Raw genomic sequence first — 71765 nt, 5'->3', positions numbered from 1 at the left:
AAATGTAGGCTTCAAATTGAAGGGTACTAACACTAAAGTGACAGTTATAAATGTATGTAGGTATTACAACTCAAAACTTATATTACTGATGGTGGCTAATGATAGTGTATAATATTTAACATGATAGGCTACAAATATGAAACAGAGAAAGTCGGGGCATATAATTACAACATTTGAGAGTGCACAAAGGTTAAACAGCAGTAATCAGTCTGGTAATTACAAGGCTAGTTATTTATAGTGGAAAAAATAAAGTACATATTTTCCCACTTGGAACCAAAAGGTTGCTCAACCTCATTCATGGTTTTCTCACACATAAAACTGGTGGAATTATGTGTGGAATTAAGTCAAGGTCAGAATACGCGTATCTGTAGACACACCTCTGCCACACGTCCATTTCTGCGATCTCCAACCCAAACAAATAGCTGGCTGGCACATGCATTTCCCCATGCTTAAGTTCAAGGTCAGAATGTGCACAGACAGGAAAGTGCATGAAAAAGTTCCATTTATGTGCGCATATCTTGGTTCTGAATTGCCCCCTTAAAGAGTTGTGTTCATATAACTTTTTTGAGTAACGTCTCTTCCCTTATGTTCCAGGTCAATTTAACTTTTAAAAAAAAAAATAATAACTCAAATAGGCCTACAGTTTTACTTAATTATTTCACCATGACCCTTCATCTACTCTCTTAGCTACTGGTCTCAAACTTCTAAAACACATAATAAAAATAAATCACTACACAGTACAAGAAAAGTGACATCCATGATGTTCTGGGTCAATTTGACCCGCAATTTGACCCACACAATTTGACCTTGACCTTAGTCTATATAACTTTTGAATGGTGTCCTAGAAACAAGCTGCTTTCTGCACAGGAATTATATCCCTATGATACTCAGAGGCTGAGCAACACTGATCTGAATTCAAATTGACCTGCAATTTGACCCTTGAACTTGACATTTTCTAACTCTTGACCGGCGTGTCCTAGAATCAAGCGGCACAGGAATGGTGCGACCATGACGATCACATAGATATGAGTATGATTTCTCTATGATGTTCAGAGGATGAGCAACACTGATCTGAAGTTGAGCTCTTCCAGAGGCAGCGCTCATAGTGGCTGGGGACTTTAATGCAGGGAAACTTAAATCCGTTCTACCTCATTTCTACCAGCATGTTAAATGTGCAACCAGAGGAAAGAAAACTCTAGACCACCTTAACGCCACACACAGAGACGCGTCCCTCGCCATCCATTTGGCAAATCTGACCATAATTCTATCGTCCTGATTCCATGCTTATAAGCAAAAACTAAAGCAGGAAGCACCAGTGACTTGGTTAATAAGGAAGTGGTCAGATGAGGCAGATGCTAAGCTACAGAACTGTTTTTCTAGCACAGACTGGAATATGTTCCGGGATTCTTCCGATGGCATTGAGGAGTACACCACATCAGTCACTGGCTTCATCAATAAGTGCATCGATGATGTCGTCCCCACAGTGACCGTATGTACATACCCCAACCAGAAGCCATGGGAATTACAGGCAACATCCGCACTGAGCTAAAGGGTAGAGCTGCCGCTTTCAAGGAGCGGGACTCTAACCCGGACGCTTATAAGAAATCCTGCTATGCCCTCTGACGAACCATCAAACAGGCAAAGAGTCAATACAGGATTAAGATGGAATCGTACTACACCGGCTCTGACGCTCGTCGGATGTGGCAGGGCTTGCAAACTATTACAGACTACAAAGGGAAGCACAGGCGCGAGCTGCCCAGTGACACAAGCATACCAGACGAGCTAAATCACTTCTATGCTCGCTTCGAGGCAAGCAACACTGAAGCATGCATGAGAGCGTCAGCTGATCCGGATGACTATGTGATCACGCTCTCCGTAGCCAATGTGAGTAAGACTTTTAAGCAGGTCAACATTCACAAGGCCGCAGAGCCAGACGGATTACCAGGACGTGTACTCCGAGCATGTGCTGACCAACTGGCAAGTGTCTTCACTGACATTTTCAACATGTCCCTGACTGAGTCTGTAATACTACCATGTTTCAAGCAGACCACCATAGTCCCTGTTTCCAAGAACACTAAGATAACCTGCCTAAATGACTACCGACCGGTAGCACTCACGTCTGTAGCCATGAAGTGCTTTGAAAGGCTGGACATGGCTCACATCAACATCATTATCCCAGAAACCCTAGACCCACTACAATTTGCATACCGCCCCAAAAGGTCCACAGATGAAAATGATCAAAAAGATGATCAAAACATTAAGATTGTTTAATGAAACCTAAGCTGAAATTTGGTGTTTGGAGAGTGTTTGAATGTAAACCCAATGTAAGTGTTTTAATACACAGAATGTATGGCAACTGCTCGGCCGCAAGGCACTACAGAGGGTAGTGCGTACGGCCCAGTACATCACTAGGGCCAAGCTTCCTGCCATCCAGGACCTCTATACCAGGCGGTGTCAGAGGAAGGCCCTAAAAATGGTCAAAGACTCCAGCCACCCTAGTCATAGACTGTTCTCTCTACTACCGCACGGCAAGCGGTACTGGAGTGCCAAATCTAGGTCCAAAAGGCTTCTTAACAGCTTCTACCCCCAAGCCATAAGACTCCTGAACAGCTAATCATGGCTACCCGGACTATTTGCATTGTCCCCCCCATCCCACCCCACGCTGCTGCTACTCTGTTTATTATCTATGCATAGTCACTTTAACTCTACCCACATGTACATATTACCTCAATTACCTCAACTAACCAGTGCCCCCGCACATTGACTCTGTACCGGTACCCCCTGTATATAGCCTCCCTACTGTTATTTTATTTTACTGCTGCTCTTTAATTATTTATATTTTTTTACTTATCACTTTTTTTTCTTAACTGCATTGTTGGTTAAGGGCATGTAAGTAAGCATTTCACTGTAAGGTCTACACCTGTTGTATTCGGCGCATGTGGCAAATAAAATGTGATTTGATTTGAAGATAAAACTGAGTTTTGACTAAATGTACGAAGTCGGATCACCGACGATCTGACGGATTTATGACTTTGACATGCGTCAAACATTTGGCTCCAACTTTTGAACGGTTGGGGCTATCAACCCAGGGAAAAGAGCATCTGAAGAGGACATTCTCAGCAACATTTAGATAAGGGAAACTTTACTGTACTTTCTGTGTTTACTGTACTTACTGTACTAACCTGGAACATAACTCGTGTATAGCCAAATTGAACATAAGGGTAGGGTTAAGGAGAGCATAATAGATGACCTACAGTATACATGACCTTTGGAAATTCATTTGACCTCAGTTTTTTTTTAATAACATACCACAACAAAAACATCTTCATAACATATATTATACATATCACATGCAACAGCATAAAGAGCAATACACACATGCTCTTCTTACGTAGCCCTTTCCTGCAGTCAAATGACCTAGTGGCCTCATTGGTGGAATGTTTTTAATATTTTTCATAATTTCATAATTAATAAACATCATTTTTTTAAACGCTGAAAATCCGGTGTTTCTATGTCAAACAGTTTTGTTATATTTCAGTCTTCTGTGATGTACAGTATATAAAGTGTAATATTGGGATGCAAACTCAAAATTGAATACATTTCAACTCTATGTCTGCCATGGTACAGGTGTCTTATTTTCTTTAAGCCCATAACCATGTGTGTGAGGTGTATACTTTTGTTTCAAAGAAGATTATTTTAAGACTACCAAGAAACACTCTGTGACCCTGATTTAGCCCACTGCAGTAAAAGGTTAACTCACAGTTTATACACAGAGTCGCTGAGTCTGTCTCTCTAAATGCAATGAAGCTGTGTGTTTGTGTGTGTGTGTATGTACGTACATGCGTGTGTGTACATCTGTGAAGGTGCGTGTGTGTGTGTGTGTCAGGTGAGGCTGTGCTGTCCCAGAGCGATGATCAGGTCCTGTAGAGGTTGTGTGTGTTCTGCCTCCAGCAGGTCGTGTTGCAGGCTGAAGTGTGTGAGGTGTGTGAACAGCGTGTTGAGGTGGGGGTGGAGTCCCAGAACTAGGGCCTCTCTGTAGTGACTCCAGTAGATATGAGCCAGAACACGGAACAACAACAGAAACACCTTCTGGACCAAGAACACAAAGCCTGCTGGGAAAACTGACCCTGGTGACGGAAGGAGGGGAGGAGAGAAAGAATGGGAGGATAGGATGGAGAGAGGTGTTGGGGATAAGAGAGGGAGGGGGAAGAGTGAGGAGGCAGAGCATGATGTGTAAGGTTGTGGGGAGAGGGAATGAAAGGGGAGAAGGGTTGAGTATTTTATTGACTGATAGATTAGTTGGTTTGTTATGTTGTAGTCATTGGTTGATGATCAGTAGGGCAGTGAATGTCTGCAGCACTTGTGTTCATTTACTATACATTGTGTGTGTGTGTACCTGCTCTGGTGGGGAAGACGTCTTCATCTGTCAGTAGGTCCTGGATGTAGGACATGGCATAGTCAAAGTAGAGAGGAGCGGAACACTTTAACTTCTTCCCCTGATCATCTGTCCATGTATACACCCTACACATACACACATTGAGGGAGCAGAAGGGTGTGTCTGCATGAGTGGGAATATTAACATGTGTGTGTGTGTGTTTGAGTGTGACTTACGTGTTATCTGGTCCACAGGCTGTAGGACAGGTGGTAGGAGTACATAACTCAGAAAGAGCACTGGAGAACAGGTTAATATGCTTAAAGAACGCTACCGCTAGAGAGAGAGAGAGAGAGAGAGAGAGAGAGAGAGAGAAGCCGTTTAGGTTATAGTCATAATAATAATAATAATAATATGCCATGTAGCAGACGCTTTTATCCAAAGCGACTTACAGTCATGTGTGCATACATTTTTACGTATGGGTGGTCCCGGGGATCGAACCCACTACCCTGGCGTTACAAGCGCCATGCTCTACCAGTTAATCTACACATGCAATATTGGGATTAGGGATATACCAAATTAACCCTAACTCTTATCTTGGCGTAACCGTAAAGTAACCCTAGCTTCATGTCCACATCCTGGTTCAACCCTAACCTCAACCCTAACCCTAGCTTCATGTCCACATCCTGGTTCAACCCTAACCTCAACCCTAACCCTAGCTTCATGTCCACATCCTGGTTCAACCCTAACCTCAACCACAACTCTAATCTTGGCATAAACCTAACTCGCTTTATGTTTAACCCTGGTTTAACCCTAATCCTAACCCTCCAAAATAGGGCTCCCCCATTTCTGAATTCCCAATGTCTGGTCTTTGTGTGATTTTTGTGTGTGAGAGCACGCTTACATGTGTTTATGTGTGTGTGTTTGTGTACTGACTGTTGCTGGCGAGCCACTCAGCCTGGTCCAGTCCGGGTGGCAGGGCGGTGAGGGCGGTCATATCGGTGTGTGTGATCCTCTCAGAGACATACTGCTGCTGCAGGTAGGGACGCTCCTCCATCACCAGCTCATTGTTATTATCTCCCCTAAACAATATAACACACACAGTTAAAGTGTGTGTGTGTGTGTGTGTGTGTGTGTCAGTATTTAAGTGTGCATGTTTCACTGCTCCAGCTGCAGTCATCAGATTGCACAGTTCGTAGTCTGGACTCTCTGGTTTACTGCACACACACACACAGCTTTTGCTGCAGTCTCTTCCCAGGTAGCACATAACATATTCTGGTAAAGAACTCCAATTGATTCTCAACTACTTCATACCTTCAGATTAATACATTTACGATTATTTTTCTAATTGTAGTCTTATAGAGTTATAACTAAAATAACTCATAAGTCAGGTCTTCTTAGAAAACCAGTTTGTCCAATAACTGGACTGGTGTCCCGGTAATAAGTGTACACACTACCTTACAGTATGTATTAACTCATTTGTTAGTACACTTAACTGTTTCAGAATAATCTACACAATATTTAGGTGTGACCAAGCTATCCGATTTATGATTAATATTTGTAACTTTGTCTTTATTTTATATTTTAATGGTTGTTCTCTCCCATTTCATCAGTAATAATATATTTTTGACCCAATCTGTCACTTCTTTGTTCCTTATTCAGGCAGAAAGGATGTAATCTCACAGAGATGCTGTGATATGTTGAGTTCAGTTCTCAGCTCAAACTCTGAGAGCTGTGCCTGAGTGATATTAAACTGCAGGATGCAGGACTGGAGCTGCTCTCTGTTCAACTGGGGAATCCACACTGTAAACCGAACACTGAAGTAATGACATCGTTCAAATATGCCATTAAAACTAATAGGTTCGAAAATATAAATGGGTCCTTCATATGTCCAGTTGCGTGTAGAGCTGAGATGTAAACTTTTCTCTCCCACTGCAGGCTGAAGAGTTGTGATGTCACAGCGGAAGGCTTTGCTTCTCTGGCTTCAGCTCTGAGGTCAAATCTCTCACACCTGATAGAGCTGGATCTGAGTAACAATGAACTGCAGGATTTAGGAGTACAGCTGCTCTCTGGTGGACTAGGGAGTCCACACTGTAAACTGGAGGTTTTGAGGTGAGGAATATCATACAGAACTTTGGGAATATTCTATCTCAGCCAGTGTGTGTATCAGTATGTATGAAATACACATTCCCACATTTGGTATATATTCATGCATGTGGTAGTACAATGAGCCCAGCTAGTATATAACGTTCTGAGAACCACATGTTTCTTAGAGCTTGGTGAGAGCGTGGTTGTCCTATGGTTATTTTGCATACAACCTTTACACAACTTTCTGGGAATGGTGCAGGATAGTTGCTTGGCTATGGAACATTCTCAGCACATTTAAGGAACTTGACAAAAAAAAACATTATTTTTTTGGTATTTCATTAAATTTAACAGAATGTCTCCTAAAAGTTCAAACATGGTTAGATTTGTCAATTTTAGCAATGTTCTAGGGACGTTCTCCAACTGGTTTGACATTGGAAATGTTCTCAAATAGTTCAGAGAACGTTAAGAAACAACGTTCTTCTGTGGGAATTTCAGTACTTCAGCATAACATTTCATACAGGTTTCCTCATAGTTCTATTTAAAGTAATGTTCTCAGAACATTAAGAAAACGTTCCATAAAAAACAACAAAACATTAGTAACGTTCAAAGAATGTTCTAAGAATGTTATTTAAAAACATATACCTTCCGTTCTCAGCGTCTCTCTATTTTCTATATATTGTTCAGGTGTAAATAAAGCTTTGTATGAATATAAAAATTAAAAAAACACTAGCTCCAGCTCAGTGGCACGGTGGACCAGTTCAATGGATAGAGAATAGAAGATCATAGGTGTGAATCTCACTGACACGATGCCACAATAAAATGCCTAAGCAAATTAATTTCAATGTGTCCTATTCTGTGCTTGGAGTTTAAAACAGTTAACCTAAGCTAGCAGTGTTATTAAAAGTCTTATTGAAACCTTCAGTGAAAGTTAAGGAAGTTATCTAAAAACCTTCAAATAACCAATGATTTCCATTCTCAGAATGTTCATAAAACCTCCCAGTTTACCGTAGTAAAACATTCTCAGAACCTACCTGCAACCTAAAAAAAGGTACTCCCAGAACAGGCAAAATGTTCACTTCCGTTCTCAGAACGTTTAAAAAAACGTTTGTTTTACCGGTCAGGAAACGTATGGCTTTGTTACCAGAACCAATGGTAAACCAAAAACGTGTGTTCTCACAACTTACAAGGAACTACACTGACCAAAAATATAGACGCATGTAAAGTGTTGGTTCAATGTTTCATGAGCTGCAATAAAACATCCCAGAGATGTTCCATACGCACAAAAAGCATATTTCTCTCAAATTTTGTTTACAGCCCTGTTAGTGAGCATTTCTCCTTTGCCAAGATAACCCATCCACCTGACAGGTATGGCATATCAATGAGCTGATTAAACAGCATTATCAAACACAGATGTCTCAAGTTTTGAGGAAGCGTACAATTGGCATGCTGACTGCAGGAATGTCCACCAGAGCTGTTGCCAGATAATTTAATGTTAATTTCTCTACCATAAGCCACCTCCAATATCCTTTTAGAGATTTTGGCAGTATGTCCAATCTGTCTCACAACTGCAGACCACGTGTAACCACACCAGCCCAGGACCTCCACATCCAACTTTTCCCCCTGCGGGATCGTCTGAGAGCAGTCACCCGGACAGCTGATGAAACTGTGGGTTTGCACAACCGAAGAATTTCTGCACAAACTGTCAGAAACTGTCCCAGGGAAGCTCATCTGCGTGCTTGTCGTCCTCACCAGGGTCTTGACCTGATTGCAGTTTGCCGTCGTAACCGACTTCAGAGAATGGAAATGATTGGTTATTTGAAGGTTTTTAAATAACTTCCTTAACTTTCACTGAAGATTTCAATAACACGTTTAATAACACTGCTAGCTTAGGTTAAATGCTCACCTTCAATGGCCACTGGCACACTGGAGAAGTGTGCTCTTTCACGGATGAATCCCGGTTTCAACTGTACTGGGCAGATGACAGACGTGGCGTCGTGTAGGCGAGCGGTTTGCTGATGTCAACATTGTGAACAGACTGCCCCATGGTGGTGGTGGTGTTATGGTATGGGCAGGCATAAGCTACAAACAACGAACACAATTGTATTTTATTGATGGCAATTTCAATGCACAGAGATACCGTGACGAGATCCTGAGGCCTATTGTCGTGCCATTCATCCGCCGCCATCACCTCATGTTTCAGCATGATAATGCACAGCCCCATGTCACAAGGATCTGTACACAATTCCTGGAAGCTGAAAATGTCCTAGTTCAGACATGTCACTCATTGAGCATGTTTGGGATGCTCTGGATCAACGTGTACGACAACGTGTTCCAGTTCCCGCTAATATCCAGCAACTTTGCACAGCCATTAAAGAGGAGTGGGACAACATTCCACAATCAACAGCCTGATCAACTCTATGCGAACGAGGTGTGGTGGTCACACCAGATACTGACTGGTTTTCTGATCCACGCCCATACCTTTTTTTTAAGGTGTCTGTGACCAACAGATGCATATCTGTATTCCTAGTCATATGAAATCCATAGTTTAGGGCCTAATGAATTCATTTAAATTGTATGATTTCCTTATGTGAACTGTAGCTCAGTAAAATCTTTGAAATTGGTGCATGTTGCATTTATATTTTTGTTCAGTGTAAATGTGCTAGCTGGGTTATCTCCGGTGCTCATGGGTGATAAAGCAAATTAATTATGTGCCTGTGTAATGAGGTTAAAAAGCTATGTGTCTGGTCGTTACGGAAGTGCCTGTTCAGCATAACAAATCAGAAATGAGGGGCGGGCTGCGGAGATGATAAAGTGAGAGGGGTAATACTTTGTTATAATGCATTATAACCACAGACACATGAAATGTATTGTGATATTGGTCAGTATGTCTGTTGGTGTGTCTGTCCTAGAGAGTCTAAACCAGGGACTGGAGATTTGACTTCATGCAAAGCAGGTCCCAGTTTTCCACTGTACTACATTACGCCACACTGTCAATGTTTTCCACTGACTATATCACCACACCGTCAGTGAAGTGAAAGCAACTGTAATACTTTCAACCTTGATATCTGTGTGTATTTGAGAAAGTGTGTGTGTGACTTTGTTACACTGATAACAGAAACATTCTGTTCTCTATGAGGAGTTTCAGTCCCTGCTGGGGTTGCTTTGGTTTGCCTGTGTCCTATTGGCAAAACAGAATGGTCTTTGTCCACAGGAGAATGAGAGAGAGAGAGAGAGAGAGACAGAGAGCGCAAGAAAGAGTGAGCGAATGAACGATGACAGAGGGAGGTTAGGGTTAAGGTCAGGACAAAGTATGTAGGAATCTTCATAATTGCTTTTAAACAGCATCTGGGGATGGTACAGATAGAGGGGAGGTCACACTGGGAATCAATGAACTAGCGGTGAATACAGCAATCAGGCTGGTTTCACCACGCTGAGGGAACTGTTAACTAAACTTCCTCCCTATTCTACTCTGCACAATTGTCCCTTCATTTAGACCACCCTCTCTACCAACCACCTGTACACACACACGCAAATGAACCCAAAGTAGGTGGTGTGTTTATAGGTAAACAAACTCCACTGTGAGCCTGCTCTCTCACTTGTGTGTTTGTTAACGTTTCACTGCGCTCTGTGGACGAAGCAAACAGTAAGCCCAGCATAACTGGCTATTTGTTCAAACACAGAGACACAAGCCATCTATCTATTCATGACATTTTTTAAAGCACACACCATCTCTTCTTAAACACTTTTTAAACCACAATCCCGTCGTCCCTGCTTCTTGCCTCAGTAAAGGAATCCATATCCGTTGATGTTATCAGACAAATATGTGCCACACACACGTCCTTATAAAGAGAACATTCCTCAGTTTACCATGTCCAGTAGCCGTCTCTCTCTTTTTGTCAGTCCCTAAGTCTCTTGCTCTATCCCCCGCTTTTCTCTCTCCACCTCAGTTCAGATCTTGAGCGTTCTAACTAACTAACTAACTGAGTTCAATCTCCCTACAAACAAATCCAGTCTAATCTGAACTAGCATAGAATAACTAGAGAGAGGGATGAGGAGAGAGAAGAGGGAAGGGGGAAAAAAGAGAGTGGAGGAGATGGAGAGAGAGGAGGGAATGGATAGATTGAGAGAGGGGAAGGGGAGAGATACTTACAGTTTGGTGATGTCAGAGGGCTGGGGTACTTTGTGTGTCTCCGCAGCAGAGGGGTGACTCTGGCAGCCCCCCATGGCTGGGAGCTAAGACCTCTGGGTAGCCAGCTACACCCCTTTCCATCCGGGGCCAGGCTGTTACGCACACATATGCTTCTACACACTCAACATAACACACTCACACATGCTCTCACACAGACACTCACACAAACACACTAATGTAAGCACACTATACTACACACTAACTGACACACGAACACACAGGCCTCCTCCAGCAAAGCTCCAAGTAAGAAATATATTCCACATGTGTAAAATCCACTGTGTGTACAGAAAAGTCCTCTGCTCTCTCCCCGTGTTAGTGTGTGTGTGTCCGTTAGTGTGTGTGTGTGTGTTCTTTGTCTGTGTCCCACGCCCCTAGACTCCTCCTCCTCTGTGAAGTGGACTGGCAGGTTTCTCCACAAACATATTTACTGAGCCAAGAGCTCTCTACTCCTCCCCCTCCCTCTACTCCACCCCCTCCATATCAACTCCACCCTTACTTCCATCTCTACTCCACCCCTCCCGGCAGTTCTACCCCAACCCTCTATTGCTCTCCCTTCTCTACATCCTACCCCTTCCTCTTTCGTCCCTCTCACCTCTCCGCACACTCAGGGCTATACATGCACTCACCAAAGACCAGTCGCACAAGACAGAGCAGAGCAGCACTGAGTGTGAGAAACAGAGAAGAGGAGTCACAGAAAGAGAGACAGGCTATTTGTCTGTTTTAGACCGTGTGTAGTTGTGAGACGGTGTGTGTGTTTAGCCTCAAAGTCTCATCAGGAATGAAGATTTGAGAGCAGCAGTGTCTGTATGGTGTGTCTCATATTACAGAGAGAGGATGAGGGAGACCTATCAGAAAGAATGCAGGTGTTTGTTTTTTGTGAGTGACTGTGTGGATGTAGATAGGTTATATTTACCCTTTTTAACCTAAATAATAACTCCCCCCTCCGCCCCAGTAACTACAAAGCAGGTGTGTATGTAACAAGAGAAGGGGGGGGGGGGGGTTATTGTAGATGGTTTGTGTGTGTGTAATGTTTTTGTATGTGGGACTGCAAGTGGAACCCAACCTCTCTACTCACCTGACCTAAAGGTAAACATACTGTATTTGTGCTGGCTACGTGTGCGTCATTTCAGCACACGAATCAATGACATTCAGAGCCCAGTGTTGATGGTTGACATATTTATTAGTTTGATATCGGAATTTACAGACTAGGTTTGACAACAATAACACACACGATTACCTATACAGAACGGAACCGCCAGCATCAGAACCCTTTATAAAAGGCTTCTGACTACAGTGAGCACACACACACACGTATGGGTCAGATGCAGTGTGTGGTGTTGGGGTGAAGGTATGACATAACTCTGTACACAACCCTGGTTAGCTTTATCAGACCCTGAATCAGGATGGATCCCTCTCCCTGTCCCAAATCTAGCCAATTTCATTAGTCTCTAGCCCACTCTGGAAGATACACTTTGGCATCATGATATGTGGATAAAATCCCATCATATCACATAAAAATAACAATATTATTAAGATTTTTAAATAACTCACTGATTCCTTTAAGTCAAACATATCTTCCTCAGCTGTGAGTAAAACACCTTGGTGGTTCTGCCCACCATCACAAAGTGCTTTAAACATCATAACATGAACTAACTTCACTAAGTCATACATGAAGGACATGCTCTAAAAGAGAGAAAGAAGGGAGAGAGGTCTTTTGATACTGATAAGATGATAGAGCATGAGGAAATGTATATGAAGATGTCCAATATACCAAACAAACATACATGTGCACACACACACACACAGGGTCTGATGCTGGGGTAAAAACCATAACACCAGACGTCATTATTGCCTCATTTCAACATTATAACACACACACACGCACGCACACACACACAGCAACCCGCTTAAACAACCGCTTTCCGATACATCTGAATTGATACCAAAAATAGATAAGTGTTTATATATATATATACTGTTTATATTATAATACGTTTACATTATACCACAACCTAATAAAGGTTCAAATGTCACAATATTACATTTACACAGCTCTGTGGAGGGGTGATGCGGAAGGGTGTGAGTGTTTCTGTCTACGCGAACACTGTGTTTGTGTGTATGCCTCACGCTTTAATAATAATAATAATAATAATAATATGCTATTTAGCAGACGCTTTTATCCAAAGCGACTTAGTCATGTGTGCATACATTTTTACGTATGGGTGGTCCCGGGGATCGAACCCACTACCCTGGCGTTACAAGCGCCATGCTCTACCAATTGAGCTACAGAGGACCACGCTTTGTGTGTCTTGTGTGTGTCATGTGTGTGTCTTGTGTGTGTGAATAATCACACTGTGTGTGTGTGTGTGTGTGAATAATCACACCGTATGTGTGTGTACTCATGCTGTGTGTGACGTCACACAGGTGTGCTTTCATCACATCCACAGAACTGTTCTTTTAACCTGAGAATATATATCCCAAATCTCCCACACATACATACACGCAAAGAGAAAGAACAGACAATATTTTAATTACCTGTAATAGTCCACACAAAGAGAGGGAGAAAGATAGTGGTGGATTTTCATAATCAGTCTGGATTTTCTATGATGAAATGATTGAGTCAAATAATTTAAACTAGGAACACATTTTTAGAACACATTTAGTCTTTGAGGATCTTACTGTCAGTACAGACTACACATTCCCCTCATCCCCTGGTCTCAGACTTTACTCTGGGCTGAGGATGTGACTACGGCGAGAATGGAGTGTCGTCTCTCTACTTAACAAAGAGTGTAAAAAACACGGCCAGCTGGAGAGCTGAGCCAAGAACTAACAACAAGACTACATAAAGCTTGATCGCACACACACACATGTCGCAGTGTGGTGATGTGATAGGTGTGTAGGACAGACTACAGCAGAAGGGCAGGGACAAACATCACATTAATCTGTTTATAAGCTGTTGTGTTTAGGAGCTGTGGTCTGGCTTCCGCAATCGCTTTTCTCTTCTGCTTGTTGACCCTCTCAGCCACCGTAGATGTCCTAGACACAGACCTATGGCAGGGCAGCACTGCTCACGAATACAGGACATTGCATGGCATGGAGTGTTGTTGGGAAGTGGAGTGTGTTAGTGTTTGCTAGGGAATGGAGTGTATGTGTGTGTTGTGGTACCGTAGTACTAGGCCGGTCCGTTTGCCGAGGATGGTGTGTCTCTGTGGGGAGAGTGGAGGGGGTGGTGTCAGTGAAGAAGCAGGTACACAACACAGACACACAGATACACACACTTACTTTGTGACGGTAGCAGGCCGAATTTTGAGGGGAGCAGCGGTGGCATTGAGAGGGTCTCCTCCACCCATCACCCTCTCTTTCATCTTCTCTTTCTCTCTCATGTCAGCCTCACTGTAAGAGTAGAAAGACATAACTAATAACATATTGGTTGTCTCAAATCGTACCCTATTCCCTGTATAGGGCACTATTATTGTCCAGAGACCTATGTGGCAGCCCTATGTGGTTCTGGCCAAAAGTAGTGCACTATATAGGATTTAAGCGCTTTTGGATTTGCCCCTAGTAGACCCATCAGAACTCAGCATAGACCTAGAGTAGAGAGGCATAGTCATAGGGTCAGAGAGGAATGTAGGGATGGCCAGCCGAAGGTCAAAAACATACAGTTAGTTATCATGCAGCTGAACACAACGCTCAATGCCTTGGTTTGACGTTATCAACAGCAGAACTGCAGTCCATTCACTGCGAATAGGGTGGCAGGTAGCCTAGCGATTAGAGCGTTGGGCCAATAACCGAAAGGTCGCTGGTTCGAATACCTGAGCCAACAAGGTGAAAAATTGGTCGATGTTCCCTTGAGCAAGGCAGTTAACCCTAATTTGCTCCAGGGGCGCCATACTACTATGCCTGAACCTGTAAAACAACACATTTCACTGCACCTATCCGGCGTATGTGACACTAAAAACATTTTTATATTAACTTTTTTTTATGTTAGCAGATGTCACCTGTGGCTATGTTTCCATTGGGTTTTGCTCTGCAAAGTGCTGTACACTCTGTAACACACTCCCAAGGCAACAAAACGCCACAGGTAACACACTCGATGGCTAGAGACCTCATACACTACATACCCTCTGACTGCAGGATGAAACACTCTGGAGAGGAGAGGAAATTCAGAAGTGGAGGAGAGAAGATGGAAGGGAATGTGGGAGTGGAGGAAAGAGAAGAGGAACAGAAGGACAGGACAGGAAATGGGGAAAAGAGGAGGAAGAGGAGGAGGAGAGGAAACGAGGTGGGAGGACAGATTTGGAAAGTGGGAGGGAAGGAGAGAGGAAAAGAGAGAAGGTAAGATGAGAGGAGTGGTGTGGACAGTAAGGCAGGGAGTGGAATATACTGCACTACTGAGAAGAGAGTGTGTTTGTGTGTGTGTACCTGGTGAAGACAGCTCTCTCGTTCTTGGCGTCCATGCTAAGTCTGATGGTCTCCCGTCCGGCGGTTGTGACAACGGTCTCTGTAGTGACCATTTCCTTGGATACCGTCTCCATAGTAACAGATTCAGTCTTGTCCTCCTCTTCATCACTTTCTGAGCCTCCTGATGAAGAGCTGTCTGATGCTACCAGGGGAGCCTTCCTCGCCACACACACACTCCACACACACGCTGCAGAGAAAACACACACACGGTTATTCACACACACACACACACACACACACACGGTTATATACACACACACAATGCAGGGAGAACACACAGACTTACAGTTCTTGTCCTGGCTGGGTTTTGTTTTGTCTGACCCACAGATCTCTGAGTCTACTGGAGAAGTGCACCTCGGACCTGTCTCTGAACTGAATACACACACACGAATATAAACGTATAGATGAGCAGCAGAATGTTCATAAAGACAGACTGACACATGACTACACTCACCAGCAGAAGGGCTGAAAGTCAGTGAACTTGGCCCAGCCCTTCTCTGCCTCTGTGGTTACGGGCTGGGGGGTGGGGCTGCCCCATGCGTCCACGCCAACTCCTGACTTGGGGGCAGGGGTGTCCCATGAGTCTACGCCCACTTCAGACTTGGGAGTGGGGCTAGTCCATGGATCCATGCCCACTCCGGACTTAGAAGCGGGGCTACCCCATGGGTCTACGCCCACTCCAGGTGTGGGGGCAGGGCTACCCCATGGGTCTACACCCACTCCAGGCTTGGGGGTGGGATTAGCCCATGGATCCACGCCCACTCCAGGAGAGGGGGCCTTAGAGTTCACCTCCCCGAAACTAGCCGCCCAGCCAGGGCCTGAGGAAAAATTACAACTCAGAGCTGAGGACCAGACACACACAAACAAAACAAGCAGAACCAGAAACATAAGCATCGACTACCACAGCAACACACAACCAAAGAAAACTAACCACATACAACCACAAAAACATCCCACAAACAAAAACAGCTCACAGCAAACATGAAATACCCACACACAAGCAGACCTGGGTTCAAATAGTCGTCCTTACTCTGTGCAGTCTCAGTCTGGCTGATGTTCTTGCTGTGTTCTGTCTGACCTGTGAACTCATTAGGCACCTCCCACTCCTCAGTGTCAGAACCTGTTGACCTATCAGGAGTATCGCTCACCCCATCACTCTGAGCCGATCCAACAGACGTCCGCGACCCCCCAAACCTGAGAGAGCAAGAGAGAGACCGTTATGTGTGTGTGTGTGTGTGTGTGTACCTGGTCCTGGACCTGGTGTGTTGTATTGTTAATCTAAGTGTGTTTGTATACCTGGTCCTGGACCTGGACTTGGTGTGTTGTATTGTTAATCTAAGTGTGTTTGTATACCTGGTCCTGGACCTGGTGTGTTGTATTGTTAATCTAAGTGTGTTTGTATACCTGGTCCTGGACCTGGACTTGGTGTGTTGTATTGTTAATCTAAGTGTGTTTGTATACCTGGTCCTAGACCTGGTGTGTTGTATTGTTAATCTAAGTGTGTTTGTATACCTGGTCCTAGACCTGGTGTGTTGTATTGTTAATCTAAGTGTGTTTGTATACCTGGTCCTAGACCTGGTGTGTTGTATTGTTAATCTAAGTGTGTTTGTATACCTGGTCCTAGACCTGGTGTGTTGTATTGTTAATCTAAGTGTGTTTGTATACCTGGTCCTAGACCTGGTGTGTTGTATTGTTAATCTAAGTGTGTTTGTATACCTGGTCCTAGACCTGGTGTGTTGTATTGTTAATCTAAGTGTGTTTGTATACCTGGTCCTGGACCTGGTGTGTGTAGTATAGTTGATCTCTCTCTCCTCCCAGATATCTTCCTCTTCGTTGTCATCAAACGACTGGATCTTCTCCTTAGTGCAGGCCTCAAACGCCACAGTCTTAGCCTGCACATGCACGCACACACACCACAATGTAGGCATATAGATTCCCTGCATTACTGTACTCGTTGACCAGTTTAGGTAATGACTCAGACAATTAATTTTAAATGGAAGCTCCTAGGAGATAGAGGCTATGGACTCAGTCACTTACGGTGTCCTCTGTGTCCACATTGAAGTTAATCTCTGCGATCCGGTCAAAGGTGGCGCTGCAGCACATAACATACACAGTCACAATCAAGTCAGAACCACTTAGAGGACTTACTTGATGCTGTAGGTGTGTCTTACTTGATGTTGTCGCCGTGTTCTGAGAACTCGTCGTCATTGAAGCCAAACTGATCCACAAAGTTAGCAGTCATCTGCTGGATCTGATAGTCTGAGAATGTCTGGAAGATAGCAGCCATAGAAAACAGAACTGGATTATGGTAGTTACCAGGACAGAGTAGGAGCAGTAGATTACTATCTGTAAATACATGCGTGTGTGTGTGTACTTGTTGCAGTGACAGCTCTTTGGGGAAGGGACTCTGTCTGTCATCGTCTTCACTGGAGGAGCGCAGGTTGTGAGACACCTGGAACACACAGAGGCCAGGGGTTTTACGTGTGTATGTATTTGATGGTGTGTGTGTGTGTGAGCAGGTGTGTGTGTGTGTGTGTGTGTGTGTGTGTGTGTGTGTGTGAGCAGGTGTGTGTGTGTGTGTGTGTGTGTGTGAGCAGGTGTGTGTACCAGGTCTACAGTGTTCTTCCTGTTGATCTCTGTCAGGTCCTGGTCTACAAAGGTCTCCCAGCGCCCCTTGCAATCCTCAAGCAGCTCTGCAACACACAGACATTCACAGTAGAGACATCTTTACACATACACAGACAGTTATTCTACACTAGGCTTTTTATGTCCGTAACCCTAAGTAACTCACACAGCCCTACCTGTAATGAGGCTGCTGATCTGGGTGTGTACCGGTCCTTTCTCCATGTTACAGACTACAGTATTGGCGATCCTAGTCAGGTGACCCATGTAGCCTCTCCTCATACCCCCCTCCGCCCTGAGAACACACACACACACACACGTTTGTGCCAATATGTAACACACACAATTACATTTATAAACGTTAACACACTACACTCGTGACACACTATAACACACCAATCACAGATGACAAAACAGGTGCAAAAATAGCTGAATTGTTTATCTGTTTAACAGTTTTTTGTGTCTTACTGAATCTTATCATTCTCCTCCCAGGCCTCCAATATCCTCTGAACCAGACGACAGTCCTGAAACAACTACAGATGGAGAGAAAGAGAGAGAGAATGTTACAGAGACACACAGGCAGGCAGAGATAGAGAGACAGACAGACAGACACGTACATGGGTCACCAGTGGGTTATGTGTGGAGATGTCAGGAGGAACAGAGGGCAGTGGGGGGGTGGGGCCAGGCGAGGCCTGCTTCTCCTGGGGCTCCTGCTGAAGCCTGGGCTTTTCCTGGGTTACCAGGGCGACCAGGGGCCTCTGCTCCTGGGCAGAGTGGCTGAGGATGGCTGCCACACACAGCTCCACTTGGAAGTGCAGGAAGTTGTTCCAGGTGTACTTAAAGAACAGGTCCTGCAACACAACAAAAACAAGTTAACGGATAAAAGATGTAAAGGTGTATACAAACCAGGACATGGTGTGCGTGTACTGACCAGTAGAATGTTTATGGTGTTGAGTCTGCAGAGCTCCAGTGTGACGGTGTTGTTATAAATGGTGTTGTTACAACAGGTGTAATAACTGGTGTTAGTGGTCTGTAGCAGCGAGGCCATCAGTCTGGCCACATGGAGACGACAGTTACCCAGTGGCACCTCCAACACACCTAGACTGGTAAGCATGGGGGTCACCTACACACACACACACACACATCATTGAGTTTTAGGATGTGTTGAATAGCTGACATTACAGCTCTGAAACTATACATGGCATAACAGCGCAAGACTGTATGGGTGATTAAGTCAGAGAATACAGGATGTATGTTTGTTGAAGGTGTGTGTGTGTGTGTGCGTGCGTGTGCGAGTTTACCCTGGGTGGATCCAGCAGTAGTTGGTGGTAGTGTGTGAGGTGGGGTTGGATGGCCTGCAGGATGCTGCTGTTGACACACCTCTCATGTCCCTGAACACACACATCCAACACACCCTCCACCCTGAAACACACACACAGGTAAGATGGGCATCTTTAGATACGCATCTAGATCAGTCACAACTTTTCCATTTACACCCCCTATCCATGGGCAGTAGCTTTTGAGAAATTACTTCCTGTCATAAGAGGTGTGTGTGCAGTGGAACCAAAGAGGGGCTGTGACCACATTCCTATGCATCCTATCTAATACAGAGCAATAGTAATGGTGTCTTTTTGTAGGCAATAACAGAGGCTAACTCCGCCATGGCTCGTTGGCCAAAGCCTATTAGGAAATTAAGGTGGTTTTTGAATAAACTCAGAAAAAAAGGTCTGTGGTAAACACAGGCTTAAAGGGTAGGAAGCATGAGTTTTTACTCGCCAATGTAACAACATGGTGTGGTCAAAGACTTAGTAACTTAGTTTACATTTACGTCATTTAGCAGATGCTCTTATCCAGAGTGACTTACAGTTAGTGAGTGCATACATTTTCATACTTGTAACAATACAGTAATTAAGTATTTGCTTGTAAAATGGCAGACAATTACATTGAATCAAGTAGTCATGAGTGCAAATAATTTGAAGTTATACATTTGACGTTATTTCTGTTGGGAGTTTACATGATAGGGAATAGGCTGGCTTGCCGGGTCCTCCATATTACGTCACATCCTCCAAAAACATTTTCCGACATTACTTCGGCATTCTGATCGGTTTTATGTAATAACTCGAAAAATTGAAAAGTGAGGTGTAACTTTGCATTAGGACTTTTGACGCGTATACTACTGGAAATCCATGTCACATGTGGTTACGCTTATGCTACCTACCCTTTAAGAGATCTTATATGTCTTGTTCTATGAAATCATCATCAGCCAACATCACTTTATGTGGATTTTGAAGCATTTATGTAATCAAAACAAGCACATAAAGGCTTCATAATTCATAAAGGTCATGTTAACTGACTGATATTATCTCATAGAACAAAACGTATAAGATCTCCTAAGCCTGAGTTACCTCGGACCTTACTTTCAGCGCATATCCCAAAACCCCATTCATTTCCCCCAAAGGAATGAACCAGAAACAGAGGTAGAAAATGCTAACTCATTTCCCTTTTCTAGGACTGCAAGCTGGCGAGCTCTAGGGGCTTTTTAGGTATGCGAGAATAGAACACCCACCCTGGCCTCCTGATTTCCAGTAAGGTGAGAAGGACTTGAGTTCCGTAGATGATGCAGCTCTCTGTCCTCTCGCCCACAAACATGTTGTCCAGCAGCTGACCCACACACTCCTGCCTGCAGGAACACACAGGACATTATAGGTAGGTGTGTGTGTGTGTGTGTGTATGTGTGTGTGTGTAAGTGTGACTTACGACTCCAGCACGGCGAGCAGAGGGTCAGCCTCAGAGTTCTCTTGGAGCTGATTGGCCTGGTCTCTGCTCAGACGGATGATGTCACACACAGTCTGGGATGCATTTGACTGTTTCTGAAACACACACACGGCTGGCGTTACACCTCTGACAGCACTCTCTAGTCATCAGTAGAGTGGGTGTGTGTCGGTCTTACCTCCTCGTCTTTCCCAGGGTGGATTAGCTCTATAAGCCTCTGGGCCAGCCGCTCTTCATTTAACCACTGCAGAGGGAACACAAAAACACTATTACATACTTTACCACACACTGAGGGTGTGTGTGTGTGTGTGTGTGTGTGTGTGTGTCGTACGTTGAGTGTGTCCTGTCTGAGAGGAGCAGGTTCTACACAGCTGATGAGGCGTAGCAGGAGGTCCATCATGGCTGATGTGTTGATGTGATTCAGGACCAGACCCAGGAAACCCTCCTTTCCCCGCAGAAAGGAGATCACCTAGAGACCACAACACAACTACCTGTCAACCAGATCATCTAAAGACCAAAATGCAATGATCATACAACAATATAGGCTATTACATCATACAACAAAATTATTACAACCAATATTATCTACCCAAGTAGGGCCCTATAAAATGTGTTAAATTTTTTGCCTGATTCCATTTAGTTTTTCCCAAATTCTGTTTTGTTTTTCCAGGTTTCCTTTTTTCCTAGTTTTCACTCTAAAAACCAAACTTTTTATAGAAAAAAAACTAAACCGGATGTTCGAAGTCCACAACAATGCTTAAAAGGCATCAGGAGATCACTTTAGGTCTGGGGGGAAAAAATGAAATGTGTATTTTGGGGTGTAGTTACACTTTAATGCAAGTGCACACCAGCAAGAGATGGTTGTTTGGTTAGCAATTTTCTGTAGCTTTGTGTAGCCGTTAGTGATGATGCTAATGAGAACTTTCTTCTGGTAGAGAACAACCAAACAACAGTCTCTTGCTGGTTTGCACTTGCATTAAAGTGTAACTACACCCTAAAATACATTTTTTTTTTTTTTACACCTCTAAACTGGTCTCCTGATGCATTTTAAGCATTATTGTAGACTTTGATTTTGAGAGTGAAAACTGGGAATAACGGAAACCTGGAAAAACAAAACGGAATCAGGCAAAACATAAAACAGATTCATGTGATTGCAGAGATTGGAAAACAAATGGCCACTGGATTGATGCAATTAATCATTATATAATTCTGCCAGGTAGGCATAGGCTACTTTGTAATTCATATTTAATTGAGAAGGTTTTTGAGAAAGCCTTTCCATTTCTACCAGAAGAAAGTTACATTAGCATCATCACTAACGGCTACACATAGTGTAGACATAAGCAGGGTTTCCATTATGAAAATGTGGCGCCGGACATTTGACCAGCAACATTTTAAATTTGCCGAACTTTTGAGAAATTTACCGAACCCATATGCATTGGGTGCGTAACCTGATTAGGGTGCTCAGAATGACAGAAATCACATTTAGATTATGGTAATTAATCTTAACAGAACATGCAAGTCGAGGATGAAATGACGTGTGTTCTTACCGCACACTTTGAAGAAGTTAGAATAACTGTCTACATTTACTTTTCTCAGCCAACAAGACAAGTAACGAACAGCAAAATCACTAGCCTATGCATAGGCGGCGCGTGAGTTTCAAGTTTGGGGAAGTAATTAACCTTTATAATAAAGCATTGCATGCATTATTGCATTTGCAGACTTATGTAAGATAGTCTACTATTCGTAATGTGATGAGTATATTGGATAGTCATAATTTAGGCTGATAATATAACTCAATCACTGTTCGCATTAAATAGTATTTAATGCATGGCTGAGCGCGTATAGCGTAGAGGCCTGGGCGATATCAGCTATGGTTCTTCTTTCTTTGCATGGGAAAAACACATTTCATGCAATTCTACTACACTTTATATGACTGGAGACATTAGCAGAATCTTTTTTAATACGACAAATTACAGGGTAGCCTACTCTGCGGACACTGACAAACAAATCAATAAAAACAACGTTGTCCATATAATAGGCCTACGAGAAGGGGAGAAACAAATAGAATATGACGTCCATCTAAACTGGAGGAGGAAATGATTGTCCAAAAACAAACTTTTAAGTGGCACTGACCCAACAATAATAAAGAGTGAATATGAGCAGTGCACACTCACCGGGGATATGGCCGCTCTCCGCTGGTGCCAATAAGATAAGCTATAGGCCTACTGTTGTTCGCTCAATTAAGTTAAGAATTTTGATAACTAAAAGACAGATTAGTATTTTCATTGTCTTCCCTTTACAGCAATAGCCATTTGCTTTCCAAACGATGTTTTCCCGCGATTGAATTTTGAAATATTGCGATATGCCTGGCTGGGCCTCTACTTTTCACTGACAGTCGCAATTCAACAATCATCTATTTGGTATTTGCCCGTGTGCTGCCCAAATTGCGCGAGCTGTCTTTCCTGCCGACTGTAGGCAATGCGATTTAAACAATCCACAATTATAATATTTTTTTAAGGCTAGGGAAGCTAATGATCCTCTTTGGCCAAATCATGCTTTAGTAGCTTATTTTGAATGATTTTATATATTTCTGTAGACACAGTAGGCTAGTTAGCCTATATAATTTTGGCAATTTAATTCAATTTACTTAAGGAAAGCTTCCCCTAGCCTTATGGAGGTGCTGCTTGTGAGCCTATGTCAATCTACTATCCACCATAGTAGAAAAGTTTACCTATTCTATTGGTCAGCTTGTCGAGAAAGAAATAGCCCAAACAGACTCTGGGACAGTTGTGGGACGGTATTTCCAAAATTCATACAACCTATAGGCCTAGGCTACATATGAATGAGCATTATTTCGCAATAGGATTATTTATTCTTCTCCCGGTCAATTGGCCGGTACCAATTCTATTTATTGGCTTATCTATTACTTTCTTTACGGCCAGAAGCCTGCTATTACCGGCTAGCGGCCAGAAGCCCTGGTGCGCAGCGCAGTGCACCGCAGCACACACACAAACACACCTGTGCCGTTTCAGAAAGTTGCAGGAAAATACGAATCACTGATGCATTTTCTAATAAGTTCAATACATTTAGTTGATTTCCTACTAAGTGCAATACATTTGGAATATTGTTGAATTCTGTTTTAATGTCTGGATTCCGTGATTCCGTGCGTGTTTTCCACAACGCAGATTTTATAGGGCTCTACACTAAAGAGAGGAAACATTCCTTCTTCTGCAGAAAATGAATCACAGCCACAATGAAACTACAACACAACCAGAATAAAACGATCAACTGTGTGTGAGAGTTGGTGTTACTGTACCTGTTCGGTCTTGCGTGTGATGAGGTTTCCGATGGTCTTGCTGAAGAAGGACGCGAGAAGGGGGTTGAGGGGAGGTGGCTGCTCCAGGAAAGAGTACAGGGTATCCAGCAGGGGCTTCTCTCCACCCAGCTTATCATTTATCACTCCCACATCACTCGTCAGCAGCTCACACGCTATGTTAGGGTGCCTGGAACACACACTCAGCAAAGTTTCCCACTGACTGACTGACTGTGTGTGTTTTTATAAAAATATTTATTTCACCTTTATTTCCGGTTGAGAACAAGTTCTCATTTACAACTGCGACCTGGCCAAGATAAAGCAAAGCAGTGCGATAAAAACAACAACACAGAGTTACATATGGGGTAAAACAAAACATAAAGTCAAAAAATACAACAGAAAATATATATACAGTGTGTGCAAGTTATGGAGGTAAGGCAATAAATAGGCCATAGTACAAAATAATTACAATTTCGTATTAACACTGGAATGATAGATGTGCAAGAGATTATGTGCAAATAGAGATACTGGGGTGCAAATGAGCAAAATAAATAACAATATAGGGATGAGGTAGTTGGGTGGGCTAATTTCAGATGGGCTGTGTACAGGTGCAGTGATCGGTAAGGTGCTCTGACAACTGATGCTTAAAGTTAGTGAGGGAGTTAGTCTCCAGCTTCCTATGACCCCAAGAACATCATCCCCACTGTCAAACACGGAGGTGGAAACATTATGCTTTGGGGGTGTTTTTCTGCTAAGGGGACAGGACAACTTCACTGCATCAAAGGGACGATGGACGGGGCCATGTACCGTCAAATCTTGGCTGAGAACCTCCTTCCCTCAGCCAGGGCATTAAAAATGGGTCGTGGATGGGTATTCCAGCATGACAATGACCCAAAACACATGGCCAAGGCAACAAAGGAGTGGCTCAAGAAGAGGCACATTAAGGTCCTGGAGTGGCCTAGCCAGTCTCCAGACCTTAATCCCATAGAAAATCTGTGGAGGGAGCTGAAGGTTCGAGTTGCCAAACGTCAGCCTCGAAACCTTAAAGACTTGTAGAAGATCTGCAAAGAGGAGTGGGACAAAATCCCTCCTGAGATGTGTGCAAACCTGGTGGCCAACTACAAGAAACGTCTGACCTCTGTGATTGCCAACAAGGGTTTTATCACCAAGTACTAAGTCATGTTTTGCAGAGGGGTCAAATACTTATTTCCCGCATTAAAATGCAAATCAATTTATAACATTTTTTACATGCATTTTTCTGGATTTTTGTTGTTGTTATTCTGTCTCTCACTGTTCAAATAAACCTACCATTAAAATTATAGACTGATCATGTCTTTGTCAGTGGGCAAACGTACAAAATCAGCAGGGGATCAAATACTTTTTTCCCTCACTGTAAATGTAAGCAAGGTTTGAAATGGTTAACTTTTAGTGAAATATTATATCTGTTTGGGTTTCTTGTGGTCTATAAATTATTTATAATTATGTTCCGGCCCCCCAAACACCCACTCAAGAAAAAAATCTGCCCGCGACTGAATCTAGTTGATGATCCCTGGTCTAGTCAGTCGGGTGAAGCTAATAGTACAGAAAGTGAGAATGAGTGGGTTACAGGGGCGAAGAACAAAGGAAAGGAGAAGTAAAGCCGTGGTGGAAAATATCAAACCACGATTCGTTTAGTCGCAGTGAGGGTTTTGGATCAATGCTATTTGGGAAATCCGTTTAATGTCTCGAGGAAAATCTGGAATGTGTTGGAGGAAAGTGTGGAGTCCGTGAGTCACAAGAAGTGGTTTTATTTAGATGTGTGTGTCTGCGGAGCAGAAGAAGCGTGTTTTAAGATTCAAAGATATCGGAGTGGAATGTTTCCTGCATGGGTTTTCGTAACCGGGCGCATATCAAGGGGGTTATTTCTGGGGTGGCGCAAGAAATAAAGGCAGAGGATATTACTGAAGACATCGATGGAGTGGTTGGTGCACGTCTGACCTGTATGTTGGATGGAGAAACGAAATTCACTTCATCAATGCTACTGTTCTTTGATGAATGCTGCAATTGTGGAGGTGAAAACATGGCTGACATTGAATTAATATAAAATGTTAACATCTTTGGCTGTGAGTGATGGGAAAAAAAAATCAGCCTCAGCGAATATTATTTGAATAAGTCAATTATATTTTCTGCACAAGGGTGATCACTAGTGTCTTGTTAGGGTGGCAGGTAGCTTAGTGGTTAAGAGCGTTGTGCCAGTAACCGAAAGGTCTCTGGTTCTAATCCCCGAGCCGACTAGGTGAAAAATCTGTCGATGTGCCCTTGAGCAAGGCACTTAACCCTAATTGCTCCTGTAAGTCGCTCTGGATAAGAGCGTCTGCTAAATGACTAAAATGTAAATGTACTCACTTAAAACGTCTTGTTTCTTCCAGGCCAGCAGGGGGCTCTGTGGTGATGAGGTGCAGCAGCTCCTGCATGCAGGTGTCCTGGGACAGGAAGACCAGCAGCCTTGGGCCCAGAGAGGAGCCAAGAGACACTCGTTAGCATTAGCATGACACCATTTCCTATTGGAAATGCTAAAACTTATGCTCATAAACAGTGTGCTTTCTATGGCAGGTGTTAATGCTAAAGGCTAACCTGCGGTTCTGGGCCTTGCACTCCTGCAGTACGTCCTCCTCCTCCATGAGCTCAGTGAGTGTGACATCATCCTTCTCCAGCAGGGCCTCTAGCTGGGACGACGTGTGCAGGTCAAACTTCCAGAACATAGCTGCTGCTGCTAGGAGGAGAAACAGTGAATAGAAAGTCATCCTCACCAACTTTACTGTGTATCAAAGGTTTTGCAACTTTACATTTCCTGTTTGGTCTTGAGTGTGATGAGGTTAGTTTCCCATGGTCTTACTCAGGGAAGATGGGAGGAGGGGGGTTGCTTGAGCAGGGGAAGGGGGGACAGCCAGACCCCCCCCCCCCCCCCCCCCCCCCCCAGTTTACAGAGGAAGCACTTTAAACCCGAAGTAAAACAGATACAGTGAGCACCATAATTCATTGGACAGTGACCATTTTTTTTGTTATTTTGATTCTGATACTCTAGCACTTTGCGATACAATGACAATGAGGGTGAAGTGCAGACTGTCAGCTTTACTTTGAGGGTATTTTCATACATATCGGATGAACCGTTTAGAAATTATGGAAGTTTTTGTACATGGTCCCCCCATTTTAAGGTACTACAAGTATTTGTTCAATTGGCTTCACAGATTTGTGCCGTTAGGCAGGTGTATTCATTTGTGTCGTTAGTGAATGCAGGAGAGCTGTTGATGAATAGTATTGATTCTAGACTTTGCTATTGTCTTTGGAGGTTGTTGTTGGGATGTGACAACATGAGGAAGACAGCAGTGTCGATGCAAATGAAGCTGGCCGTCATAAGGCTCAGAAATGAAAATCAATCAATCAGGAACATTGCAAAAACCCTGGCCATGCCCAAGTCAACAGTTTGGTACATCATTAACAAGAAAAAAACAACCGGTGAACTCAATTATGTCAAAAGACCCGGTAGACCGAGGAAGACCACTGTAGTGGATGACCGGAGAATACTCTCTATGGTGAAGAAAACCCCCCTGACAACAGCCCAACAGATCAAAAACCCTCTCCTGGATGCAGGTGTAGATGTGTCAAAGTCTACCATACGTAGAAGACTACACCAGCAGGACTACAGAGGGTACACTACAAGATGCAAACCACTGATAAGCCTGAAGAACAGAAAGGCGAGATTACAGTTTGCTAAAAAGCACCTAAAGGAGCCCCAAGAGTTCTGGAAAAAAGTATTGTGGACAGATGAGACAAAGATTAACATGTACCAGAGTGATGGAAAGAGGAAAGTGTGGAGAAAAAAAAGAAATGCCCATGATCCAAAGCATACCACCTCATCCGTGAAACATGGTGGAGTGGGTGTTATGGCTTGGGCCTGTATGGCTGCCAGTAGAACAGGCTCACTTGTCTTCATCGATGATGTGACTGCAGACAGAAGTAGAACAATGAATTCTGAAGTCTACAGAAATATTTGATCTGCTCAGATAAAACCAAATGCCTCCAAACTCATTGGACGGCACTTCATCATGCAACAAGACAATGACCCTAAACATACTGCTAGAGCAACGAAGGGGTTTTTGATGGCCAAAAAGTGGAAAATCCTTGACTGGCCGAGTCAATCACCGGATCTGAATCCAATTGGACATGCATTTTACATGCTGAAGAGGAGACTGAAGGCAATAAGTCCCCGAAACAAGCAGGAACTGAAGATGGCTGCAGTACAGGCCTGGCAGAGCATCACCAGGGAAGATACCCAGCGTCTGGTGATGTCGATGCATCGCAGACTTCAAGCAGTCATTGCATGCAAAGGATATGCGACCAAATATTAACAAAAATTACTTTATTCTACATTATGTTAAACTGTCCAATGTTTTTTTATGCCCGAAAATGGGGGGGACCATGTACAAAAGCTTCTATAATTTCTAAACGGTTCATCCGATATGTATGAAAATACCCTCAAATTAAAGCTGACAGTCTGCACTGCACCCTCATTGTCACTGTATACTTTCAAACTCAAAGTGCTAGAGTACAGAATCAAAATAACAAATAAAATGTCACTGTCCAATGAATTATGGTGCTCACTGTATAGGTTAGATTGCACCTTTAAGTGAGAATGTGTGTGAGTTCTTACCTAAGTAATGTGTGTCCTTGGTCAGACCTCTTCAGTCATTTGTCTTAAAGACCAAGGAAGGAATGGTCATCTGCATGGACGATTACTCACACCATTGGCACACACCGACAAACTGTCTGCAACCCGAAAAAGGGAGAGAGAAAGGGAGAGAGAATCAGTGTGTTCCAGCACATACACACAACTCTGACTCTCCTAATCTTCAAGATTAGGAAGCTGTGCTGCGTAGCAAGGTGGCTAGCTAGCTGTCAATTACCGTCAAAGATGTCTGACCATATTAGCTAGTAGGATATTGTTAGCTAGCTAGCTAATTAGACTACTTGTATAGCTAGCCAGGCTGATTATTGCAATGTTTCCATGTCACAGCTACGACAAGCACCTACCTTGTAATTTAGCTCCAGGGCGTCAGTGTCAGTCTGCTAAAGTAGCTAGTTGAGCAGTTTGTTTATGTTCCAACCAGTCAACTGGAGCTGCACGTCCCATCAACCAAATCTGTCAGTAATCTGGCGAGTGTTTCTTTGACAGCTCACCAGAGGCTGCCTGACCCTTCCACCCGTGTATAGTACAATTAATCCCAGCGCCAGTAAATGAATTGTCGCTTTTACCCTCAAGATTGGAGCAAGACAGACAAGGATGCGGTCATCTTTTTTTTATCAAAATGGCGGACACTATTGCGGGAACGCGCACAATTAAAAGACGGTAGCTAAGGGCACGTGTGACTTATCGTTGTGGCATAGAGTAGAGAGACCGCTGAATATTACAATTCCCAACAGTATGGGTAGCACCATTAAACCATAGCTCTCAAACAGCTATATGCATGCCCCCGACCTGACGGATTATTTACAATAGGAGATTAGTAAAAATGCTAACTAGGTGACACAGTCAGAAGGATACTTCCAAAATTGACAAGCCGGCGTTATCCAAAGCTAGAACTGTTAGCCTAGAGATAATGTTACACGGGTAAATATGTATGTTTGTAGCTAACAGTACATGACACCCCATCATCTCTGCTATCTCTCTGGAGCATATCAGCTGACTGACAGCGCGCTGACTCAAATTGACGCATTGCGTATGACGTTTCCACCCGGCTTGTCTTCTCTCGTTTTCTTTCATCAGTAATTCGGCAGGTCTTTCTGTGTAGCCCTACTAGCTAGCGAGCATTATGGCCAACGTTGTGGATACCAAGCTATACGACATCCTCGGAGTTTCACCCTCCGCCTCCGAGAACGAGCTAAAGAAGGTACGTGACTTGTGTTATTATGGTTAACAAAATAACACCACCACAGTGCCTACACACACACACACACACACACACACAGACAGACAGACATGTTTGTGAATAATTAGACAGCAAAACAGGGTTGATGTGGCCTTGCCAACACTGTTCAGATGCTAAGCTAACTAGCCTTGCGAGTTAGACTGCATATTTCTGGAGCAAATATATAATGAAAAGCTAGCTGTGTCTTTCTCTTATTGACAACTCGATCTAAGGTAGCTAGCTAACTAGTTAGCTGTTAGGAATTTGGTTAGATTTATTTTATACCTGGGAAACTAATGTTAGGCCTTCCTTAATGCATAGGAAAGTAACGTTCGTTATCCCAGGCAGAGACCGATCGTTGCTAGACGGTACACTGGAGACTGCTGCTCGAAGTTAGCTGCAGTACAGCGTAAGGAAAACAAAACTGCAACGTTAGCTGCAGTAGCTAGCTGGTTTAACGTTAGCGTGAGGAAAACAAAGCTGTCAGAGTAGAAACATAGCGGTACTAGTTCGGCTATGTGTTAGCTAGCTAGCTACAGTAGTTAGCTATAGCCGGTTAGTACATACGATTAGAATGTATCTCATTTGTCTGGTTAGCCTATTAGCTAGCTGGAAGATTTTCAGATTCACCAAGTGTTGCTCTTGCCGCAGCAGCAGTGTAAAGCTACGCAGTTAGAAAAATGTTGGCCCTATAACAGCCCAGAGACAGTAACTGATGTAGTTATGTCTCTTTTGTGTGTGCAGGCATACCGAAAGTTGGCCAAAGAGTACCACCCTGATAAGAACCCAGATGCCGGGGACAAGGTAAGAGGCAGGTGGTTATACACACAACACAATCACAACATGTGACACAGCACACAACGAATCACAACACCACACATGCAACACACTAAACACGCCACATCACGATCACCAGCCATGGTAGTACCATTACACAGGCCTATCTGTATTGAGCAGTAACCAAGACGGGTATTAATTGACTTTGGTATTACTTAAATGGCCTCCTGTCCAGAGCAGGAGTGCACCTGGCTAGTCTGTACAGGCTCCTTCTCTCTCCTGGTCTCATCTGATTCATCTACAGCACTGACTTGAGAGAACTGGCAGGTGAAAGCCAATTCCCAACCGGCATGTTCTGCATCTCTCAACTGTCCTGTGTAACATCAGTGCAGATGGACGAGGAGAGGAAAGTAAACCACATTAGACTATTGAGATGGGAGGGGAGTATCTGTGAGACAACTGCATGTGGTGATTGTTCATGCAGATTTAAAGTAAACAGTGGGAAAATGTCACCTGAGGTTTTAGAATGTCTGTGGGAGGTAGTTATGATAAAGAATGGCAGGTCCCTAATGGTTCACCCCTTCTCTCCCAGTTTAAGGAGATCAGTTTTGCTTATGAGGTGCTGACCAATCCAGAGAAGAAGGAGCTGTATGACCGCTATGGTGAGCAGGGACTGCGGGAGGGAGGTGGTGGAGGGGCTGGTATGGACGACATCTTCTCCCACATCTTTGGAGGGGGGCTGTTTGGCTTTATGGGGGGGCAGGGACGTGGAGGGGGAGGACGCAACGGGGGACGCAGGAGAGGAGAGGACATGGTGCACCCCCTCAAGTGAGTGACAGTTACTCTCCCTTCACTTCTCTAGTCTTCCATCCAGACATTGTTGGTTATGCCTTACCTAACCCTGCCTACCTGTCTAACAGAGTTTCACTGGAAGACCTCTACAATGGTAAAACAACCAAACTACAGCTCAGCAAGAATGTCCTGTGTGCTTCCTGCAATGGGTGAGTCTACACACTTTTAAAGAATGTATTTCATGTGAAGTACCGGGCTACTCCACTTTTTTAAATAAATCACATCTTTAACATGAGCTATATTGATTAATGTGATACTTTACTCCTGTCTTTGGTCCGTCTCCAGTGCGGGGGGTAAAGCGGGGGCGGTGCAGAAGTGTGTGGCCTGCAGAGGGAGAGGCATGAGGATCATGATCAGACAGCTGGCTCCTGGCATGGTCCAACAGATGCAGTCAGTCTGCACAGACTGCAACGGAGAGGGTAGGACAACAGACATTCACATAGTCTGCAATTTTATGAATACACTATTGAAACACATTTTTTGATAGGAAACTAATCCGTCTGATGTTTTTGTGTAGGGGAGGTGATCAGTGAGAAGGACCGCTGTAAGAAGTGTGAGGGTCGTAAGGTGAACAAGGAGACCAAGCTGTTGGAGGTCCATGTTGATAAAGGCATGAAACACGGCCAGAAGATCAGCTTCACAGGAGAGGCTGACCAGGCCCCAGGCACTGAGCCTGGAGACATACTACTGGTCCTACAGGAGAAGGAGCATGAGGTAATAATCTCTCTCATTCACTCACTCACTCACACACTGTAGCAGAGAGTACTTGAAGACTTAAACAAACTACTGGAAACCTCTACTAGTGAAGTGTTTGGAAATTCCTTAGGTTCCTCCATGAAGGTGGCCCTCAATTCACATCTCCTGAGTTTGAGACATTCCTGAAACTCTCGCCCACTTGTCATTCAGAGAGGTTAGATCAAAGTACTGAGAAAGTGTTCATTGTGTGTGTGTGTTCTGCAGGGGTTCCGTCGTGATGGCCATGACCTCCACATGACGCAGCGTATCGGCCTGGTGGAAGCTCTGTGTGGCTTCCAGCTGGCAGTCACACACCTCGACGGACGCCAGCTCGCTGTCAAATATCCCCCCGGCAAGGTTATAGAGCCAGGTACACACACACCACCACAAGTATATATCTATTTGGTCCGACCTGTATCATTAAATTGATGATTGTGTGTGTTTGTGTCAGGTTGTATCCGGGTGGTGAAGGGAGAGGGGATGCCTCAGTACAGGAACCCCTTTGAGAAGGGAGATCTGTTCATCAAGTTTGACGTCCAGTTCCCTGAAAACAACTGGATCAGCCCTGAGAAACTCTCCGTGAGTACCTCTAAGAACCAAATGGCCTGCCTAAGGTGCCCAACCACTTAGTTCACAGTCCAAGACATTACTCATTGTCTCAACCATCACTTTGTCTACATGATTGTACTGAGCAGGGTTTCCATTAGGAAAATGAAGAGCCGCCGGACATTTGACTGGTAGCATTTTAATTTACCGTACATTCTAAGAAGTTACCGGTCCCATATGCATTGGGTGCATAACCTAATTAGGGCGTCAACCCACAGTGCTCAGAATGACAGAAATCACATTTAGATTATGGTAATTCATCTTAACAGAACAAGTCGAGGATGCAACTACGTGCGTCCTTCTTACCAAATTCCGATGCACAATAAGATGAGAAATGAACAGCAAAATTACTAGTCTATGTCAATGTACTATCCCCCATAGTAGAACAATTTACTTAATCAATTGGTCAGCTTGTCATTCTGTGCAAGAAAGAAATAGCCTGATCAGAGCCTGAAGATACGGAGGTGCCGTTCCCCTCACAGCTCCGTAGGCAAGCACCATGGTCTTGTAGCAGATGCAAGCTTCAACTGGAAGCCAGTGGAGTGTGCGGAGGAGCGGGGTGATGTGAGAGAACTTGGGAAGGTTGAACACCAGACGGGCTGCAGCATTCTGGATGAGTTGTAGGGGTTTAATGGCACAGGCAGGGAGCCCAGCCAGCAGCGAGTTGCAGTAATCCAGACGGGAGATGACAAGTGCCTGGATTAGGACCTGTGCCGCTTCCTGTGTAAGGCAGGGTCGTACTCTCCGAATGTTGTAGAGCATGAACCTACAGGATCGGGTCACCGCCTTGATGTTAGCGGAGAACGACAGGGTGTTGTCCAGGGTCACGCCAAGGCTCTTCGCACCCTGGGAGGAGGACACAACGGAGTTGTCAACCGTGATGGCGAGATCATGGAACGGGCAGTCCTTCCCCGGGAGGAAGAGCAGCTCCGTCTTGCCGAGGTTCAGCTTGAGGTGGTGATCCGTCATCCACACTGATATGTCTGCCAGACATGCAGAGATGCAATTCGCCACCTGGTTATCAGAAGGGGGAAAGGAGAAGATTAGTTGTTTGTCGTCTGCGTAGCAATGATAGGAGAGGCCATGTGAGGATATGACAGAGCCAAGTGACTTGGTGTATAGCGAGAATAGGAGAGGGCCTAGAACTGAGCCCTGGGGGACACCAGTGGTGAGAGCAGGTGGTGCGGAGACAGATTCTCGCCACGCCACTTGGTAGGAGCGACCGGTCAGGTAGGACGCAATCCAAGAGTGAGCCGCGCCGGAGATGCCCAGCTCTGAGAGGGTGGAGAGGAGGATCTGATGGTTCACAGTATCAAAGGCAGCAGACAGGTCTAGAAGGACAAGAGCAGAGGAGAGAGAGTTAGCTTTAGCAGTGCGGAGAGCCTCCGTGACACAGAGAAAAGCAGTCTCAGTTGAATGACCAGTCTTGAAACCTGACTGGTTTGGATCAAGAAGGTCATTCTGAGAGAGATAGCAAGAGAGTTGGCTAAAGACGGCACGTTCAAGAGTTTTGGAGAGAAAAGAAAGAAGGGATACTGGTCTGTAGTTGTTGACATCAGAGGGATCGAGTGTTGGTTTTTTGAGAAGGGGTGCAACTCTCGCTCTCTTGAAGACGGAAGGGACATAGCCAGCGGTCAAGGATGAGTTGATGAGCGAGGTGAGGTAAGGGAGAAGGTCACCGGAGATGGTCTGGAGAAGAGGAGGGGATAGGGTCAAGCGGGCAGGTTGTTTGGCAGCCGGCCGTCACAAGTCGCAAGATTTTATCTGGAGAGAGAGAGGGGAGAAAGAAGTCAAAGCATAGGGTAGGGCAGTGTGAGCAGGACCAGCAGTGTCATTTGACTTAACAAACGAGGATCGGATGTCGTCAACCTTCTTTTCAAAATGGTTGACGAAGTCATCCACAGAGAGGGAGGGGGGGGGGGGGGGGGGGGAGGATTCAGCAGGAAGGAGAAGGTGGCAAAGAGCTTCCTAGGGTTAGAGGCAGATGCTTGGAATTTAAAGTGGTAGAAAGTGGCTTTAGCAGCAGAAACAGATGAAGAAAATGTAGAGAGGAGGGAGTGAAAAGATGCCAGGTCCGCAGGGAGTCTAGTTTTCCTCCATTTCCGCTCGGCTGCCCGGAGCCCTGTTCTGTGAGCTCGCAATGAGTCATCAAACCACGGAGCAGGAGGGGAGGACCGAGCCGGCCGGGAGGATAGGGGACATAGAGAGTCAAAGGATGCAGAAAGGGAGGAGAGGAGGGTTGAGGAGGCAGAATCAGGAGATTGGAGGGAGAAGGATTGAGCAGAGGGAAGAGATGATAGGATGGAAGAGGAGAGAGTAGCGGGAGAGAGAGAGCGAAGGTTGCGACGGCTCATTACCATCTGAGTAAGGGCAGAGTGAGTAGTGTTGGATGAGAGCGAGAGGGAAAAGGATACAAAGTAGTGGTCGGAGACATGGAGGGGAGTTGCAGTGAGATTAGTAGAAGAACAGCATCTAGTAAAGATGAGGTCAAGCGTATTGCCTGCCTTGTGAGTAGGGGGGGACGGTGAGAGGGTGATGTCAAAAGAGGAGAGGAGTGGAAAGAAGGAGGCAGAGAGAAATGAGTCAAAGGTAGACGTAGGGAGGTTGAAGACACCCAGAACTGTGAGGGGTGAGCCATCCTCAGGAAAGGAACTTATCAAGGCGTCAAGCTCATTGATGAACTCTCCAAGGGAACCTGGAGGGCGATAAATGACAAGGATGTTAAGCTTGAATGGGCTAGTGACTGTGACAGCATGGAATTCAAATGAGGAGATAGACAGATGGGTCAGGGGAAAAAGAGAGATGAGGATTCCTGTGCCACCACCCCGCTGACCAGATGCTCTCGGGGTATGCGAGAACACATGGTCAGATGAGGAGAGAGCAGTAGGAGTAGCAGTGTTTTCAGTGGTAATCCATGTTTCCGTCAGCGCCAAGAAGTCGAGGGACTGGAGGGTAGCATAGGCTGAGATGAACTCTGCCTTGTTGGCAGCAGAACGGCAGTTCCAGAGGCTGCCTGAGACCTGGAACTCCACGTGGGTGGTGCGTGCAGGGACCACCAGGTTAGAGAGGCAGCAGCCACGCGGTGTGAGGCGTTTGTATAGCCTGTGCGGAGAGGAGAGAACAGGGATAGAAAGAGGCATAGTTGACAGGCTACAGAAAATGGCTACAATAATGCAAAGGAGATCGGAATGAAATGAACTAAACATCTGGGAAAGGAGAGAGCGGGGCCTCCCTCACTTACGTTTCACTGAAACACCCAATTATAACTCTCCCAACTTCCACCTCAGAAACTATAATTGTTGTAAACTACTGCGGTTCAATGTTTTCTAGGAATAGACTAACTTAGTTTATTCAGCTAGCTAACTTGGTACAGTATTCTTCCGTGAAAATCGTCCAGGGCACCTAGTCATATGACACCACAGCCAACTAGCATGTCGGACTCCAACAACACGGTTTAGCACCAATACTCGTCCACAACAAACCACCAGTGTGTCAACACGCCAAGCAGATCATTCGTGTCCGTGTCTAACGTTGTGGGTTAGTCCCGACAGCTTGAGCGAGTCCGTCGTCAACTTATTCAGCCAGTTAGTTAGCTAGAATAGTTAGCATACTAGCTAGCCATTGCTTTCAGACAAAGAAGAAACCCCTCCTCCCACGGCACGAACACACAGAGAGAGCCAAGCTAAAGTTAACTAGTCACCTGATGAACTCCTGATGAAGAAGAGTAGGCTAGAAGACAACTTTGAACATAGGTCAGTGTGTTATGATAATTGAAGGCAGAATTATTCACAGAGACATACTATGTTGGCTACCCAGTTCCTTTACCGTATCCTGAGCAGCTCACCAACCATTCCTACTTGTTGCTTAGTAAAACTGGACCTTTTCCCCCCATCTCCCCTAACCTGGACGACGCTGGGCCAATTATGCGCCGCCCAGCCTGTTGTGACACAGCCTGGGATCGAAACCGGGTCTGTAGTGACGCCTCAAGCACTGCGATGCAGTGCCTTAGACTGCTTTGCCACTTGGAAGGCCCTCATATCAAGTTTTTATATTATATAGTGGAACACAATCTTCAAAAAGGTACTAACCTCAGCAGTGTGGCACTTGCTTGTAGAAGCTCTTATTTCCCTAGCCATTATCACAGTCAAGACAGACCTATTTTATAGTTTTAAAAAACAATGATGTAATATAACCAAATAAAATGGAACAGAAGTGATGCACATCTCCTGTCTGGAACAGTTATTCTCAAAGAGTGATAATTTGAAATGGGGCACAATTTGTCGAGTTGAAAGACACATTTGTCAGGGTTACATCCGAAATCGGTCTTCTTTTCGAGATACAGACATTGAATTTAATTTATTATGTTATTTTGGAATTTTCTAAATGGATTAACAATTCCACATTGAACACTGCATGGGGATGAATTATGGCCATGACATCTGCTTGATGAGTAGGCCTATGCTTAATGATTCTGATGGAAAATACAATCTTTGTTTTAGGATATTTTTAGTCTGGAACCTGTCTATATTTAGTGGGGTTATAGGCTAACCAATTTTAGATTGCGCTAGCAGTTTGCAAAGTAGGGTCGTCACTAGTTACTACAGCCACAAAGTAATAAACCCCACCGGTTTCTACAATTTCTCTTCTTAAAATCTGATTTTTAAACAACTCTTAACCTTATGCTAAACCCTAACCTTAAATTAAGACCAAAAAGCACATTTTTGTTTTCACGAGTTTTTACCTTATATCGATTTTGACTTTGTGGCTGTGGTAACTAGTGACAACCGCAAAGTAGCCTAACATGCTGACCACACCGCCGGTGTTGCGTGCTTGAGCGTTGCAAAATAAATGTACACGTTATTCAATCATTTAACCCAAACTGCTCGCGCGCGTTAACGAGCGTCTGCGTAGCCAGGTGCTAAAATAGAACTTGGTTCTAGTTTTGACTCTTGATGTGCTGCAAGTCCCGCCTCTCCCATCTCCTCATTGGTTTTTAGGAGCATATACCCACGTGGGTGATTGAAAGATGAACTGAGGTCCACACTCCAGTTCAGTTGGTGGTGGTAATGCACCTTGAAGTTGGTTGCCAACCGCCATATAAAGTCCACAGACGAAGAAGAAGACGACAACCGAAGGAGGAGAGATTACTAGAAACTACATTTCCCCATTTACTAGAAACTACATTCCCCCCACGATTGTGTGTGTCACTCAAAATGGGTCAAAATTCTACAAAGATCCAGAAAAAAAGGACCTTGTGCATTTCAGGTAAAATAACAACCCAATGTTTATATCCCATGACAAATTAGCTAGCTAAATGTCCATGAATGGTTCATGTGTTTCGATCTCTTCCCAAATTAATATAATTGGTTCAGAGTTCGTTTTGATATTTCAACCTGCTTGTTCCTGATCGCGTCTGGTGTGGATGGACAAAATCAACATGCGGCGCGATGGCGCACGCGCGTGCCAGGTGTAGTCGGCGTGTAAGTCGAAAATGACGCAATTGTTCCAGAATTGCAGCTCATTATTGGAACACATATTTCCCTACTTCAGTCAACCAGTCCATTTTGAATTTGTGATTTAACTGTCATCATTTGGCAAGGAACGTAGCTTGTTAATCCCATCAGTTAGATGCGTTTTTATAGGCATTTATTTCTGTAGGCGCATTCAACACGCGTGTATAGAGGGAGCAGTCGGAACGCAGTTGAGTGAGTGAGTGAGTGAGTGAGACACAGAGGGGCTAGGCTACTTTGAAGCAAGGTAAACATGCCTCATAATATGTAGTAAAATGTTAAGGTTTCAAACCATTAAGTATATGTTTTCAAAATTCATACTACCTCCAGCTCATTGCAAAGTGGTGTGTGACGCGTTCTAGGCAGTTTACCGTTACAGTGCCTTCAGAAAGTATTCGTACCCCTTGACTTATTCTACATTTTGTTGTGTTACAGCCTGAATTTAAAAATGATTCAATTTTAGATTTTGTGTCACTGGCCTACCCACAATACCCCATAATGAAAAGATGAAATGTCTTGAGTCAATAAGTATTCACCCCCTATGTTATTGCAAGCCTAAATAAGTTCAGGAGTAAAAAAAAATCTCACCCAACTACACAAAATACCCCATAATGACAGTGAAAACATGTTTTTAAAAATGTTAGCAAATGTTATTGAAAATGAAAAACTGATATTCATTTACATAAGTATTCACACCCCTGAGTCAATACTTTGTAGAAGCACCTTTGGCAGCTATTACAGCTGTGACTTTCTGGGTAAGTCTCTAAGAGCTTAACACACCTGGATTGTGCAACATTTGCCATTATTCTTTTCAAAAAATTTCAAGCACTGTCAAATGTAGTGTCCAGTGTAGATTTGGCCTTGTGTTTTAGGTTATTGTCCTGCTGAAAGGTGAATGAATCTCCCAGTGTCTGGTGGAAAGCAGACTTAACCAGGTTTTCCTCAAGGATTTTGCCTGTGCTTAGCTCCATTCAGTTTATTTTTTATCCTGAAAAGCTCCCCAGTCCTTAACAATTACAATCATACCCATAACATGATGCAGCCAACACTATGCTTGAAAATATGGTGAGTGGTACTCCGTAATGTGTTGTATTGGATTTGCCCCAAACATATTTTTTTTTTATTCAGGACAAAAAGTTAATTGCTTTGCCACATTTTTTGCAATATTACTTTAGTGCCTTGTTGCAAAAATATTTTTTTGTCTGTACAGGCTTTGTTCTTTTCACTCTGTCGTTTAGGTTAGTATTGTGGAGTAACTACAATGTTGTTGATCAGTCCTCAGTTTTCTCCTATCGCAGCCATTAAACTCTATTTTAAAGTCACCATTGGCCTCATGGTGAAATCCCTGAGCGGTTTCCTTCCTTTTCGGCAACCGTATCGTTGTAGTGACTGGGTGCATTGATACACCATCCAACGTGTAATTAATAACTTCACCATGCTCAAAGGGATATTAAATGTCTGCTTTATTTTTTACCCAGCTACCAATGGGTGCCTTTCTTTGCGAGGCATTGAAAAACCTCCCTGGTCTTTGTGGTTGAATCTGTGTTTGAAATTCACTGCTCAACTGAAGGACCTTACAGATAATTGTATGTGTGGGGTAAAGAGATGAGGTAGTCTTTAAAAAATCATGTTAAACACTTATTGCACACAGAGCAGGGCATACAATTAACTTTTTGGTCCACTAGCCACTGTAGCAGGTAGATTTTAAAAAATCTGCCAGACGCTCAGACTTTTTACCAGCCCAAATAAATAAAAATCTGCAAAGATTACACCAACAAGTTGTAGGAGTCGACTCTTCCTCAACTCACAAAACACACTAATACGGATGCGCACACACATACACACCATCTCATTATTGCAGTCCTACTAGGGAGACTACATTTGTGTTCTAGAGGACTGACATGAGCATGATGCTGCCCTTTGGCCTAAAAAATGCCTCTTTTTTTCTTTCTTCTTTTTTTCTTTTTATAGAAGGTGATATGTAGGAACTATAATATTTCAGTAATATTTCTGCTGTGTGCAGCCTTGACGGATCCCACGGGATGATGCGGCGCACTCTATTCTGACAAACCTGTTCTTTGGCATGTTATAGCCCTATTTGGACGGGCATTACTAGAGACGTTGGTTTTGTAATTATTATCCAAGCATGTGTGGTATTCCAGAGGACAATACACACAGGATTAGTTTTTCCAAACTGCCCCCTGTAATTTTAATTTTTTACTCTTATGACAGAAGCCTGGAGGTTTTTATTGTAGGTGTGAAGATATTTCATTAATTTCAACGTCTTGTCTGGATGATAATGCTCTACACTGCCAAATGTATAGGTCTCCCCATAATATTTAAATTGATGAAGTGTGGTCATAATTATTTTAGCGATCCATCCATGGTAGATGTCCTTCCTAATAACAATGCCCCACATCCTGCTGATTTGAGCTGCTGAACTGTATTTGCATTTGACTGTGTTTATGGATGAGAAAGTGAACTTGCCATTTCCAAAAAGTTTAGCGAGGATACTGCTTTGCGATCTATTGCCTTGGACAGGACTCTCCAACTCCTGTTTGTGGAGAGCCACCATCCTGTAGGTTTTCATTCCAACCCTAATCTAGCTCAATCAGGTTAGTTACAACTGGGGTTGGAGCAGAAACCTACAGGAAGGTTTGTAGCGCTCCAGGAACAGGGTTGGAGTGCCCTGACCTAGGACATCAACAGCCAGCCAGGGTTTCATTAAATAATCTATAGGCAATACTTTTATTTGTATTTATAGTTGCCGTACCAGGCGGTGATACAGTCCGACAGGATGCTCTCAATTGTGCATCTGTAAAAGTTTGAGGGTTTTAGGTGCCAAGCCAAATTTCTTCAGCCTTCTGAGGTTGAAGAGGCACTGTTGCGCCTTCTTCACCACACTGTCTGTGTGGGTGGACCATTTCAGATAGTCAGTGATGTGTACGCCGAGGAACTTGAAGCTTTCCACCGTCGATGTGGATAGGGGCGTGCTCCCTCTGCTGTTTCCTGAAGTCCACGATCATCTCCTTTTGTTGACGTTGAGTGAGAGGTTATTTTCCTGGCACCACTCTCCCAGGGCCTTCTACATCTAGCTACATATTGAACTTCCATCCTCTCAGGCCAGGGGCACAACAATGTATGAGATAATGGTTGGATCAGAATAGCCGTTATAATCATTGGCCAGTATGGAGAATTAAGTAAAACCACTATCTCCATACATGGCTAATTTAGGAAAGGGCCCATTTTAGCTAGCTAGCCAGCCACCGGAGGACAACAACACAAAGAGATGCAACAATTCAAGTTTTTCTGTCAATGACGTATGCTCTCAATGGGATTTGATAGAAGTGATGCCAAAATCCAAGCTAGCTTCCCCTGACACTTTTTTGTTGTTGCGCCAGCACTATTCACAATTGAGCTCGCTCAGTTTAACTCAATGCTGATTGGCACATTTTTGTATACTTTTTATCAAGGGAGGCCAGATGCTCGCTGACTTCCCTTGCCTTCAATGCTACGGGCAGCAACAATGTCATACTCGTTGGTACCAGACAGCATCAGACAGAACGCCTTCAGGCTCTGATCAGTCCCTACACCCAAACGAGGGCACTGCGTTCATCCACCTCTGGCCTGCTGGCTCCCCTACCTCTGCGGAAGCATAGTTCCCGCTCAGCCCAGTCAAAACTGTTCGCTGCTCTGGCACCCCAATGGTGGGACAAGCTCCCTCACGACGCCAGGACAGCGGAGTCACTCACCACCTTCCGGAGACATTTGAAACCCCACCTCTTTAAGGAATACCTGGGATAGGATAAAGTAATCCTTCTACCCCCCCCCCCCCCCCCTTTACTCCAACCCCACTACCATTTTTACTACAATTTTTACTCCTGAACTTATTTTGGTTTGCCATAACAAAGGGGTTGAATACTTATTGACTCAAGACATTTCAGCTTTTCATTTTTAATTTGTAAAAATGTCTAAAAACACAATTATACCTTGACATGATGGGGAATTGTGTGTTGGCCAGTGACACATTTTTTTTCTTCTAAAATGTAATCCATTTTAAATTCAGTCTGTATTAACAAAATGTGGAGAAAGTCAACGTGTGAGTACTTTCTGAAGGCATTTGAATGGGAAGTGCACTTCAATTACCAGTTGAGAAATAAAAACAGTAGCTATTGTTAATGGTGGCTATCAAAACAGTTAACACATTCATTCATTTAGAATTGTTGCACAATGATTGGGCTTATAAAATCATGTTTCACTCCAGCAGCAACAGGAGCTGTAGCAGCAGCTCTCACATTGTCTGACTGATTTTCCGATAAGCATGACCGGTCAAATGTATTTACATCGACTGGTATTTTCATCAATGAATGGGCTAAATAGCATTGTTTTTCAATGGGATTTTTTTTCCCCCCAAGACAATTGGCCAGCGCCAATTTTATTTATTGACTTTTCATTGTTTTTATCATCCAAAAGCCGGCTATTACCGGCTAACCTGGTACTGAGATATACAGAATGTGTGTTTTGCTTGTGTTTTTAGGAGTTAGAGGATCTGCTGCCTGCACGTGCGGAGGTTCCAGTCATCTCATCGGAGGCGGAAGAGGTTGACCTCCAGGACTGTGAGGTCAGAGGTCAGGGGTCAGCGGGGGCCAGGAGAGAGGCCTACAATGACAGCTCTGATGAGGAGGGGGGACCACATGGCCCGGGGGTACAGTGTGCCCACCAGTAGACTGAATACACACACACCATACATACACACCCTTCTCTCGCTAGTCTGTGTGCCCATCTGTTGAGTACTGAGAGAAGGGCACCCCTCTACTGCCCCTCCTCCAGGTCCCATCAGGACCCTCCATCCGCTTCATTCCTCCATCAGCCAATCAGTGTGTGTGTTTGGGTGTGGTCAGCAGGCTGTGCTGGATGTTTAGTGACCATTTGACATCCTAGGTTTGTAGGCTCTACATCTGTCTGGAAACGTTGTCATTTGGGAACCTTGTGTATAAAATGAAAATATTGTCTGGTGAAATTATTAATTTATCTTCTAACAGGCTTCAGTGTCGTAGTCTAGTCTTAGTCACACACCAGGGCATGCTGAAAACACATTTAACAAAGGCCTACCATAGCCCCTGGTCTTCACGGCAGCCTGCTGAGCCACACAGAAAGCTATTGCATCACTTCCTGTAAGCTCAAACGTCTCCCATCGCCGAGGCACCTCGGGACTACCTGGTTCAGATTTCTCTCCACCAATCAAATAGCTTGAATCTTTAGGCTTATTTACCTTCAGTCAGAACATGTTTCTCTTCTGTGTGAGGATTGTGCTTTTGTGCATGCGTGCGTGTGACCACAGAGCTTGTGTCTTGAGTAGCATACTCTAAACTGAGTGTGTGTGTGTGTGTGTGTGTGTGTGTGTGTGTGTGTGTGTGTGACCTGATTTAGTAGCTGGGTGTGTGTGTGAGCTGCTGTAGAATGTTCTGGCTTCTCTGCTCATAGCGGTGTTTGTTCTGTGTGTAGCGGCAGTGTAAGTGGAGACCTGTTTATGTTCAATTAAAGATAAAAACATCTGAATGTGTTGAACTTCATGTAACCTTTAACCCCTAACCTCTGACCTCTGTATTATACACAACTCTCCATGCCAGTAGAACTATCACATATACCATCTCAACTTCCATTCTCTTAGCTCTGTAAATACCAGCCCCTGTGCATGGTCACATCTCAATACTCTACAGTTGCCTCCTCCCCTCCTATCCAAATTCCTGTTCTTCATCTGCACTGATGGGACAAGACAGCATGGTCATGGTCAGTTGGCACAAATGTTTTGGAACACTACCTGAAAAACAATCATTTCCAGTTTCAACATTTTGCTTTAGTGTGCCCTATTGAACATGATCCAGGTGAAAGCAGCATAGCGTTACTAGGCCACACATGGATTTCCTTTCTCATGTCCAGTTCTGTCAGATCAGTACAGATGGAGTGGATAGGAGGATACTTTAAACTGTAGAGATGTAGTCATGTGACTGTCACTGTATATATGCTAAATAGGCCACTGGATGGACATGCTACAGACAGACAGGCTTTATTTAGTAAATGATGTTATTATTGTTGATGATGCTCATGTTTGTCAGGATGACAATTAAACTGTATAATAAACTGTCACCATCAGCTCTCTTTGTGTTCATCCACTTACCATCAGGCTACAGTATAAGCCAATGACAGAAGAAGCCAGAAAGTTTAATTAAAGCTGACTTGTGCATACCCAAAAAATTACTGAACTGAAACCAGTATGGCTAGTGAACGGGTTGGGTAGTAGTGTAGCGACTGACAGATTGCGGGGGAACAGCCGGAGCGGGACTTTAACCAGCAAATACTGATCCAATTTCTAGTGACATAGATGCATAATTAGCTTGCGTTGGTGGCTAGCCTGAGTGAGTCAGCAGTGTCGTCTGTCTCTGCACTGTGGAGTCCAACTGGACCCAGCAGCTCCTTGAAGCCTGCTGTATTCCTGGGAGGAGGGAGAGGAAAAGGGAAGGAGGGAGAATAAAGAACGAGTGAAAGGTGGAACTTGACACCAGTCTGGTTTGTTACCTGTATCTCTTACGTATTACTTGTGTGTGTTACCTGTCTCGTTTGGACTGCATGACATAGGAGCGCTCTCTCCTCAGCTGCTCCAGTCTCTCTCTGACCACTGTCTTCTGCTGGCTCTTATCCGCCTGACAGAAACACACAGCCCAGAATCACACACCCCCTCCAATGCCTGACAACGGGGTATATTACATGTGGTTGTGTGTGTTTGTCACCTGGGGCAGGTTATGTGTGAGGTGTCTGAGTCTGTCAGTCTGTCTGAGGCCCATCAGGTCTTCCTGGGACTTCTTGTTCTGCATGATTGTCAGCCGCTCCTGGACCTGATACACAGGAAGTAGTCACATGCCTCAGTGACATTTCTCTTTATAATATTTTTTTTCTTTGTGCTGTGCCTTTCTTCCTAAAACCCACCCTCAGTACATATCTCTCTCGCTAGCTCTCACACATATACCCTCAGTAGTTCTCCCTGTCTATTCTATCCCTTCTCTCTCTCTTCTGTCTCTTGATCCCCTCCACTCACTCTCAGTAGTTGTCTCACCCTCAGTAATTGTCTCTCTCTGTCTCTCTGTTGTTTCTGCTCCACCTTCCTCTGCAGGTCCACCAGGCTGCGCATCGTTGTCTCTCTCTCCATCATAGAGACTGGCTCCAATGTCCTCTCTCTCTCCATCATAGAGACTGGCTCTAATGTCCTCTCTCTCTCCATCATAGAGACTGGCTCCAATGTCCTCTCTCTCTCCATCATAGAGACTGGCTCCAATGTCCTCTCTCTCTCCATCACACTCCCTATTGTGTTCTCTCTCTCCATCATTCTGTCTCCCTCTAGAGTAGTGTGTGGGGTGTTGAGGGTCTCCTGGGCTGATGTAAGGGGTGCAGGTTTACTCAGGGCCCAGGGCTCTGTCATGTCCTCCCTCTCCCCTCCCACATGGCCCGGGTAAGCACTCTCATTGCCTCCCACAGAGCCCAAGTAAGCACTTCCATTGGCTCCCAAAGCAGTGAGGTCATCAGTGTGTTCCTCATCGACAGGTGGACTTCCGCGCCTCCTCTCAGCCTCAGCCTCCTGCTGGGCTCTGCCCCATGTTGGAGGCTCCTCAGTGTGTGTGTGCTCAGGGGGCAGAGTGTGTGTGATAGAAGTGTGTGTGATAGAGGTGTGTGTGGGCACATTAGGAAGTGTTTCTATCTTCTCTGACTGCTCCATCACCAACTCCTGCAACACACACATCATCACAGTTATAATCAGAACCTTAGAGAGCCAGGTGGAACATTGGCGAGCCAAACTGAATCTTAGGGAGCCTGACATAATCTTAAGAGTGCCACATGGAATCTGAGAGCCAGACGGAATCTTAGAGAGACAGACTACCTGGCCCGTGGTGGGGTGCTGGTCTGTAGACGGTAAGAGCTTTTCAACCTCAGAGCTGTACTGGAACAGAGACGAGTCCAACACCTCCACCTGGTCTGTGTCTCTGGCTGTGTCATTGTAGTGTATGTGTCCAGGTGTGTCATAGTGTGTGTATCCGGGGCTGTTGTGTGTGACACAGTGCCCACTCACCTCACCCACTTCCTCTTGTTGCTCTGTTGCAGTAGACATGACCTACAGACCCACAACACACACACAAAGAATACACAGTTCAGATCTCTGTGTGACATAGTGTTTCTGACCCTAGATCTGTGTGTGAAATGGACCTGGGCCAACTTTTCAAATACTCAAGGTAGTCAAATATAGTTTATATATACGTTGCATTTGGAAAGTATTCAGACCCCTTGACTTTTTCCACATTTTGTTACGTTACAGCCGTATTCTAAAATGGATTACCGGTAAATTGTTTGTTTTCCCCTCATCAATCTACACACAATACCCCATAATGACAAAACAAAAACAGGTTTTTAGATTATTTTGCTAATTTATATAAAATAAAATAAAGTTTACATAAGTATTCAGACTCTTTACTCAGTACTTTGTTGAAGCACCATTGGCAGCGATTACAGCATCGAGTCTTGGGTATGACGCTACAAGCTTGGCACACCTGTATTTGGGGAGTTTCTCCCATTCTTCTCTGCAGATCCTCTCAAGCTCTGTCAGGTTGGATGGGGAGCGTTGCTGCACAGCTATTTTCAGGTTTCTCCAGAGATGTTCGATCGGGTTCAAGTCCAGGCTCTGGTTGGGCCACTCAAGGATATTCAGAGACTTGTCCCGAAGCCACTCCTGCATTGTCTTGGCTGTGTGCTTAGGGTCGTTGTCCTGTTGGAAGGTGAACCTTCGGCCCAGTCAGGTCCTGAGCGCTCTGGAGCAGGTTTTCATCAAGGAGATCTCTGTACTTTGCTCCATTCATCTTTGCCTCGATCCTGACTAGTGTCGCAGTCCCTGTCGCATCCCCACAGCATGATGCTGCCACCACCAGGTTTCCTCTAGACGTGATGCTTGGCATTCAGGACAAAGAGTTCAATCTTGGTTTCATCAGACCAGAGAATCTTCTTTTTCATGGTCTGAGAGTCCTTTAGGTGCCTTTTGGCAAACTCCAAGAGGGCTGTCATGTGCCTTTTACTGAGGAGTGGCTTCCGTCTGGCCACTCTACCATAAAGGCCTGATTGGTGGAGTGCTGAAGAGATGGTTGTCCTTCCGGAAGTTTCCTTATCTCCACAGAGGAACTCTGGAGCTCTGTCAGTGACCATCGGGTTTTGTTTTTTTGATAAATTTGCAAACATTTCTAAAAACCTGTTTTCGCTTGGTGTATTGTGTGTAGATTGATGATTGATGAGAATGAAAAATTATTTAATCAATTTTAGAATAAGGCTGTAACGTAACAAAATGTGTAAGAAGGGAAGGGTCTGAATATTTTCTGAATGCACTGTGTATATATATATATATGTATGTATGTACACTGCTCAAAAAAATAAAGGGAACACTTAAACAACACAATGTAACTCCAAGTCAATCACACTTCTGTGAAATCAAACTGTCCACTTAGGAAGCAACACTGATTGACAAATGTCACATACTGTTGTGCAAATGGAATAGACAACAGGTGGAAATTATAGGCAATTAGCAAGACACCCCCAATAAAGGACTGGTTTTGCAGGTGGTGACCACAGACCACTTCTCAGTTCCTATGCTTCCTGGCTGATGTTTTGGTCACTTTTGAATGCTGGTGGTGCTTTCACTCTAGTGGTAGCATGAGACGGAGTCTACAACCCACACAAGTGGCTCAGGTAGTGCAGCTCATCCAGGATGGCACATCAATGCGAGCTGTGGCAAGGTTTGCTGTGTCTGTCAGCGTAGTGTCCAGAGCATGGAGGCGCTACCAGGAGACAGGCCAGTACATCAGGAGACGTGGAGGAGGCCGTAGGAGGGCAACAACCCAGCAGCAGGACTGCTACCTCCGCCTTTGTGCAAGGAGGAGCAGGAGGAGCACTGTCAGAGCCCTGCAAAATGACCTCCAGCAGGCCACAAATGTGCATGTGTCTGCTCAAACGGTCAGAAACAGACTCCATGAGGGTGGTATGAGGACCCGACGTCCACAGGTGGGGGTTGTGCTTACAGCCCAACACCATGCAGGACGTTTGGCATTTGCCAGAGAACACCAAGATTGGCAAATTCGCCACTGGCGCCCTGTGCTCTTCACAGATGAAAGCAGGTTCACACTGAGCACATGTGACAGACGTGACAGAGTCTGGAGACGCCGTGGAGAACGTTCTGCTGCCTGCAACATCCTCCAGCATGACCGGTTTGGCGGTGGGTCAGTCATGGTGTGGGGTGGCATTTCTTTGGGGGGCCGCACAGCCATCCATGTGCTCGCCAGAGGTAGCCTGACTGCCATTAGGTACCGAGATTTGATCCTCAGACCCCTTGTGAGACCATATGCTGCTGCGGTTTGTCCCTGGGTTCCTCCTAATGCAAGACAATGCTAGACCTCATGTGGCTGGAGTGTGTCAGCAGTTCCTGCAAGAGGAAGGCATTGATGCTATGGACTGGCCCGCCCGTTCCCCAGACCTGAATCAAATTGAGCACATCTGGGACATCATGTCTCACTCCATCCACCAACGCCACGTTGCACCACAGACTGTCCAGGAGTTGGCGGATGCTTTAGTCCAGGTCTGGGAGGAGATCCCTCAGGAGACCATCCGCCACCTCATCAGGAGCATGCCCAGGCGTTGTAGGGAGGTCATACAGGCACGTGGAGGCCACACACACTACTGAGCCTCATTTTGACTTGTTTTAAGGACATTACATCAAAGTTGGATCAGCCTGTAGTGTGGTTTTCCACTTTAATTTTGAGGGTGACTCCAAATCCAGACCTCCATGGGTTGATACATTTGATTTCCATTGATAATTTTAGTGTGATTTTGTTGTCAGCACATTCAACTATGTAAAGAAAAAAGTATTTAATACGATTATTTCATTCATTCAGATCTAGGGTGTGTTATTTTAGTGTTCCCTTTATTTTTTTGAGCAGTGTATATACAGTGGGGAAAAAAAGTATTTAGTCAGCCACCAACTGTGCAAGTTCTCCCACTTAAAAAGATGAGAGAGGCCTGTAATTTTCATCATAGGTACACGTCAACTATGACAGACAAAATGAGGAAAAAAAATCCAGAAAATCACATTGTAGGATTTTTAATGAATTTTTTGCAAATTATGGTGGAAAATAAGTATTTGGTCACCTACAAACAAGCAAGATTTCTGGCTCTCACAGACCTGTAACTTCTTATTTAAGAGGCTTCTCTGTCCTCCACTCGTTACCTGTATTAATGGCACCTGTTTGAACTTGTTATCAGTATAAAAGACACCTGTCCACAACCTCAAACAGTCACACTCCAAACTCCACTATGGCCAAGACCAAAGAGCTGTCAAAGGACACAAGAAACAAAATTATAGACCTGCACCAGGCTGGGAAGACTGAATCTGCAATAGGTAAGCAGCTTGGTTTGAAGAAATCAACTGTGGGAGCAATTATTAGGAAATGGAAGACATACAAGACCACTGATAATCTCCCTCGATCTGGGGCTCCACGCAAGATCTCACCCCGTGGGGTCAAAATGATCACAAGAACGGTGAGCAAAAATCCCAGAACCACACGGGGGGACCTAGTGAATGACCTGCAGAGAGCTGGGACCAAAGTAACAAAGCCTACCATCAGTAACACACTACGCCGCCAGGGACTCAAATCCTGCAGTGCAAGACGTGTCACCCTGCTTAAGCCAGTACATGTCCAGGCCCGTCTGAAGTTTGTTAGAGTGCATTTGGATGATCCAGAAGAGGATTGGGAGAATGTCATATGGTCAGATGAAACCAAAATAGAACTTTTTGGTAAAAACTCAACTCGTCGTGTTTGGAGGACAAAGAATGTTGAGTTGCATCCAAAGAACACCATACCTACTGTGAAGCATGGGGGTGGAAACATCATGCTTTGGGGCTGTTTTTCTGCAAAGGGACCAGGACGACTGATCCGTGTAAAGGAAAGAATGAATGGGGCCATGTATCGTGAGATTTTGAGTGAAAACCTCCTTCCATCAGCAAGGGCATTGAAGATGAAACGTGGCTGGGTCTTTCAGCATGACAATGATCCCAAACACACCGCCCGGGCAACGAATGAGTGGCTTCGTAAGAAGCATTTCAAGGTCCTGGAGTGGCCTAGCCAGTCTCCAGATCTCTACCCCATAGAAAATCTTTGGAGGGAGTTGAAAGTCCGTGTTGCCCAGCGACAGCCCCAAAACATCACTGCTCTAGAGGAGATCTGCATGGAGGAATGGGCCAAAATACCAGCAACAGTGTGTGAAAAGACTTACAGAAAGACTTACAGAAAACGTTTGACCTGTGTCATTGCCAACAAAGGGTATATAACAAAGTATTGAGAAACTTTTGTTATTGACCAAATACTTATTTCCCACCATAATTTGCAAATAAATTCATTAAAAATCCTACAATGTGATTTTCTGGATTTTTTTTTCTCATTTTGTCTGTCATAGTTGACGTGTACCTATGATGAAAATTACAGGCCTCTCTCATCTTTTTAAGTGGGAGAACTTGCACAATTGGTGGCTGACTAAATACTTTTTTTCCCCACTGTATTTGATGGCTGCCAAATATTTCAGAACCGAAACCTACATGGCTGTCTAGCAATGATCAACAACCAACTTGAAGAATAGAAAAAATGATAATGTGGAAATATTGTACAATCCAGGCAGTGGTGTAAAGTACTTAAGTACAAATACTTTAAAGTACTACTTAAGGATTTTTGGGGGGGTATCTGTACTTTACTTTTTATATTTTTTACAACTTTTACTTTTTATTTCACTACATTCCTAAAGAAAATAATGTATGTTTTTACTCCATACATTTTCCCTGACACCCAAAAGTACTAGTTACATTTTGAATGCTCAGCAGGACAGGAATATTGTCCAATTCACACACTTATTAAGAGAAAATCCCTGGTCATCCCTACTGCCTCTGATCTGATGGACTCACTAAACACAAATGCTTTTTTTCTTTTGTAATTATTTTTATTTCATTTTTTATTTAAAAAAAAAGATACAGTACCAGTCAAAAGTTTGGACACACCTACTCATTCAAGGGTTTTTCTTAATTTTAAAAATTTTCTACATTGTAGAATAATAGTGAAGATATCAAAACTATTAAATAACACATATGGAATCATGTAGAAACCAAAAAAGTGAATATTTGAGATTCTTCAAAGTAGCCATCCTTCGCCTTGATGACACTCTTGGCATTCTCTCAACCAGCTTCATGAGGAATGCTTTTCCAACAGTCTTGAAGGAGTTCCCAAATATGCTGAGCACTTGTTGGCTGCTTTTCCTTTAACCCAAACCATCTCAATTGGGTTGAGGTCCGGTGATTGTGGAGGCAAGGTCATCTGATGCAGCACTCCATCACTCTCCTTCTTGGTCAAACAGCCCTTACACAGCCTGGAGGTGTGTTTTGGGTCATTGTCCTGTTGAAAAACAAATGATAGTCCCACTAAGCACAAACCAGATGGGATGGCGTATCGCTGCAGAATGCTGTGGTAGCCATGCTGGTTAAGTGTGCCTTGAATTCTAAATAAATCAATGACAGTGTCACCAGAAAAGCACCCCCACACCATCACACCTCCTCCTCTATGCTTCACGGTGGGAACCACATATGCGGAGATCATCCGTTCACCTACTCTGCATCTCACAAAGACACAGCGGTTGGAACCCAAAATCTGAAATTTGGACTCATCAGACCAAAGGACAGATTTCCACCAGTCTAATGTCCATTGGCTGTGTTTCTTGGCCCAAGCAAGTCTCCTCTTCTCATTTGGTGTCCTTTAGTAATGGTTTATTTGCAGCAATTTGACCATGAAAGCCTGGATCACGCAATCTCCTCTGAACAGTTGATGTTGTGATGTGTCTGTTACTTGAACTCTGTGAAGCATTTATTTGGGCTGCAATTTCTGAGGCTGGTAACTCTAATGAACTTATCTTCTGCAGCAGAGGTAACTCTGGGTCTTCCTTTCCTGTGGCGGTCCTCATGAGAGCCAGTTTCATCATAGCGCTTGATGGTTTTAGCAACTGCACTTGAAGAAACGTTCAAAGTTCTTGAAATTTTCCGGATTTACTGACCTTCATGTCTTAAAGTAATGATGGACTGTCGTTCCTCTTTGCTTATTTGAGCTGTTCTTGTCATAATATGGACTTGGTCTTTTACCAAATAGGGCAATCTTCTGTATACCACCCCTACCTTGTCACAACACAACTGATTGGCTCAAACACATTACGAAGCAAAGACATTCCACAAATTAACTTTTAACAAGGCACACCTGTTAATTGAAATCCATTCCAGGTGACTACCTGCTGGTTGAGAGAATGCCAAGAGTGTGCAAAGCTGTCATCAAGGCAAAGGGTGGCTATTTGAAGAATCTCAAATATAAAATATATTTTGATTTGTTTAACACTTTTATGGTTACTATATGATTCCATATGTGTTATTTCATAGTTGTGATGTCTTCACTATTATTCTACAATGTAGAAAATAGTAAAAATAAAGAAACATCCTGGAATGAGTAGGTGTGTCCAAACTTTTGACTGGTACTGTAAATATTACTTTTTTTAGGGGGTGCTTTGTTTGTAATTTATGTCTGAGTGTTGGATTACCCCTGGCTCTCCATAAATAAATAAAAAACAAGAAAATTGTGCCGTCTGGTTTGCTAAATATAAGGAATTTGAAAATGATTTATACTTTTACTTTTGATACTTAAGTACATTTAAAACCAAATACTTTTACTCAAGTAGTATTTTACTGGGTGACTTTCACTTTTACTTGAGTCATTTTCTATGAAGGTATGTTTACTTTTACCCAAGTATGACAATTGGGTACTTTTTCCACCACTGAATCCAGGTGTGCAAAGCTCTTAGAGACTTACCCAGAAAGACGCACAGCTGTAATCACTGTCAAATTTGATTCTAACATGTATTGACTCAGGTGTGTGAATACTTATGTAAAGTACTATTTCTAAAAACATGTTTTCACTTAGTCATTATGGGGTATTGTGTGTAGATGGGTGAGTCAAAATATGAATTGAATACATTTTGAATTCAGGCTGTAACACAACAAAATGTGGAATAAGTCAAAGGGTATGAATACTTTCTGAAGTCACTGTAGTTGAATTAGTCTAAATATATTATCAAAAGCACATGGTTTGGAGGGTTCTTAGATATTAATCTTAATATAGCCTATAGCTAGAATTAAATACATGAGGGACATTGAATCACCTCAGCATTTGAGTAGACCACCTTTGCAGCTTCAAAATGACATAACATATATTTTCATAATAAGTGAGAGATAGGGTAATACAGTAACACTTGACATCAAGTTCTTATACATGTGTAGTAACTTTTTGATTACAACAATAACGCCATTGTTGTTACATAGGACTTAGCTAGAAATTGCTTTATAATTCCATAATAATGGAGTTATTGCATAAATTGTATGGATTGTATGGATTGTTTCTCTTCTTTGGTATTATGGTGGTCTGCAAACAAATATTAAAGGTGCATGCCACCACCTACTGTATTGGCTGTGTATTAGCCTGCTATTCTGTAGTATGAATTCATTACATGTTGTGAAAAATTGCCCTACCAACTAACCCTGCACCCATTAAAACCTCACCACTATTCCACTACTTTGGTCCTATCTGATCCTACTCCAGGCCAGCAGCCTGGGAGGACGGGACACTATTGTTCAAAACATCATATAAGTATTCTGCAGTAAAATCTCATACACCCAAGTACTTCTCGTACACCCAAACTACTTACATTCCATTTCTGCGGTACAATTGACAACCACGGACATGAACGCCAAAAAAACAACTTTACTTAAGCACATGTTATTCCTATCACTCTCTATTGCCCTCGACCTACTCACATATTTTAGGATTCCTCACCCTGGACCCATCTTCCTCTACTACTCTCTTCACTGCTTCAGACACCTTCTGCACTACTCTGGTCCTGGTAACCTCAACCTGACATTCTCTCACCAGACACTTCTGATTTCCAGCACCATGGGTACCCCTACAGTTTACACACACAACTTTTCCCACTGATACTACACATTCCTTTGTCTTGTCCTCCTGCACACTCCTCACATCTATGAATCTCCCTCCTGCACACTGCTGCCACATGACCATAAGCTTGACAACTAAAACACCATAATGGAAAAACTCAGTAGTACAGACAGTCTTCTCTGTTTCACCACGCTCTCCACCGGGTCTCCGTCGCACCCAACGGTGCCCTGCTTCAACTACAATTGATCCTCCTCAACACTTAACGCCACTCCAGTTTTCACTACTTTCAATGGCGCTCTGCTCCAGATAGGAAAGCAAGTCACAGTTCTTGTCCCCAGTCGCATGGTGTGGAGCGCACGCTCACTCTGGACGGCAGAAACGCAACAAATCACCACGATTACATTTCGAGTCACTTTCATCCACCCAACCTGACACCACATATGGATCTGCCAGAAGGCATTCTCTCCAAAAATCTCACTCACACTGGGCCAAGGACAAGGCTCAAACTTGGCGGTCTTCACCGCACCTGCCACCGCAGTTAATTCATCCTCACTCTCGTCACGTTCAATTTCCTTATGTAGCTCTTCCAAAAGTTATGTGTGATCCACCACTCCATATTAACTCAAAACATGTTCCACTTTTCTCATTTTTTTCCTGTCCGCCATCTTCTCCTTCATCAGATCTTCTAGAAGGCTTGTGCATTCCCCCATTCCATATTTACTTATACTATGTTCCACTTTTCTCCTTTTTTTTGAGTGATGTTACGTTTGATACCGGAGCTCCGAGGCATGTGTCGAAATCGCTAAGCAGCTAACATCGAAGCAGTGTGCGGATAGGTGTATCACTTTATCAGAAGTACGTCATCAATTACATACGAAGCTTCATTTGATCACATGCTTTTTCAAACCTTGTGTTGCAAAATGCGAGATCCCACTGATTTCGCCGTGGTTTCACTGCTTTTTACCATTCCAAGCTACTTTCAAACACTGACCTCTACTGGACACCATACTAACAAATATGGTTAGGATTTTGTACAAAAAGCTTCACCAGAACCGTAGCATAGCAGGTAGAGTATGGAACTATGGAGCATTCAGGGACGTGAGGGTATGAGTTCGAATCTCGTTGAAGGCGCCCTAGTTTGAAAATTGTTATGTCTGCACTGTTTTTCACGTCTTTTTTTTATTTAGTATAGTATAAGCTTCTGTCTTAAGGATCCTAAATATATCAAATAATTTAAAAAAAAATCAATTCAAAAATAATGCTATAGATTCAGTTTTTGAAAAAAAGTAATCTTGAAGGCAAAAAAGGAAGCATAATGTAAGATGTGAACCTGGTATTCCAACTGATTATAGGCTACTGAAGCCAACGACTTACCGCTGCGCTACTATGTTATAAAGAAAAAAATGGAGAAAATATATTGATCTTTTAATTACACGCTGCTATTTATTGCTGACCAGCAGATGTCACTAATTTGCATTGTAAACAGATAACTAAGCTCAGAGAAATGAACCGTTTTTCAGCACAATTTGGTGAAAGCGCCGAAGCCTTCAGAAAGCCTCGGCTTCCCATCACTATTTTTTTCCTGTCCCCCACCTAATAGCCAAATATATGGATTATAATTACATAAGGCATTTAAACTTGAACGAACATTTCAGTAACGGGTGCAAAAAAATCTAACTAACTTGATTGGATTAGTTTAGAAAAATGTTTTTTATTTATCTTTGTGTTGCATAAAATGTACAATGCACAAACATAGATATTGAAACAAACATTTTTTTTAAATCTACCTGCAATAGAGTATGTTGGGAAATATGATAATAATGGGTGTGGTTTTGGTTCAAAGTGATGCGTATAGTTTCTGGCCCCTGTGTAAGGGTAAATCCCTCAAAATAAGGCCTTATACGTATTGTGTAAAACATTTTTTTTTTTACATATTCACTTAGGATCTCACTTGGTGAAGTCCATAGGACTGAAAATGTATGAATGCAACAACCTTGTCTCTGTCACTAACAAATACAGTCATGGGTGGTAACTCTACAATTTACTTGAAAGGCAAGGCACTCTGGGAAATATTTGAATAAGACTTTACACTAAGCAGTGTGTTAATTTAACACTGTTTCGGTGCCTATATGGGTCCACAGACTCCACACTTTAATTGTTGATTTAACACTATGTTATTTTTTTAACAATGGAGAATTTGCTGTGTAAGCATCCAACTTGCTGTTTGCAATTGGCTTTGAATTACTCTGCAGTATTTTCTGGTATCATAAAATTAATTGCAGCTTTCGACAGTTTCAGTGGCATGATGATAGAGTCATACAGTAGTTGAGCGTCACAACTTATTTGACTTGATTATGTACACCTGGGGCAATGGACATTCAGGAGAATGGACATTTACAGAATGTTCAGATAGAAATGTATTGTGTAGATCAAATATGACTTTCAGATATTTCTATCTTCAACATGCAGTTCCAGATACAGCCCTGCCATTAGTTGAAGGCAATCAATCCAATACTTTCAGAAAAGTAGTCACTTCCTGAGATATGGATTCAGATATTTTGAAAACGTTGTTGCTTTCTCAGATATGTATTCAAATAGTTTTGAAAAGTAGTCATTCTTTGGGATCTGTATTCAAATAGCTGAAGTAACCTCCAAAATAACTATTTGTTCCCGTGGAAAAATAGTTACTTTCCACAAAGCATAGTTAAAACTATAGTTATGCCAGGTCTGGTGTGCTGTAGTGTTTCTGATCCTAGATCTGTGTGTGAGGTAATGTTTCTGATCCTAGATCTGTGTGTGAGTTAGTGTTTCTGATCCTAGATCTGTGTGTGAGGCAGTGTTTCTGATCCTAGATCTGTGTGAGCCGAGGTAGTGTTTCTGATCCTAGATCTCTGTGTGAGATAATGTTTCTGATCCTAGATCTGTGTGAGATAGTGTTTCTGATCCTAGATCTGTGTGTGAGATAGTGTTTCTGATCCTAGATCTGTGTGTGAAATAGTGTTTATGATCCTAGATCTGGGTGTGAGGTAATGTAGCATATCTTACTGTTCCTGTCTGCTGCTCAGTGTCTCCTTCCGGTGGTTTGCTCCAGGCCAGAGTGATGAGAGAACCCTGCTTCTCATAGCTCTGAGGAGTCTTTCTGGGGCTGCCCTCCCTCATCTCTTGTCCCTCACACACCTCTCGCTCTGCAGAGAATCCATTGGAGGCAGTGGGTGTGTGGTGTGTGTCGGGGGAGTGGATGGTGTCTGAAACACACAGGATCTCCAGGTAGGGCAGGTCCTCCGGGGCCAGGGCCATCCCACAGCCTGGAGACACACATACACACAAAATGTGATAAGTGTCATTTTTAATGATATGTGTGTCTGTGTGTCTGTGTATTACCTGTGCAGAGGTCCTCTGTGTGTTGTTGTTCTGGGTCACCTCTGGTCAGGTCTGGGGGCAGGGCGGCTGCGGAGTTGTTCTGGACTGAGATTGACTCAGAAGGTCCCAGGCAGGGGTCAGCAGTCAGGAGTGTGTTGGGGTCAGAGGTCAGGCAGGGGTTAGAGGTGAGAAGTGTGAGCAAGCAGGAGAGACGAGGCTCTCTGAGTTCAGACTCATACTCCTCTATCAGGGTCAGCAGGCTCTGTTCACTCTGGACACAGATGCACACACGCGCACACACACACACACACACACACACACACACACACACACACACACACACACACACACACTTCAAGTGGTGCACCAAATAGAACTGCCAGTGCAGCCACAATGGAACATGGCTTTGATTTTAACGCAGTGTTGTGACTGACCGTATCCAGTAGAGTCGACAGCACCGCAGAGACCTGGGCCTCCTGGAGATCCATCAGCTCAACCAGCAGGACCAGAGCACAGCCTCCCCACTGGGACTGGTGCTGGAGGGAAGACTGGGGTTGGGACTGGGGCTGGGCAGGGCCCTGTGCTGGCAGGGTTTGGGGCTGAAGACAGGACTGGAGCTGGGCATGTGTTCGGGCCTGAGTCAGTAGGATGGTGTGTGTGTGTCTCAGCCTCCTCATACACCCCTCTCTCAGCGCTCCCTCCCTTTGCTGGACCCACTCTGCTAACACAACACCTCACAGATCACAGTCACACTACTGGTTACTGTACATCACTGTTTACATTACAAATAATAGCAGAGATCCAGATAGATAAAAGCAGTCATTTAGCTATATTTGATAGACAGGCTGACCCTCTGTAGGTGACTTCTGCTCTCCTGGCCCCTGTAGATTGTCTGGGGAGTCCCCGTGCAGCAGCCTCAGCAGGCACTTTCTCTCCCGCTCCTGACTCAGTACCAGACACCTCAGCACCACCTGGTCAGAGGTCAGAGGCTAAAGGTGGGGAGGCATATACAGTGTATTCGGAAAGTATTCAGACCCCTTCAATTTTTCCACATATTGTTACGTTACAGCCTTATTCTAAAATTGATTAAATAAAACATTTCCCTCATCAATCTACACACAATACCCCATAACGACAAAGCGAAAACAATATTTTTTTGGTGTGCTAATGTATAGAAAATATAAAACAGAAATTCCTTATTTACATAGGTATTCAGACCCTTTGTTATGAGACTCAAAATTGAGCTCAGGTGCATCCTGTTTCCATTGATCATCCTTGAGATGTTTCTACAACTTGATTGGAGTCCACCTGTGGTAAATTAAATTGATGGACATGATTTGGAAAGGCTCACACCTGTCTATATAAGGTCCCACAGTTGACAGTGCATGTCAGAGCAAAAACCAAGCCATGAGGTTGAAGGAATTGTCCGTAAAGCTCAGAGATAGGATTGTGTTGAGGCACAGATCTGGGGAAGGGTACCAAAAAATGTCTGTAGCATTGAAGGTCCCCAAGAACGCAGTGGCCTCCATCATTCTTAAATGGAAGAAGTTTGGAACCACCAAGACTCTTCCTAGAGCTGGCCACCCGGCCAAACTGAGCAATCGGGGGAGAAGGGCCTTGGTCAGGGAGGTGACCAAGAATCCGATGGTCACTCTGACAGAGCTCCAGAGTTCCTCTGTGGAGATGGGAGAACCTTCCATAAGGACAACCATCTCTGCAGCACTCTACCAATCAGGCCTTTATGGTAGAGTGGCCAGATGGAAGCCACTCCTCAGTAAATGACACATGACAGCCTGCTTGGAGTTTTCCAAAGGGCACCTAAAGGACTCTCAGACCATGAGAAACAAGATTCTCTGGTCTGATGAAACCAAGATTGAACTCTTTGGCCTGAATGCCAAACGTCACGTTTGTAGGAAGCCTGACACCATCCCTACGGTGAAGTATGGTGGTGGCAGCATCATGCTGTAGGGATGTTTTTCAGCGGCAGGGACTGGGAGACTAGTCAGGATAGAGGAAAATATTAACGATCCTTGATGAAAACCTACTCCAGAGTACTCAGGACCTCAGACTGGGGCGAAGGTTCACCTTCCAACAGGACAACGACCCTAAGCACACAGCCAAGACAACGCAGGAGTGGCTTCGGGACAAGTCTCTGAATGTCCTTGAGTGGCCCATCCATAGCCCGGACTTGAACTCGGTCGAACATCTCTGGAGAGACGCTCCCCATCCAACCTGAGAGAGCTTGAGAGGATCTGCAGAGAAGAATGGGAGAAACTCCCCAAATACAGGTGTGCCAAGCTTGTAGCGTCATACCCAAGAAGACTCGAGGCTGTAATCACTGCCAAAGATGCTTCAACAAATTACTGAGTAAAGGGTCTGAATACTTATGTAAATGTGACAAAGTTTGCTAAAATTTCTAAAAACCTGTTTTTGCTTTGTGTGTAGATTGATGAGGGAAAAAAACAATTTAATCAATTTTAGAATAAGGCTGTAACTTTAAAAAAAGTCAACGGGTCTGAATACTTTTTGAATGCACTGTAACAGTATAACAAAGAGGCAACAGCAGTGTTACTGACAGATACTAGACAGAACCTGTTGTTGAAAGACAGAGGATTCGTCTTCTTCTTCCTCCTCCTCCTCTTCCTCCTTCTCCTCCTGAAGCCAGAGCAGGGCCTGATCTCTCCTGCAGGACCCTATAATACTGGGCCTGGAAACAAGGCAGATGTAGGAAATAATTGACACAGTAAAGTCAGAGACTTATTCCAATTGTGGTTGTCATGAAGGCCTCACCATGTCTCCCAGTCCTGTCTGGCTGCCAGCAGTGCACCATGGGACAGTGTCTCCCTCTGAGCTCTGATAGTGGCCAGGCTGGCATACAGACCCATCAACTTCAGGGTTTCCCTGTCCAGCCTGCAGGGGCAGAAGGACACACTCTGACAGTCAAAGTTGTAATTGGCTTATTGCAGGACCTGGAAAATGTTGTGCTTGCCTCTTGTCAGGGCTGCTATTGTGGAATTGGTGTGTGTGTGTGTGTGTGTGTGTGTATGTGTGTGTGTGTGTTTGTACCTCTTGGCCAGGGCAGTGAGTGTGTTTGTCTCGTGCTCAAGGCTGGTGTGTATTTCAGTGAGGAGAGAGATGGCTGACCAAGACTGCTCCCTGGGTTTCACCCAATCAGGACAGCCCCTCAGGGACACACCCTCACTGCACCTGTCAATCATGTCATCACCTTGTCAGAGGCGTAGCCATGTGCTGCTCACACACCTGCTCATCCTCAGGGTTGCCAATCAATTAGATCACTCGTCTATATAAACTCAGTGTGCATCTTTGTTATGCACAGCCTAAAACTATTCTAAGTGTGTGTGTTACCTGTATATCCTGAAGGCTCCAGGTAGGTCAGACAGACTCAGCATGTCACCTGACTCCTGAGTCTCCTCCCATAGCAAACCTAGCTCCGCCTCCCTCTCCTCACGCTCCCTTGGCAACAGTGTCCTCCAGGCAACCAGCCCTGTAATATCATAAACATGATGGGATGTACTAAGTATACAAATGTGATGTACTGTGTGTGTGTGTGTGTGTGTGTGTGTGTCTCACCGTGGTTGTCCTGCAGCATCTCTGTGTAGAGTATGTGTGTGACGGCATCATACTTCACTCCGACCAGTAGGAGTAGCTCTGACAGAGAGACACACCCCAACGCCTGACCTCCCACCCCTGACCCCCGACCACCGCTTAAAGACGGCAGGGCTCCACACACACCCTCCTGCACCAGCCTGGGGACAGACATACACACACACACACACACACACACACACACACACACACACAGTGTGATGTGTGATCAGAGGTGAATGAGAGGGAGAGAGAGAAAGAGAAGGAGGGACAGAGGGAGGGAGAGAAAGACAGAGGGAGGGAGACAGAGAGAGACTTACAAACTAACAGCTTACCTGGCCCAGCGCTGTCTAACTGCTCTCCTCAGTCTCCACTCACACACTCCTCTCTCTTTTCTCTCCTTTCCCTTTTCATTCTCTTTGGGTATGTTCTGTGTGTCTCTTTCGTACTGAGTGTGACTGGTGGTGTGGTACAGGGCTTGGTTGAGGTGTGTGGTGTGCATGTCTCTTGTATGTGTGTCTGTGGTGTCTGTGTGTGTGTATGTGTGGTACATGTCTCTGAGTTTTCCTGTGTTGAGCAACTGAAGGTCCCAGTAGATCTGCAGAATCAGGGTTCAGAAACAAACCTTATTCAACGTTTTTTTACGCTCAAACATTACGAATTTGAAATATATTTGAACCCAGGTGTAATACACAGATATCCATGCACACGCACACGCACACACACACACACACACACACACACACACACACACACACACACACACACACACACACACACACACACACACACACACACACACACACACACACACACACACACACACACACACACACAGAGCTGCAATAGCTACTATACCTCATCTCTCCTTTCTCTCTCTCTCTCCATCTCCAGGAGAACTTCTAAAACCTTTCCATCACTGCAGGACCAACCCTCATCATCCCCTGCAACCTAAGTGAGGGAGGGGAATAGGTCTTAACAATACAGCTTGGCAATACTAACTTGTTTGCCTGTCAAACCTATAGACTTTTTGTCTGGGTACCAGTCGTTTTAGCTAACATTCCACTCCTTTCCACTGGTCACATACTGGTTGAATCAACATTGTTTCCACGTCATTTCAATGAAATTACGTTGAATCGATGTAGAATAGACGTTGAATTGACGGTCTGTACCCAGTGTGTTGCCACTTCTTTAATTTGCCAAAGACAGGAGTGGGAAGGAGTAGAATGTAATAGCTGAACAGAGACGTCAACCAGGCTATTTGAATTTAGAGAGGAGGAGAAACAGAAAGAGATAGGGCGGGTTTGTGTGTAGTTCTAACTTCATTATAGCTGTGTGTTTGTTTGTGTGTGTCACCTTCTTTATGGCTGTTTGTGCATCCTCCAAGCCGGTGTGTAGATGGAACACTTTGTGGAACAGAACACACACATCCTGAGGAGAGAGCTGTCCTCCCAGAGAATGACCTAAAGACTGGTACAGACCAGCCACACACTGCTCCATCACACCCTGGAGAGATCACACACAGTACACATCACACATTACACACACAGATACACACACACAATACTAATAAGACAGTACTGAAGGAAATAAATATTATCAGCCAGCTATAGTGTCTTACCTGCTCCATGTTTACGCTGTAGACTGATTAATTATACACACTATCGCCATGGTTACATCAGTCGCCCCCCTGACAACAGCCAGATCAGGTTATCAGGCAACAATACCGAAAGTTGTCTGTCAGCCTAACTCAGACAGGTGACACCTGACCATGTTACTGGTCTCACCTAGGAGCAATTAGTTCCCCTGGCCTGTATAAAGTATTAAAACATGCCCAGAAACCACACGTTGGACAGTCATCTTTATTTGAAGTGAAATGGCAGAGGGAATGTGTCCAATATTGTCAGTCTGTGTCCGGCATAACACGTTACATACAGTCGTGGACAAAAGTTTTGTGAATGACACAAGTATTGGTCTTCACAAAGTTTGCTGTTTCAGTGTTTTTAGATATTTTTGTCAGATGTTACTATGGTATATAATTACAAGCATTCCATAAGTATCAAATGCTTTTATTGACAATTACATTAAGTTTATGCAAAGAGTCAATATTTGCAGTGTTGACCCTTATTTTTCAAGACCTCTGCAATCCGCCCTGGCATGCTGTCAATTAACTTCTGGGCCACATCCTGACTGATGGCAGCCCATTCTTGCATAATCAATGCTTGGAGTTGTCAGAATTTGTGGGTTTTTGTTTGTCCACCCGCCTGTTGAGGATTGACCACAAGTTCTCAGTGGGATTAAGGTCTGGGGAGTTTCCTGGCCATGGACCCAAAATGTCGATGTTTTGTTCCCCGAGCCACTTAGTTATCACTTTTGCCTTATGGCAAGGTGCTCCATCATGCTGGAAAAGGCATTGTTCGTCACCAAACTGTTCTTGGATGGTTGGGAGAAGTTGCTCTCGGAGGCTGTGTTGGTACCATTCTTTATTAATGGCTGTGTTCTTAGGCAAAATTGTGAGTGAGCCCACTCCCTTGGCTGAGAAGCAACCCCACACATGAATGGTCTCAGGATGCATTACTGTTGGCATGACACAGGACTGATGGTAGCGCTCACGTTGTCTTCTCCGGACAAGCTTTTTTCCGGATGCCCCAAACAATCGGAAAGGGGATTCATCAGAGAAAATGACTTTACCCCAGTCCTCAGCAGTCCAATCTCACTGTGCGTGCAGATGCACTCATACCTGCCTGCTGCCATTCCTGAGCAAGCTCTGCACTGGTGGTGCCCCGATCCCGCAGCTTAATCAACTTTAGGAGACGGTCCTGGCGCTTGCTGGACTTTCTTGGGTGCCCTGAAGCCTTCTTCACAACAATTGAACCTCTCTCCATGGTTGATTTAGGTGCAATCTTACTATCAGCAATATCCTTGCCTGTGAAGCCCTTTTTGTGCAAAGCAATGATGACGGCACGTGTTTTCTTGCAGGTAAGCATGGTTAACAGAGGAAGAACAATGATTTCAAGCACCACCCTCCTTTTAAAGACTGGAACTTATTCCCCCAAAAACATTTCCACTGCATTTCAGCCATGCCGCAAAAGGACCAGCTGACATCATGTCAGTGATTCTCTCGTTAACACGAGTTAGAATAACAGACTGTCTGTTATTCTAACTCAGTCAACATGACAGAGTGATCTCCAGCCTTGTCCTCGTCAACCCTCTCACCTGTGTTAACGAGGCTGAAATGCAGTGGAAATGTTTTTTGGGGATTAAGTTCATTTTCATGGCAAAGAGGGACTTTGCAATTAATTGCAATTCATCTGATCACTCTTCATAATATTCTGTAGTATATGCAAATTGCCATCATAAAAACTGAGGCAGCATACTTTGTGAAAATAAATATTTGTGTCATTCTCAAAACTTTTGACCACGACTCTACACATTAAGTGACAAAGAAAAATAATGTATTCAAATATATTCCAATAATTCCCTGTGGATACAACAGAGGAGGAGGTTTCTACAGTAAAAGCTCCTGGGATGTAGTGGAGTAACAACATGTTAACCCACCTTTTTATTTTCCCACTACATCCCTGCAGAGCACCATAGTGTACCAGCAGCCCTATCCTGAGTGCTACAGAGGCAGGGAGTGGTCACATCACAAACACTTACAGTACAGTCCTAAAATACAGAGCATGCATTACAATGTTGATAAAAATGCATTCAGCTTCACAGAATGTTAATAAAACAACAACAAGGTGAGTGAGTGAGGTTCCTCCTCAGACAGTTCATTCACACTGTCAGAGCTGGGAGAGGTCCATGCAGTCCTTAGAAATGTATGTATGTGTGTGTGCGTTAGGATTTGCCATGTATGATCTTGAGGCATGTCTCTGGCGATACACAGTGGTTGTTGGCAGGGGCGGTGTGTTCAATAGGGCGATATGGGCGACGCACTGCCAAACGGGAAAAGGAAGGGATTTTTTTTCTAATCAATTATATCACGGCAACAGTAGTTATCAGTGTTGTAATGTCCAATCAGGCTAAAGTCGTGCTTCAAATGGCTCCCCCCCCTTTTGGGGCGATTTCAGTCAGGTTGAAAATCGCCCAGAAGTCTGTCATAGACTCCCATGTAAAATCAATTTTTTTCAAATTTCAGAGCTTTCAATACAATCTCTATGGGTGTCTGAGGGCTTGCACTTACGCGCTTTCGTCATACGTAACGTAACCATGAACGTAACTAAGAAAAGAGCGGATTGTGTCTTTGAAAGAAGTTCCTTTTTGTCTGCGAACAAATGAAGATAAATTGGCAACGAAACAATTAGGACCTCCCAGACCAAATTTAATAATTCAACAGGTTTCTACTAAAGGCGGAAAGTCCTACACCCGAGGATTTTCCAAAAATTGGTACGAACGAAAAAATAACATTGCCACTCAACTGGATGAGGGATACAGGCTAGCTGTCCGCCGCCACAACGATGAGGTTAGTGTTGATAATCACAAGTTTACTGGAGAACTGAGACCAAGTAGAGACTTTGGACAGGGTGGATATGGTATAATAAAGGCAGTTTATTCAGAGGTAAAGATATCTGGAATCGCGTGCACGGACCCGTTCGTCAAACTCTTAGGGAGCCATACATTAAGCCCCATTACTTACCATATCAGATAAGAGAAATTGCTGCAGCTACATATATTTTACATCCTGGCCCTACATAGTTCACTATTTGCATCACTTACCAAAATATTACATGTGGTCATATATGCTTGGAAAGTGGAGATGCCATAGAACGTCAAAAAAGTAAACATTGGTGGAGACACATTGCCGTTTTGGAGAAGACATCGCGTTTGCTAGCGAAGAGATTTGTTGTGGCAAATGAACTTGGGCTGGGAATTGCCAGGAACCTCACGATAAGATATATGCATTGCGAGTCTCATGATTCTATACGTATTGCGATTCGATACTGTGATTTTATTGCGCACCATATGTCTGTTGCAGAGGGATCAGAAAGCCATGAGAACGAGTTTTGATCAGTCATGGAAATAAAAGTGCTGAAAACAAATTGGCTCCCAATGTGAAAAGATTGAGAACAAGCTATGAAGGAACAATAATGGTGTTTTGGTGCAGGTACAGCCAACTAGCGCTAAAATATTGCGATATTGTCAATACAGTATATCGTAAAGTATCACTATGTAACTCGATTTCTTTCACCCCAATCCCTCAAATTATAACGGTAAATAACTGAATTGTTTGCCCCACATTTAGCTAAGATGATTAGCTAGCCAGCTAAAATGTTTTATTTAGTTAGCAGTCGCATCTACAATAGTTTACTGTCAATAACATGTCTCCAAAAATGACGTGGTGTCTCCAATTGTGTTGACATTTTACAATTGCGATGCGCATCCATGAGTATCCACTTTCTGTAGCTCAGCTGGTAGAGCACGGCGCTTGTAACGCCAAGGTAGTGGGTTCGATCCCCGGGACCACCCATACACAAAAATGTATGCACGCATGACTGTAAGTCGCTTTGGATAAAAGCGTCTGCTAAATGGCATATTATTATTATTATTATTATTATCTGAAGAGAGCCCCGAAACATTGTGTGCAGACATTTTATGCAATAAATGAAGTAGGTTGAATCTAGTAGTTCTGATCTTCTGATTGGTCCTGATGAGTTGGGCGAGGTCCCCTCCAGGCTACTGTCACTGTTGCATTGGCTCTGAGTCGGGTTCTCTGTCTTCAAATGTTCAGCCTAAGAGAGGGGATTTTTGTGTGTGTGTGTGTGTGTGTGTGTGTTTAACAGTGATGATGTGTGTGTGTGTGTGTTTGTGTGTGTGTGTGTGTGTGTCCTCAGAGCAAGAACTCGTGAGTTGGAAGAACTGAGAGGCCTATGGCGTGGGTGTTGTCCTTGGCCACCTGCTGACAAGGCTGACAAGATAGGACCCTTTTGTCCATTGTTATTGGATAGGAACAGAACTTATAACCAGCTCCTGACCTAAATAGATCTTAGCACAACATTTTACTCAACATATCATATTCCATATTCACTATAACAAATATATTTACTACGACATTAGCAAGAACCGCCACATCCTCAGCCGGCTAATCCAGTGTGTGAAGTTTTGCGGAGTGTTTGAGTTAGCTTTGCGAGGCAAAGATGAAACTGAGGGCTCCACCAACCCTGGTAAGCCAACACTTTTGAGATCAGTCAATAAATGCTTCTGGTATTGACTTATATGCTGCCCCTGTCTTCATGTTGTTGCTGGACATATCTTTTTTTAAATGTGTGTAGGTCACCTAAATCATCAGAAAAATTGCCCCCCCTGAGAATTTTTTCAGGAGCCGCCACTGGTTGTTGGGTTGTTGTGTAGTACCAGTCCAGCAGGACATTGACATCTGGGTACACAGGGTTTAAAACAGTGGCTCTCTATCACCCCTAGTGGTACCTCACTGTTAACGCATGTCACTGGACATGGGGGACCACACTCATCAAACCCGAAACCACGCAACGCTGGACAGCCCACTGCTAGAGAGAGAGCGAGAGAGAGACAGGAAGGGGGAAATAAGGAGGGTATACATGGAGGGAGAGATTATGTCAACACAGTGAGACGGGGCCTTTCACTATTGTAAAATAATGTGTTATACTGTGGGTTTGTGTGTGTGTGTATTTACCACACAGTGAGGAGCTCCTCCAGGACAGTCTCAGCCTCTCTGCACTGCGCTGCGTAGGCCTCCAGGGCATCACGCAGACACTTGTCAACGTTGGCTTCGCAGGCACACAGGTCGTAGACACACGCTGCGTACCAGGGCTCTGGAGACACCAGGTGGTGGCAGGCCTGGACCACCCCAGACATCAGCACCCTGAGAAACACAGGACAATCAATCAAGCAAGCAGGCAAGCAAGCTCAAGAGCAGCAAATGTATTTGGAAAAAAAACTAATACTTTTTTTACACAAGTCTGGTGTATGTGTGTGTGTGTGTTACCTGCAGCGTGTGTTAGCTGACTTCCTGCCCTGGTAGCCTGCTGCCTTACAGGGGTCAACATCCTCCCCAGGCCAACAGGATGACTGCTGTTATCACTGCCCACCTACAGGGGGAGATATAGATACCAGGGTCTATCTATATGTCTGTCTGTCTGTCTGTGTATGGCTGTGCTGACAGGAGTTGTAGTTAGCACTCTACCTACAAAGACAGACACCCACTCACACACCTTCCAGCTGTTTCTGAAGGCGGCCTCTGATTGGCTGACTTTTCCTGCAGGGGTTCGCAGGTCACCCTGGAGGTAGTTGTTGAATTGCCACAGAGACCACAGGTGTGACCTTTATACGACCCCCGGAACACTCACCTCCAAGTGGGACCGCCCACTCCACAACACCTGAGGTGGGAGGGGAGTTCAGACATGTAAGAGTTAATACAGGTAAGGGTTAAGACAGCTAAGAGTAAATAGATACAGTAGTTCAAGTACCTTTTATTCCTATAAATAATGTTGAGTAGGATGGTATTTGTCCGGAGCTCCAGGTAGATGTATGGTTCCTTGAGGAACGGCAGGGTGATGACCTTGTAGTCCACCTGGAATAAAAAAAACACCTCACCTTGGACACACACTTTGATTGGCTCTCTGCTAGAACATCCACAACCAGAAACCCACTCACCTTATCGTCCCGTCCTGGAGTAGCTGCACCACCACATCTCCTATGAAGACAGTTTCGTGGAAATTACCACTAAGGACCCCGAAGTCAAGCTTTAATGAATTTATGTTTATTCACGCCAGCGGAGAGATTACAGACAAACAGCACTTCATGTGGAGTTTAGTCAGAAGCTCTGATGAGGTATTTCCCCCTCAGCATATTTATACTATCGCTACGTGTTACACAAAGATAACCAAGTGCATCCTTTCTCAGCAAAGTGTTTGCTCCCAGAGACCGGCTGCAGAGGAGGAAAACACCTGGCAACCACAGTCTGCGCGTTCAGCCAATATTTTCACACCCACTGAGCCGACCTTGTGAGAGCAAACCTGAGACACCCTGTCTGTCTACAACAGGCGCAATTCTAAGTATGCAACAGGTCAAACATGTAGAATAAGTGTGAGACACTGAAAAAGAAGAAAGAGACACAGTAAAATTCCATTACAACAGTCACCTCTTTGGTCCAGGACACTCCCTTTCGACCATGGTCATCATTGGTCGCATGGATACTGGATACATACAGGTGTACACAAATTACTTCAAATAAAATAAAAATCAACCAAATACCAATTTTTATTTTATTTCACCTTTATTCAACCAGGTAAGCCAGTTGAGAACAAGTTCTCATTTACAACTGCGACCTGGCCAAGATAAAGCAAAGCAGTGTGATAAAAACAACAACAACACAGAGTTACATATGGAATAAACAAAACGTACAGTCAGTCAATAACACAATAGAAAATCTATATACAGTGGGGAGAACAAGTATTTGATACGCTGCCGATTTTGCAGGTTTTCCTACTTACAAAGCATGTAGAGGTCTGTAATTTTTATCATAGGTACACTTCAACTGTGAGAGACGGAATCTAAAACAAAAATCCTGAAAATCACATTGTATGATTTTTAAGTAATTAATTTGCATTTTATTGCATTACGTAAGTATTTGATCACCTAAGAACCAGTAAGAATTCCGGCTCTCTCAAACCTGTTAGTTTTTCTTTAAGAAGCCCTCCTGTTCTCCACTCATTACCTGTATTAACTGCACCTGTTTGAACTCGTTACCTGTATAAAAGACACCACACACTCAATCAAACAGACTCCAACCTCTCCACAATGGCCAAGACCAGAGAGCTGTGTAAGGACATTAGGGATAAAATTGTAGACCTGCACAAGGCTGGGATGGGCTACAGGACAATAGGCAAGCAGCTTGGTGAGAAGGCAACAACTGTTGGTGCAATTATTATAAAATGGAAGTTCAAGATGACGGTCAATCACCCTCGGTCTGGGGCTCCATGCAAGATCTCACCTCGTGGGGCATCAATGATCATGAGGAAGGTGAGGGATCAGCCCAGAACTACACGGCAGGACCTGGCCAATGACCTGAAGAGAGCTGGGACCACAGTCTCAAAGAAAACCATTAGTAACTGTTTTACGGATACAGGTATCCTGTGTCTTTTTGTGTTTTTCCTCTCCTTCTGCCCTAATCACAGGTGTCCTGTATGTTCCTGATTGGTGGTCGTTGGGGTGTCTGCTGATTGCTGAGGTGGACCAATCAGTGGACATTCCTCTGCATTGCACCACCTGTTTCTGGTTTTTCAATCACACATCCCATTGTTTAAAAGCCGGTCAGTTGTGTTTGTAGAGAGAGACTATTTTCCGTATGTGAGTATGGATACTGTGGTGTCCTGTGTTTTGTGTACTCACTCATTTGCTGGTTACTCTGTTTGGTAACTTTGTTGTGTGTTTCTGGGTAAAGGGGAATTTAAGCTAGTTGCCCTTGGGCATACATTACCCGTAGGAAGAAAACTGTCTAAAAACACTAGTTAGACCTGAGCGGACCACCCACTGTAAAAAATGTTTTTTTTTACACTATTGTTTCATTTCTTGGGTCCTGCTCAGCCCTTTCCCCAAACCTTTACCGTGTGTTCAAAATAAAATTTTATGTTTGACGGTAGTTTATGGTTGTCGTGTAGTTTTTGTTCTCACTGTTTCCATGTCACGATTCTAATTTGCATTAATTATGTTACGGGTCTCTTGTCCATCCACCCTAGACGTTTAAAGCCACGGGGTTCATAACAGTAACACACTACGCCGTCATGGATTAAAATCCTGCAGCGCACGCAAGGTCCCCCTGCTCAAGCCAGCGCATGTCCAGGCCCGTCTGAAGTTTGCCAATGACCATCTGGATGATCCAGAGGAGGAATGGGAGAAGGTAATGTGGTCTGATGAGACAAAAATAGAGCTTTTTGGTCTAAACTCCACTCGCCGTGTTTTGGAGGAAGAAGAAGGATGAGTACAACCCCAAGAACACCATCCCAACCGTGAAGCATGGAGGTGGAAACATCATTCTTTGGGGATGCTTTTCTGCAAAGGGGACAGGACGACTGCACCGTATTGAGGGGAGGATGGATGGGGCCATTTATCGCGAGATCTTGGCCAACAACCTCCTTCCCTCAGTAAGAGCATTGAAGATGGGTCATGGCTGGGTCTTCCAGCATGACAACGACCCGAAACACACAGGCAGGGCAACTAAGGAGTGGCTCCGTAAGAAGCATCTCAAGGTCCTGGAGTGGCCTAGCCAGTCTCCAGACCTGAACCCAATAGAACATATTTGGAGGGAGCTGAAAGTCTGTATTGCCCAGCGACAGCCCCGAAACCTGAAGGATCTGGAGAAGGTCTGTATGGAGGAGTGGGCCAAAATCCCTGCTGCAGTGCGTGCAAACCTGGTCAAGACCTACAGATGTATCAAATACTTATGTCATGCAATAAAATGCAAATTA

At 44.2% G+C, this 71765-nt stretch overlaps 3 protein-coding genes across 7 annotated transcripts; 1 reads left to right on the top strand and 2 right to left on the bottom strand.

The window, feature by feature from the left end:
• Positions 1–3275: 3275 nt before the first annotated feature.
• LOC311137294 (MOB kinase activator 2) lies at positions 3276–11029 on the bottom strand. 2 transcript variants are annotated; one of them, XM_084171723.1, is made up of 6 exons: positions 10611–11029; positions 8364–8539; positions 5309–5454; positions 4612–4708; positions 4397–4521; positions 3276–4127 (listed from the first exon to the last, which is right to left on the bottom strand). In XM_084171723.1, exons 3-6 carry the CDS (start codon positions 5427–5429, stop codon positions 3883–3885), a joined length of 588 nt encoding a protein of 195 aa, XP_084027849.1. In that variant the 5' UTR covers positions 5430–5454; positions 8364–8539; positions 10611–11029; the 3' UTR covers positions 3276–3882. The 2 variants fall into 2 exon arrangements, with proteins under 2 accessions (XP_084027849.1, XP_084027848.1); XM_084171722.1 differs by lacking the exon at positions 8364–8539.
• A 1757-nt stretch (positions 11030–12786) lies between these two features.
• On the bottom strand, positions 12787–28977 carry LOC311137287 (serine/threonine-protein phosphatase 6 regulatory subunit 2-like; the record flags this gene model as incomplete). Of its 4 annotated transcripts, none has more annotated exons than XM_084171713.1 (25): positions 12787–13855; positions 13932–14042; positions 15072–15297; positions 15397–15482; positions 15565–15928; positions 16117–16304; positions 16878–17002; positions 17148–17202; positions 17282–17379; positions 17485–17562; positions 17718–17803; positions 17912–18027; positions 18201–18265; positions 18350–18583; positions 18664–18855; positions 19034–19154; positions 20299–20412; positions 20490–20602; positions 20683–20748; positions 20836–20973; positions 23821–24007; positions 26203–26301; positions 26431–26569; positions 28508–28623; positions 28888–28977. In XM_084171713.1, the coding sequence occupies 23 exons, from the start codon at positions 26556–26558 to the stop codon at positions 13822–13824; spliced, it is 3024 nt and encodes a 1007-aa protein (XP_084027839.1). In that variant the 3' UTR covers positions 12787–13821. The 4 variants fall into 4 exon arrangements, with proteins under 4 accessions (XP_084027839.1, XP_084027840.1, XP_084027837.1 ...); XM_084171714.1 differs by having other exon boundaries at positions 16141–16304; positions 26431–26566; XM_084171711.1 differs by having other exon boundaries at positions 16141–16304; positions 17282–17562.
• A 507-nt stretch (positions 28978–29484) lies between these two features.
• LOC311137292 (dnaJ homolog subfamily A member 2-like) lies at positions 29485–44395 on the top strand. The gene is made up of 9 exons (XM_084171720.1): positions 29485–29744; positions 30507–30566; positions 31132–31367; positions 31460–31540; positions 31677–31810; positions 31909–32105; positions 32352–32496; positions 32578–32705; positions 42780–44395. Exons 1-9 carry the CDS (start codon positions 29667–29669, stop codon positions 42966–42968), a joined length of 1248 nt encoding a protein of 415 aa, XP_084027846.1. The 5' UTR covers positions 29485–29666; the 3' UTR covers positions 42969–44395.
• The last annotated feature ends 27370 nt before the right edge of the window (positions 44396–71765 follow it).

Source organism: Coregonus lavaretus, assembly GCF_964263955.1.
Source record: "Coregonus lavaretus genome assembly, chromosome: 11".
Taxonomy (NCBI): domain Eukaryota; kingdom Metazoa; phylum Chordata; class Actinopteri; order Salmoniformes; family Salmonidae; genus Coregonus; species Coregonus lavaretus.
Note: the sequence above shows the minus strand (reverse complement) of the source record. Positions and strands in the feature narration are given on the sequence as shown.

Excerpts from the sequence above, each read along its gene's own strand:
- LOC311137294 (XM_084171722.1), bottom strand. The coding sequence starts at position 10,684 with ATGGGGGGCTGCCAGAGTCACCCCTCTGCTGCGGAGACACACAAAGTA. Across the intron at positions 4,522-4,611 it reads GCCTGTGGACCAGATAACAC|GGTGTATACATGGACAGATG; the intron begins GTAAGTCACACT and ends GTGTATGTGTAG. Across the intron at positions 4,128-4,396 it reads CGTCTTCCCCACCAGAGCAG|GGTCAGTTTTCCCAGCAGGC; the intron begins GTACACACACAC and ends TTCCGTCACCAG.
- LOC311137292 (XM_084171720.1), top strand. The coding sequence starts at position 29,667 with ATGGCCAACGTTGTGGATACCAAGCTATACGACATCCTCGGAGTTTCA. Across the intron at positions 31,811-31,908 it reads CACAGACTGCAACGGAGAGG|GGGAGGTGATCAGTGAGAAG; the intron begins GTAGGACAACAG and ends GTTTTTGTGTAG. Across the intron at positions 32,706-42,779 it reads TCAGCCCTGAGAAACTCTCC|GAGTTAGAGGATCTGCTGCC; the intron begins GTGAGTACCTCT and ends TTGTGTTTTTAG.